This window comes from Typopeltis vanoorti, chromosome 14, assembly GCF_054136105.1.
Source record: "Typopeltis vanoorti isolate ZY-2024b chromosome 14, IOZ_Tvanoo_1.0, whole genome shotgun sequence".
Classification (NCBI taxonomy): domain Eukaryota; kingdom Metazoa; phylum Arthropoda; class Arachnida; order Uropygi; family Thelyphonidae; genus Typopeltis; species Typopeltis vanoorti.
The window spans coordinates 57,952,647-58,024,735 of record NC_143562.1 but is presented as its reverse complement, the minus strand read 5'-3'; the positions used below and the strand labels follow the sequence as shown (position 1 = coordinate 58,024,735).

Sequence of the window (72,089 nt, the reverse complement as noted above, 5' to 3'; positions counted from 1 at the left end):
CGGTAGGTACTGATAAAGATAAAACATAAAATAAATAAAAGGAAAACATAATGTCCTTGACATATCATCGACATGTTCACAGTCTGGTATCTCTCTTTATCTGAACTCCATGTTTTTCTTCATCAAATTAATTGTCCATCCAAGAATTAAATTTATTTTTGAAATAGAAGACCATACCTATCTTCTGTTTTGGGGTGTTATCATTGAAAGGGAGTACATTGAAGCATTTCCTCATACTCCAATGATTTCTTCTAAAAACAAACTGCCTTTTATTAGATTTACTTCCATCTATAATGGTTCCAACCCCAGCATTATCTCCAAAATAATACATAAATACGGCCATCATACACTTTCTTCTTTAGAAGAAGAAATTTCTAGCGTTTCCGTTGCATGTCAAAGACTTGTCTAAGAAGTTCGACAAACTCCTTCGCCAGATGAACGTTCAAGTGTCCTTCTTTCCGTTTCTTAAATTGATTTTTACATTTTCCAAGGGATAAATATCCTCCTGTCCTATCCAAGAGTTTGCAGAATTCCTTACTGATGCAGTTACTCGTATTAAAAGTATATAAACTACACCAAGAATATATCAAGTTCCATGATTCTCATAAATCGAGTCTTGCTAGTCACGTCATCTATTTGACGCAAGCTGTGGTTGTTTTAGATTTCTGGCGGGCCACTAGATGCAGGATTCATTGGAATAACACTATAAAATGTTACACCAAAGTATTTTTCTATTTAGGAGGATTACATAAAGAAAACTCATATTCATCAACCGAATCTGAAACAAATAATTGCCTAAAATATTCCCAGTTTTGAAAACTCGTGACTGGGCTAAATGATTGATTATTTGATAATGATAATTCCGATGTCATTTCCTTGAATTTTAATAGTTACAGATCGAGCTGTCCAGCATTTAATATCATGTAGCATAACACGCACTATAATTTTTAAATTGTTGTATTTTATTATTTTTCATTAACTATTAAGCACTGAAAATAGACAATTCTGAAAATTCTTATCTCTTAAAATAATTTATTTCCAACCTAAGTAAATTCTGCATCTTAATTACTTATGTCTATTATTTAAAGAAATAAATGCTCTGAGGTCTTTTATAGGTCTACTATATGCTTATCTATATTTCACAATATAGGAGAATTTTGTTTATATTGTGGCGCCATCTACTATCAAACAACTGAACTTATAGATGTTAAAATGAATAAATATAATAAAATATCATGGAAAATAAATAATTCGCTATAGCAATATTTATAGTTTTAAGGCATATACTTTTTTTAAAAAGTGGTTACGAAACTTTTGAGACGTTCGAAAATTGTATAGCGAGACAGCTTTCAATTCCTGAAATTATTTTGTTCATGGAAAGTTGATATGAATACATCTTTTAAATATTAAAAGCGCTTAATATTGTAAAATGTTATTAAATATTACTAACGTATTAAAATGTTTGATGCGTTTTCAGTCAGAAAAAAAGTGATTATTCTAAAATCATGTATATTTTTGTTGGGAAATGAAGTAGACAGAAGATTCGGGGCAATTTTCTAAATTTAATTTGGCCTGTAGAGCAGGACTTCCTGAATTATCTTAACTAATCCCAATTATGACACAAAAACAAAGTATTATGGATTTTCAATCTTTTGTGGGTGAAAATCATGATATACTATCGCTGAAATAAAAACCTAACGGCTCTTATTTCAGCGATATAAATCAAAATGGATATATAATATTCTTTTAAAAATAATTTATTTTTTGGAATAAAGCCTTCAGACTTTTTAAATTTTTAAAAATTTATTCACCTTCTAGTAGTGCATTTATGAAAAATATAACTTTTTGACATGAGATGATTCTTAACTTGCGGAATTGGATCGAAAGGTGGCGGCTCGCATAGTAGTCTCGCGTTTTTTAATTAAGTGTGATAGTTTCTGGATTCTCGAATGATGAATATAGAGGTAAGCGTGCTTCGTTTTGTCTATTTTTGTGATTACTCATTTCTTAGCTGGTAGACTCTTGAGTGAGTCTAAGGGATTTGTCAATAGACCACCCACCTAGATCGTCAGGAATAAGACTTTGGAAGCTTCCCCCATTGTACACAAGGATGGAGAATGTAAAAGATATCAAGGACGAGATTCAACTTTTAAACAAAGATATGTCACTTGACATTCTCAAATTCATCCTAAAGAAATTTGAAACGGATTATCCTGGTTGCTTGAATCTCTTCGCTCAAGTAAATGACACTGAAGATGATAATTTGGACATAGAAGAGGACATTACACCTGTTCCACCTACAAAGACTCCCGACAGTTCGATTGTTCACAGGAAGAACAATCTAATAAAAGACGCAGAACATTGGAAGATGATGTAACAACTCTCTAAAATCAGGTCACCCAGACAGAAAAGAAAAGGTCCCTCCAGTTATCCTTCGAGATAAAGATAAATGTACCTCAGTCTCAAGATCCCTAGGGGAACAAAATATCAATTTCTCCTGGGCAAGAAATACTGAAGAGGGTGTAAAGATTCATCCCACCACTGTCACAGATTACCGCATGATGACGAAAATGCTGGACAACTCTAAATTGCCCTTCTACACCTTTGCGCTAGCAAGCGAGAAGAACTTAAAGGTGGTTCTAAGAGGAGCGTCTGAGGGCATCACAACTGCCAACCAAAGTCAGTAGAATGTTGAGGTCAGATAAAACTCCAATGCCACTGGTGTTGGTCGAAATCTCCAATACACAAAAAAGTATCTATGAAGTTACTGACATTTGTAAGCTTAAAATCACAACTGAACCTTTAAGGAAGAAGGCATCGGCAGGGCAGTGCCACAGATGCCAGAGGCTCGGGCATGCCCAAAATCTGGCATCTGTGGGCATCCCAAACTAACTCCTGCACCAAGCCCAGAACCATACCTGCCTGTTGTGCCAATTGTAGAGGACCACATCCCTCTAATTACAAGGGATGCCTTTTTCACCCAAAAAAACGTGGATCAACAAGAACGAGCCACGCTCCTCCAAGCAATGACACAAACAACGAAACAGGTCGCCCTCCAGATCATAATACCTCACATTCGGCTTCACAGGAAGGCACTCGACCTTCATCCATGTCCAAATCATATGCGGAAGCGGTAAGAACCCAGACTCCTTCATCGCAAGAGCAAACAAGCTCAAATCTCACATCAGCTTTAACCTCGTCACTTGCAACAATGTTGCATGGATTCAGCAAAGTAAGCACCTCACCATCTTCCAGAAAGAGATTCTATCTAGAAACCCAATCCATATTAACAGCTCTCTATAATGTTAAAAAAAATTTAAACTGAATTCCCTCATGATAACAGCATGGAATGCCAATGGCTTAACAAACAAAATTCTCGAGCTGCAAGAATTCGCAAAAAGATACAATCCAGACATAATCTTAATCAGTGAATCCCACCTCAGACCATCAAACAACCCAAAACTAAGAGGATATATTTTATATAGGACAAACAGACTTAACTCTAGTGGAGGCGGCACAGCTATTTTTATTAAAAATTATTTAAGCCACAACTTGCTGCCAACCTCCAAATTCTAAACCTTGAGGTGACAGGTTTGGAGGTGTACACTAATAACGCAGGCAAACTCAAAATCTACGCAGCGTACAATCCTCCCAGCATTCCACTATTAACAACAGACTTAGACTCCATTCTCAGCTCCAAGGATTCCATAATTATAGCAGGAGACCTTGACTCCAAACATACGGCTTGGTTCAGTTCATCAATCAACTCCAAAGGCCGTACCTTATTTAACTACACGTTACTCAACTCATCAATAGTAGCTGGACCCACTGAGCCCACCCACTACAGCCCATTAGGAAGTTCTGATGTATTAGACATACAGGGTGTTCGGGATAAATTTGACAGTTTCGTAAGGAAAAAGAAAATCTTCTTTGTATCTATTAAATTTAATGAATTGACAAAAAAACATTACAGGCAGAGTTAATTACAATACTATCAACAAGATTTACTCAAAATAACCACCATTAGCATCGATCACAGCTTCAATTCTGCTTCGGAACCTCGAACAAGCTGATGCTACAGTCTCCCTGGGAAGGGCCGCAAAAACTGTTTTAATTTTATCCATTAACTGGGCTTTTGTATTACTGGAAGTGCGATTGGTGTCTTTTTCAACTGCTCCCCATACAAAATAATCCATGGGGTTAAGGTCTGGGGAGTTTGGAGGCCAAACATTTGGACTGGTGAAGTCGTAGAAATTTTCAGACAACCATTTTTGACTTTTCCCAGAGGTGTGGCAAGGGGCCGAATCCTGCTGCCATACATACGGCCTACCATTGGCTACCCTTGTTATCCAGGGCTTGACTACCGTTAGCAACTCCACGAACAAAGCCCGAATTCCAATGCCAGGGTTCTTCAACACCTGTTCCTGCAGATTTGCGAGGAATTCTGCTGTACGAACGCAATCAGATCGTCTGCTAGGGATCTTTCTTCTTGCTACATCCTCGTAGTCACCATTGCAAGTCTCTAGTTCATGCCTGATTGTTTTTACTGTATTCAGGGAGCATTGGGCAGCAGTCGTAATATCCTTATTTTGATGGCGGGCACGAATGATCATGATACAAGTTATTCTCTTCCATGATTCAGGTGGGTTCCAGCTATCCATCCTTTCTGACATCTTGTATATGAATGAAGAAGGGTCCAAACTTTTAAATGAAGAGAAGTGTGTGTTAATACATGTAACTTACGGAAAAATATAATTAATTATAAATATGTCAAATTTATCCCGAACACCCTGTAGTTATCCTCAGAAACATCAAATATCAATACCAGCTGGAGACAGTAGAAGAGCTTAACTCAGATCATAATCCCATCCTGCTCTGGTTAGGGCTTCAAGATCAGCTTTCTCCCCATCATTTTTTCTTACCATGGGACAAGCTCTCTAAGGTTCTCCCAGTCCACATCGACCCACCCCCTGTCATTCGTAAAAAAGAAGAAATAGACCAAGCTGTGAGCAATTTAACTAGGCAAATCAACACAGCAATAGCATCAGTCACTCAAACCACTGTCTTCCACGCTCCTAACTGGATCCCAGAAGAGATAATGGACCTGATTAGGGCCAAAAATAAAGCCAGAAAGCGATATCACAACACCAGAGCACGGTAGGACAAATCAACCTTAAACACCTTTAACAGACAGGTTCGAGAAGCCTTCCAGACGCACAGGAATTCCAAATGGGAATCCAAACTCATGGAAATCAATCCAGAAGATAATTCCATGTGGAAATTTGTAAAATCTCTTCGTACCAAAAGACAACCACTTCCCCCTTTGAAGACCAATCTTGGAATTGCACACTCAGATAAAGAAAAAGTAAAAGCCCTAATTGACAATCTGGAAAATCAATGCAGCCCATCTTATGCAAACTTAAATATCAATCTTATTTACAAAGTTCATCGTAAAGTTAGAAATGCATTAAGACAGCCTAAGGATGATTCAGAAACCATCAACCCCACATCTCCAACAGAAATAATAAATATTATTTCCCAGCTGAAGAATAAAAAGGCTCCTGGCCCTGACGGCATTACCAATAGAATAATAAAGCTACTCCCACGGAAGGCCATAATTCATCTAGTTAATATTACCAATTCCATTTTAAGATTCCAGTACTTTCCCACAGATTGGAAAATCGCGGACATTATACCTCTGAAAAAGCCTGGTAATAACCCACAACTTCCCCAAAGCTACAGGCCCATCAGTCTTCTTTCCTGTCTTGGCAAAGTAATAGAAAAGGTCATCCTATCAAGATTACAATCAGCAGTGGACAAACAGAAAATAATCCCAAATGAGCAATTTGGGTTTCGCAAAGCTCACAGCACAGTGCAGCAAATTCACTGACTAACAGAACATATCACTCATGGTTTTAACTGGCACCTTCACACTGCTGCTGTATTTTTGTATGTTGCCAAGGCCTTTGATAAGGTCTAGCATCAAGGCCTTATCTTCAAACTAATTGATAACAATATCCCAATTAAACTAGTGAAACTCATATATTCATATCTTAATGAAAGAAACATGCAAGTAAAACTTAATGGAATTGTGTCATCAAGGCGCAAAATTCTGGCGGGAGTACCTCAGGATTCTCTTCTGGCCCCAATACTTTTCACAACTTACTTGGCAGATATTCCTCTCAATTCAAGAACAACTGCTGCGGCCCTTTATGCCGACGAAACCCTATTCTAGCTAGATCGCTCAGCCCTCGACTAGCAATCACCAGACTCCAAGGAAGTATCAATGAGCTAGCAAACTGATTCACCAAGTGGAGGATTCAAGTGAACCCCCCCCCCTCAAAAGCTCAGCCATGCTGTTTTCTAGCAGAAAGGTCTGCAATAAAGAAGACATCCTACTCTCTGGTCGTAAGATCCCATGGCAATCAGAGACTAAATATCTTGGGGTATTAATGGATAAAAAAACTCCTTTTTAACAAGCACATCAATCTCATTGGCTCCAAATCTTCCAAAGTCATAGCTCAGCTCTACCCATTGATCAACTGCAAGAGCAAATTGAACCTACACAATAAATTGCTTCTTTACCGGATAGTAATCAGTCATAACCTACGCTTCACCAGCATGGAGTCACACTTCAAGATCAAACATTTCGAAATTGCAGAGAATCCAAAACAAATGCCTTAGGATGATCCTGGATGCACCGGCTCATCCGGAATTCACCGAGAAACCGGCATTCCATACATCTCCTCCTTTCTTCTTGCAGAAAGAATTTTTCTGCAAGAAGAAAGGAGTAATCTTGCAGAAAAATTCTTCGTGAAGTCGAGTTCACATTCAAACCCACTAATCATACGAGCTGTCAATTACAATGAGACTGATTACTACAAACACAAAAGACCGAAGGCTATTCTTCTCTCAACCGATCATAGCTAACACTACTGCCCTCAGAGGGCGAGCTTAATTGCTCACAAATCTCCCATACCCAAATAACTCTCATTACAGATAAAGGGGAATATGAAAAGCACTAGTGCTTCACCCATCCTGTCAGTAATGTTAATGGTTAAATTCATAACTTGGATAAAGAGTAGGAGATTGAATTAAATCGACCGTGAGATGCGGTGATTAATACTCTTGGAGGGTAATGGATGGCAATGCTGTAGCCAATGAAGTTCTGAGGATCGGCTATTGCTGTTACCCTCCTGCCATGATCAGAGCTTTAATAGCTCAGTAACACCTTATCCCTACACTGTCCTCTACAGATAACGGGGAAGATGAAAAGCATTCTTGCTTCGCCCCTTTAAGCCAGTCCTTATAAGGACTATAAGGATTCTTAACTTATTGTTTAAAATTTATTTATAGGTATACTCATTTATGCTTTTAACATTTTTAATATGCAAAAAGCTCTTTCATATAACGAGCATGACATTCTAAGATAAATCCTGAAAACAACAGCTACATTCAAACAGGGACTGCTCGTACATAGGCACTGCGGTACTGCAGCGCCCCCCAATTTTTCTCGATACATAAATATATTTATTTTTTTATTCATATTTGCTTGTAGTATTTAATTTTATCATCAATAATCCTATACAATTCTCTTATTTTGTATAAAAATAAGAAAATAAAAATCCATCTTGTAGCACTTAGGAGGGCGAAGGAAGCTAGCAGCACTGTTTTTACCGCAGTGTCATATTGCTACGCGTGCAAGCATATGCACGTCGTAGTGAGATGCGAGCTGTTAGCGTAATGCGGCACTGTCCGTCGCACAGTTCCACTGTTGTTTATATGCAGTTTGCACTTTAAATTGGACATTACAATTAAAGGATTTAATTGTAATGTCCAATTAAAGAGCAAATGTTAATGTCCAATTTTGGACATTTACAATTAAAGGATTTAATTGTAATGTCCAAAAATTGTAAATCCATTCCTTTACTTTCAATTAAAGGAATGGATTTTATTTTAAAGTAATTTTGAATTATACTAAACTGTATAATTTTATCGATAAGAAACAATATTTTTGCATGAAAAAACAAGAAGAATATATTTTATTTTTAAGTAATTTGAATTATACCAAACTATAATTTTATTGATAATAAACAATATTGTTTCATGTTTAATTTTTTTTTAATTTTTATCATAATTTTGATATTTTATCCAAACACGTATACACTTTACTTAGAGTGTGTATATTTCGAAAGTTGCAGCACCCCCACGATTTCAAGCCACGAGCCGCCACTGCATTCAAAAAAGAACATTTGTCGAATAAATTTCGTTTACTAATATTGATAACTTCTGAGGAACTTTTATTATTCTCGTGGACTTCTGAATGTCTCGCCACAGTGGAGACAACACTGTACCGCACGCTTTGATGGTGTTGCCGTGTAAGAACATACGGAAGTTAATCGAGCAGGCATAACAGATGAGATAGATGTCTAAATAATATGCAACGATTATAGGATAGAAACTACTGTATTTTTATTGGTTCCCTGGAATAATTCTACTGCGTGCATTACTTGCGTAACTAGCACTTTGTTTTTCATTGTTTGTTTGAAAACAAAAGTGGACGCGTTTTTATAAGCATTCCCAACACAATACTTCGTCAAAATTTGTTCGGCTAAGCCCTGTTATTAATAAAGTAACTTCGCTAGATAAAAGTTATTCGGTTTAATTTATTGTTATGTATCCGTGAACTGTTATTCGACAAATGAATTCTCAGTCAGTACACATATGGAGGCTAACAACAGCATCCGGGTGACTAATCAGTTCGTTTCTGTCAGATGTAAACAAGTAAGCATTAAAAGGAAATAAAATCCGTATTTATGTTCTTTAATTCAGATAAAGAAATATCTAGCTTTGATTGATAAGTAATCATGGATCAAAGAAAAATTGCAAACGAGAAATCAAAAAGTAAAATGTACGCTTGAGTCAAAAAGCTCGTTTTTGTGTGTGTGTGTGTGTGTGTGTGTGTTTGTCTGCAAAATATATATATTTAATATCGATTATGTTTCGTCTGCTGAACTGGGATTTATTTACAAATTTCCAGTTAAGCAGACGAAGCGATTGAAATCGGAATATGAATTGGTGATGGATAATGTCAATGTATATCAAATGAAAAATAAATAAATAAATCAGAATATAAAATTATATCGATTGTAACCTTTTCATTTCCAATATTTGAGATGGAGTGGCTATATTAAAAAATAAAATAAATAAATAAAAAAGCAAGGCCATTGAAATAATTTTTTAATTTTTTTATTCAGGGAAATTGTTATTAATTTGTTTTAAGACAGCGAGAAACGGCTAAGTGACATTACACAGAGGTGTATAAGAATTATATAAGGAATATACTAAGTTAATTGCAAATTATATAAATGCCATTTACAATGGAAGTCAAATTTATCACACACTAAATGTCATATTTATCCGTGTATATAGCAACACAAGATCGTTTTCTCTCATATTCTAACAACACAATCAAAATATACTCTGAAATATTTTTTATGATAAAAATATTTTAACAACAAAATGCAACAGACACAAAGGAATACAGCTATTTTTCTATTAGAAAAAACGCTGTACGCTAATGAGTATCTGTATGATGCATACACGCACTTCCATAATGTTATCAAAACTTAAAGTGATTCTGTGATGAAGATAAATGAAAATTAGCGAAGGAATGAACGACAGAAAAAACATAGGATAATGATAATAAAAAAAAGATATAAATTAATCGATATACTTCAATTCACGACTGGGAGGTATATTCATACTAAATATGCTAGGGTGTCCCAAAGTATATAGGAACACCTCAGCAGAAGCGCATGCTATGATGAATGCCATTCTTGGAAGATATGTATATAAGGGAGACATAGGGGAGCATTACATCGGTTTAAAATTGCACATAGAAAAACGTTTAGTGATTTCGAATATTATAACACGTGTTCATGTTTAGAGGTAACCACAGCATGCTTCAGTCCAAAAATTGAACTTAAACCCTGGATAGGTAAAAGCAATACATTTCAATGTTTGTTTCATTGGATGGGCGAACCTCGATTTGGTAAATGGCACCAACAGGAATGCAGTATCACAACTATAAATAAAGCAGTTAGCGAAAATATGATAATCTGGAAAGCGTATTACTAGTTCTCTGGTTTGTATGGATGCTATCACGAATGGAGCGAAAAGTACCCCGTCCTGCACTTAGGGAATTACCATATATACGTCACAGAACATTTCATGCCTGTCATATAACATACTGTGCCTTGGTCTGTGGTTATTTGTGCTTCTAATGGATAAATCTATTCAGAATACCGATCTAAACACTTTTGCGTTGAAGTAGCACGAAGTGTGACGAATCGCCCAGCAAATGCACATCATTGGTATAACTGAAAGATATCCAGTTTGAAGAATAGAAGATAATTGTTAACTGAAGTCAGTCATAGGAGGAAAGTTTACAGAGCAGAGAAAAGTAAAAGACCAAAGGTAAACCTGCATCTTCTACCATTCTTTTCATATTCTTTCTATAAACCTTGTCAAGAGCTGTCTTGTTTTAATTATAAAAGAAATCCTTTAACTGCAAAGTAAATCTAGCATTTTAATTTCGACAATAAACAGAGCTCTTTTACTTCTATCTTTTCAGATTAGTGTGTAGCCGGTTTCCACCCATAATCAATAACTAATAGTTGAGCCCAAGGCTATCAGTGATTCTACAGGAATTAGGGGTGCGAGTATGACAGGCAGCTTCCATACTGCGGATCCAAACCCTAACAGGTATATATTATGTAAAGAGCGAGTGTTTCGGCAGATTTCTTTGAGTTTCGGGGTAAAATAAAAAACAAACTGCCCATGCTGAAGACTAACTCAGGAGCTGGCTAGATAAAAATTTGTTCTTCTAATCATCCCTAAAATCGAACGGTTATAGATTTCTTCAGGCGGTCTAGTGGCCTGGAGGCAAACGCCATTTCCACAGGCTATTTTAGTGTTTTCTTGTTTCACTGATTGTATTATGATAGTTCCACCAATGAAAGGTTGTAGCAAAGCGTTTAAGATATTTTTCTATAATTCTGTTCATCTTAAACATTCCTGCATCTTTCATGACGTACACAGTACAATTTCTTACTCCTGCACTGAGTCATTCCTAATACCTTCTTTTAAAAATGATTGGCAGCAGAAATTCATCTGCTACCACAACTATGGAGTCAATAGTGACGAATAATATTGACACCACCAACAGATGATGGGCAAGTTGAAACTTGAACCTTCTGCAATATGCAACCTAATGCCATCGAAATCTCAATATAGATGTATACAGTTCAAAATACTAAAACAATTTTAGCGCTTCCCACCAGACAACCAAAATTACTAGACCACCCTCAAAATTTTCCTCCTAGGATTTTATAAAATTTTATAAAAACTATTTTCACTTTCTGTACATCCTTACCACATCCTTGATGTCTAGAGCAGAGATGGAATATTCAGACTATTAAACTTATTTACGTTCATTCCTGTGTTGTGTATTAATTCCGAAAGGTGAAAGATGACTGCTACCTAGGATTAAAAATATAAAATTAATTTGAATATATATATATATATACACACACACACACGAGGGAGGGTTGGACAGTTCTGATAAACACCTAAAACAAAATGACATTAAAGCAACTGATATCACCACAAGAAAGAACATACTAGTAGCAGTCATGAAGGTAACTTATGTTCTCTTATATCCTCGTATCATCAAGGCATAAATAATCCCATTCCTTTTCAGGGTTTTAGGTGAAATCCTGAAATTACTAGTTTGGGTCCAGAATATTTTTCTGTACCCAAAGAATATTTTATGTCTGAATGATGTTAGTCCACAGATGACAATGTAATAGTAGTCTTCTCACAGAAACTACTGATCATAGTGCATGGACTCATAATTGCACTGTGCAGTACATATCGAACATTACAATTTTATGATTCTGCTCATTTCACTTCCTAACGTGATATCATTCCATGTTAGTAATCGACTGTAAATACGTGTTTTGAATAAAATAACATTGTATTGACAAGTAGTGAACCTTGACCTAATCCTGAAAGACCATGTGCAGGGATGTACTAGAATGCAGAATTTAAAGCATAGCCACGAAAGCCCTCAACTTACTAATGCTTTCGATGAATGAAGCGCAATATTAGCAATTTCGTCATAAATGGCCTCGTTTATGCATTTAAGCCGTTATTGTAATAACATTTTTATGTATTTATTGCAATAAGGGCTTTTTATTCATTTGTTTAAATTACACATTTTTCTTATATCTACACCTTGATTTTTGGAAGACTGAAGCATATAAGTGAAGGTGTAGACAGTTGTGATTTTTTCTGTATGAAATTACTTTGAGAGCTTCAAATCTGACTCTTAATCAAAAATATTAAAATGTACTTAATAAAGGAAGTCAAAAGTAAAGAACGGAATGAATTAAAAGCTGGAGAGGGCATCACACCCCACCACCTGTTTAACGATATGAAAATTTTGATCGATGCTTCTTTATTGTACTTATTATCTGAGGACAGACAAATACTGTAGTATTGCGTATATAAGGGAAATTTTTCATACGATTGCACGTGCACAACACCTTGCTTATATATTGTAAGTTGGAAATGGTTTGCAAAAACTCCATGTTTAGTATCTCGCATAATTCCTGGTTTTTGAATTCTTCCATGCTGTAACTGTAACCCATCAAATTCGCAATTTCGGAGAATCGTGCAAGGCTTTTCAAGTATCCTTACAAAGTTACACGGACGCAAATGTGCTTGTGTGTGTGGGGGGGGGGGGGGGTTAATAGAGGAACAAATTCTGCTTTGTCCACTCTGCAGTGGTGGTTATTTCTTGCCTCATTAATTGGGAGAAGAGAATAACCGCTGTTCTTCCATATATACACATACAGGTAATGGACAAAAGAAAATGGAAACAGTGACACGTTTCGATTAATATTGCGTTGGTCCGCCCTGGGCGTCTTGTACCTCTTTTTTTTGGGGGGGGGGGAACTATCAGTGCTTGGAACTCAACAGGAGTAATTTTACACCATTCGTCCCACAGAAACTGGATCAATTCGCATTTGGTCTTTGGAGGTAGGAAACGTTACCTGAGAGCTCGCTCCAAAATGTCCTATAGGATTTAAGGGATGGCCATGGCAGACAGGACACCTCACCATCATGTTCCACAACCCACTGGGCGACCACATTTGCTCAATGAATGGGAGCATTATCCTGCTGAAATGTGGCTGGCTGCATAAGAGAAAAGTGTATCAACATGGGATGATCATTATGATTGAAAGATAACGTGCAGCATTCACCTTGCCTTCCAATGGAACGCGTGAATCCAAACCATGCTATGAGAATGCACCTAGACCACTACAGAACCACCAAAACTTTTCACAGTTGGAATAAAGCACTCTGGCTAGTATGCTTCCTTCAGCTGACACCAGGCACGTATTCATCCATTTGCAGCAAAAAGTGTGAACGTGGATTCGTCGGGCCATATGTCCCTCCATTGCTGTGTAGTCCACTGGCTGTGATCTTTGCACCATTGGACGTGACAACGTGCGTTGACGGGAGTGATCAAAGATTTGATTTTTTTATGGTGCAAAGACATCATAGGTCATACTGCACCAGGACACAGCAGTACATATGTATGGTCATTATTTAGGATAATCACAAACATCCATGCCCTTGGTGGGATTCGAACCTGCAGCCTCTTGGCTTGACAGCAGATATGCTAACCACTCGGCCAACCTCATCAAAGATTGCGTAAGGTAACCCGCCCATGTTACCTAATTCTGTAGTTTCTTGCGCAAATTCTTTGAAACAGGTTTCTCATGACTGGTGTTGAAATTTTCACACAATTGTGTGAAAAATTCAAACACCATTTTTCGTGGTTCACTAATGCTCAAACGTTCCTCTTGCAGTAAGTGCTTTCGTCTACTATTGCATTTCGCTGATGTTTCTCGACTAACATGTGCACTTTCAGATGTTCTGGTCAGATACACCTGATTCTGGCTCCGACAATCACGCCCCTTTCAGTCACTGCGGTCCTCTCTGGAATCCATTCTAACATGCAATAAACGGCGGCAGGCCTGTCTTTATACACGCCCCTAGGAATTTCGGGAGCACGTTTGCATATCAACTACATCGTAGACACTGACACACACACACTGCATTACAACTACCAATAAGGTGACCCCATAGCTGTTTCCATTTCTTCGCCCACCATCTGTGGATACACCTTAGTGATAAGCCCTACAAAAGAGCTGTACTCTTCAGCACAGAACAAAACAGCTTTCAGTGAGCCACATGCAACTTCCACTAGCTCACTTGGATATTCCCTACATGAAATTTCTCCAAAGAGAATGAACAGTAGTCCATCCCTAAAAATGAGATAATCACATGCTCCGAATTTTAAAATAGCTACAACCCCTATAAAACCGATAAAATACTCCACACCTGTTCCTCAATACGACCACAGCAAAACCATTCACATACCTTATATTCAGGGTAGACCAGAAAAGATAACTAAATTCTCCACAAATATAATCATCTGCCACTTCCAAACTACTCATTTAGCTATCGTCATGTGCTGTGCAAGGATCAGCTTAATCCTTTAGCATTGCCATTTAACCGATTTGAAAACATTGGTAGATGGGTTATCATTTGCTTTGAACACAAAAATTACATTTGCGATTAGATATATGGCAATTAGGGACTGGCAAACAAGTCTGGATATTCCTTCGCACGTGGAAGCTATTAAAGATCAGAGTATTGTTTAGAATCAGCATCAGCGATGAAGCATTCAGAAAACCTAAACAAGTATGGCTGCAATTATTTGCTATAAATCTGGGAGTCTTTTCAAGACCAAATTAACTATACAATTACCCACTCCCTAGAAGATGTTAAGACGTTAGTTATTTTTCAGTTATTTCTGTGAACAATCTAGCTGTGCTTGTCACAATTTTAATTCGTAAATTAATAAAAACTGTAAATCAGAACTAAGCCACTTAGAACATCATGGAAAGGAATTCAGCATTGAGAGTTGAAGCAAGATATATCACTGAAATTGTTTTCTGCTACATCAGAAGTCCTTCAGTATGTCTCAAACAGCCTTGGACAGAGAATTGCTGCATTAACAAAAGGGATTAGAAATAGATGCCTGGAATAGAAGATATGAAGTATTGCAAAGCAAATAAATCAAGATGGGCAAATCAGCATATTAACAGACGAAAGATGAACAAAATTAGCACTGACACAAGCAGAAAAGATTGCTGAAAAACAAAATGGATGAAAGACCTATCCTACAAAAATTTAGTGATGAGATGGCAGAAATTGGTCAAAAACAAAGGATTATAAAGTTAAGGGGGAAGCCACGTCCAGTAATGGATGGAAAAAGGCTAGTGGTTACTGTTTAAGCAATGTGAGATGAAAAGTTAAAAAGATCTAAAGAAAGACAGACATAAGTATTTTAGATAAGAATGTGATCTGATAAATCAATATGAAAAAAAAGTTAATCAGAAACGAGCATGTTGGATGATCGGTATCTGTCACACGCCACAAAATAATTTAGTAGCTGGCTTCAATAAAACAAGTGCAATCTCATCTGGTAATCAGTTAGATGGCACTTCAGCAAAACCAGATCCAAATGCTATGCATGAGTAAGTGGGGCAGCAAACAGTTGTCAAGTTATTTTTGTTCCAGGCACAAAAATAGTCATAAGAAACAGCTCCTGACAGAAGCAATCAGAACACAACAATCATATGTATTCTGATAAGAACAGCAGAGCATATATTATTATTAGTTTTAACTGCCAAACTGCATGCATTTTTGTGCAGTTTGGTGAAAAGCAACATGGGATGTGAAAGAAAAGTTCTGATTTGGAATTGCATTCCAGTTTCAATGAGCAGATATACAGGGTGTTCGGGATAAATTTGACAGTTTCGTAAGGTAAAAGAAAATCTTCTTTGTATCTATTAAATTTAATGAATTGACAAAAAAACATTACAGGCAGAGTTAATTACAATACTATCAACAAGATTTACTCAAAATAACCACCATTAGCATCGATCACAGCTTCAATTCTGCTTCGGAACCTCGAACAAGCTGATGCTACAGTCTCCCTGGGAAGGGCCACAAAAACTGTTTTAATTTTATCCATTAACTGGGCTTTTGTATTACTGGAAGTGCGATTGGTGTCTTTTTCAACTGCGCCCCATACAAAATAATCCATGGGGTTAAGGTCTGGGGAGTTTGGAGGCCAAACATTTGGACTGGTGAAGTCGTAGAAATTTTCAGACAACCATTTTTGACTTTTCCCAGAGGTGTGGCAAGGGGCCGAATCCTGCTGCCATACATACGGCCTACCATTGGCTACCCTTGTTATCCAGGGCTTGACTACAGTTAGCAACTCCACGAACAAAGCCCGAATTCCAATGCCAGGGTTCTTCAACACCTGTTCCTGCAGATTTGCGAGGAATTCTGCTGTACGAACGCAATCAGATCGTCTGCTAGGGATCTTTCTTCTTGCTACATCCTCGTAGTCACCATTGCAAGTCTCTAGTTCATGCCTGATTGTTTTTACTGTATTCAGGGAGCATTGGGCAGCAGTCGTAATATCCTTATTTTGATGGCGGGCACGAATCATCATGATACAAGTTATTCTCTTCCATGATTCAGGTGGGTTCCAGCTATCCATCCTTTCTGACATCTTGTATATGAATGAAGAAGGGTCCAAACTTTTAAATGAAGAGAAGTGTGTGTTAATACATGTAACTTACGGAAAAATATAATTAATTATAAATATGTCAAATTTATCCCGAACACCCTGTAATTGGAGATATTGGTCACCCTCTACAGTTGTAGCTCATGGCCATCCCTGTATCCCCAGGATGTGCTTTTGACCATGAATGACTCAAGTGCAACCATCTGGCTACTTTCACATGACTTTGGATGGCCTCGATTCTTGCAATATAGCTCATCCATTTCCACACCATTATTTTTCTTTATTCCTTAACTTATGGAAACTGGTATATTATGGATATAGTGGTGTGAGAAGATATGGAATTCCCATTCCTATAATGAGGGAATGTCACATAATGAATGAGTTTAAAGGTAATCTTACTAGCACAACAGATAACTATATTGGCAACAAAAATTAGCATCCATCATTCACTGTCTATTGAAGTTGCATGTCTAGATATCACATTGCAGATTCTTATGCAGAATTCCCATAATAGGATGTTAGTATCTTAAATGCAAATATTTCTGAAACAAAATTGATTTTGTTTGTCTGTGCACATGCATCATATTCCAATCAGATATCAAGTGTAACAGGAGGTTCATCCATTTTATGGAAAACAAACCGAGTGAGTGAGTCATTTGTGTGCAATGTGAATTTGGCCAATCTATAAGACTAATTCACCTATGTTAAATGTACATTCAAATTTAAAATGGGCTTACTTTGTATGCCCATTTTCAAAATGAGTGGACCAAAGCAAGGACCAATTTGCTGGCTGCATCTTAATCCTAGCCCTACTAAGGTAAGGTGAGGAATTATCTCATAGAGGGGGGGGGGGGAATCTAAGGTTTCCCTTCTCTCTATGAGATTATTTAAATATAGTAATGTGCTGTTTATTCAGCCTTCAATTAACTGACCTTTACTTGTTAACTGGCTTTTGATACAGCACCATTTTATTGCTACTTCAATTATCAGAACTGCAAATTGCCTTTCCAACTGATCAGATAATTGGTGGATTGCTGCAATAAAGTGTACATACCCAAAGTGGCTTCACAAGTATTACACAGCAATCCATTATAAAGTTTAATGAAATAAATACAGCACATATAATTAAGCAACATGTTTACTCAATCCTATATTTTGCCTGTAACTGAGACATCATTGGGGAAACAATATTAAAATTGCAAAATCATACAAAACAATAATGGAAAAGATTAGGATGAAAGCCTATAGTCCTTTTCCACTTATTGTGCTGAATTTATTCTAAGTAAAACCTTCAAAGTTCAAACCAGCACATAAGTCTAAATAGTCAATGAAACACCAAAATCAGCCTGCAGTAACAATTATAATGGCATTGGAGGCATGAACAGAACTAAGTTATAGCTTGGATGTATGCAGATAAACACACGTGTAGCCCACATTGAACTTGTTTATCCCAAATAAAAACACTTCATACTCCAAACTTTCATTCAAAATATGTTAACTGCTATATCTTTTGTTATAGATATTTCTGAAAATATTTAGATAGAACATTAACATTGATCTATGAAAGCTCCATATACACACACTCCTGTGCACTTAACACTTAAGTCACTGTTTTAAACAAGTTTTTGTCATTTTCAAATGAAAGTCAGAAATGGGTCCCTCATTGGCTTTGCACTGTGAAATGGGAAGGTAATCTATGTAGTCACAGGACCTTTTGGTTTATTCTGAGTACAATGTCCTACAAGTTATAAGTAGATACAGAAATCCACAAATTTTGCAGCATAATTGCGACTACTATTCTGAGAAAATGGTGATTTTAACGTAAATCTTCAAACGCAGCATACCTACTGATGGAAGGTTCAGGAGTTACAAAGATACATTTGAAGATGAAAAGATTATCAGAAAATCCTAAATACTCTCTTATCCAAGATATTGGTTGAATATACATTCTAGGAAATAATGAACACGATGACTAATGTTCAATGTAAATTACTGAAATTGGAAATGAATTATTTATCAGGCAACACAAGGAATATATCCAGAAATAATTTATGCAGCGCTATAATATAAAACAAAAGGCATACGCTATATTACAGAAATATGACTTTTACTACGTCCCTCTGAAATGTATTAGTTAATGAAAGAGAAACTTCAAATTGGAATTTTCTTTTTATTGAAATATTTTCAGCATATGCAATTCTCAACTCTTCTGGTGTTTGGCAGCAGCCTGTTGAGCCTTCAGAACTCTTGCCACAATTTTCTGTTCTTCTATAAGAAATGCTCTAATAATTCTGTAATGAAAGTAAAAATTACCTGATGTGTATAAAAGTAAAATGTACAGTAATATCTGAAAAGAATTAAATTTTAGTAATGAAATTTTTCAATTTTTGACTTGTTCCAAACAGCACAGTGAAATTTAATATTTCCTTAGGAAATACTTTCAGGACCCTGGATCACTTTCTAACCTCATCATTTAAAAAAGACCTTCAAAACAATGTTTATTTTAGTAGATTTAATACAGTTGACTCTCACCATAACAAATGCATAGGTTATAACAAGAGTTAACTACAATCCCCAATTTTATTGACATTAATGTAACAAGATTCTGCTACAGTTAATGCATTTTTTAATTTTTAAAATGCTATTTTGATCTGAAAAATTCGAAATTTAAGAAAATGCTGATTTACAATATGAAAGCATCCAGATAAAGCATTTTCTTGTAAAAGGTAGGGGGGGGTGTCAGTGAAAGCCATCATTGAACGATAGTTCCTTACTTGCAATACTCTTTAATCATTCAAACAAATACTTGTCTGAAACATTTTAAATATATATAACACATTCTGTTTGTTATCAGCCATTTTATTGAAAGCAATACAAAATTCCAAAGCTAAATGTAGGTGTTCTACCTATTTGCCTATCTATGATCTATTATTTGTTATCATAATTTCAGATATCCTAATTCACATTGTTATAATGGTTTGGGCAATGGAGTGCTTAAGGGCCAAGGGTGGATAACTGAGAGAAGACCTCCACATGGCCTTTTGGGGAATGCAGAGAACCAACCAGGGCTTTGTGATCTGAAGTCAAATCCTCACCTTCTCGTGGTGCACCCTGCTGGGCATCTACCTGGATAATGAACAAACGAGGCTGGGCTGGCAATCTGGGATTTAACTGACCAAATTGTATTCTTATAGTCTTAAACCGCAACTCAAAATGATGGTACAACATAATGGAATTTCATACCAGCTGGGGAATCACCAGTTAAGGAACCAGGGCAAACAGCAAAAAGTCAGCTACTGGAACAAACCCAAACATCAGCAGAGATCAAGATTGGTACCATTAACATAAGAAGAATCAATAGAACAGAAATGAAGCTAGCAGAAGTATTGGATAAGTACCAGATCGGCATAATAGTTGATACCGAAACAAAGAAGACAAAAACAAGTCTTTCTAAGCAACAAATACAAGATGTTATGTTCAGGAAATAACAATAGGGGAAAAGAAGGAGTAGCAATAATATTACACACTAAATATGAGGATAACCTTCTGGAATGGCATGCAATATCAAATAGTGATGTGGGATAATGTCAGAATGGGAAACTGGACAATGAGATTGTTTGTGCTGAAGGTTCTAATAAGGAAGATGTGGAGGAATTTTTTGACACATCAGAGAAGGCAGCTGACAATGAACAAAAAGGGAAAATGTCCTTGTTGAAGATCTAAACAGCAGAGTAGGAAATGATTACTGGACATATAAGAATGTTTTAGGAAAATTTGGAGAAAAGAGTTAATAATAATAATTTCTGCTCAGAATGGACTAGTTATTATTAACACCATGTTCCAACATAAAAACGTGCACAAATTCACATGGAGAGAAGAGGCAAGGAATAAGAAAAGTCTCAATGACTACGTTATTGTCAGTGGTGTCCTCAATCTGGTTCAAGACACAAGGATATAGAGGATTTGAAATAAGATATAACCATTTAGTGTTGAGCATGATAAAATTGAATTTCATATTGAAGAGAAGGGTGTGTAAGAAAGTTTTGAAACAAATCAAAGTTGAACGTATCAGATGTGAACTGTAGATTCAAATACATAAATATTATTCAAGAAAAACTGAAAGAGTTTGAAAACAAGAACCAAACCTTGGAGATCCAGTGGCAAACCCTAAAGAAAACACTGGTTGATTTAGCCAGAGAGGCATGTGGTGGGGGTTGTCTGTAATGATAGAAAAATCAGAACTCCGTGGTGGACTCAGGAAGTTAAAGGGGCACTCGAGAAAAAGAAGAAAACATATTAGAAAGTTTTGCTAAGACAGATTATGATCTTTAGTGAATACAGAGATGAATGTAAGAAAGCTAGACACTATAAAATTAGCTAAACAAAAGTCATGGGAAGACTTTGGTAAGAACAATGAAAATAAATATCAGGAAGGTAATAAAATATTCTGGAGACTATTGAAAAAGCTCAGAAATGGAGAAAAGAATACTGTAAAAGAAATATGTATGTTGTAATTACTTTGAAAGATTGCTCAATGAAACAAGCAGCAATAGCATGGTGGCAGTAAACACTCAACAGGAATACTATCTGTACTTGAAAAGGAAAATATTATCACAAACCTGAAATATGGAAAGGCAGCTGGAGTAGATATTTGACCAGATATGCTAAAATATGGAGGAATAAAAGTTTTACATTGGCTTCACTGCATAATTCAGAAGGCCTGGTCAGGGGGTCAAATTCCAGATGAATGGAGTAGAGCACTCATAGTACTCATCTATAAAAAAAAGAAAACACTGAATATGAGAATTACACAGGAATCTCTCTACTGAGTGCTCCTGGTAAGATTTATGCAAATATGCTTGAGAAACAGCTACAAAAAAATCGGAGGAGAAGCTTGAAGAACAAGCTGGGTTCAGGAAAAACAGAGGTTGTCAGGATCACATTTTCACTTTAAGACAAATAGCTGAGAAATCATGGGAACGTAACGAGGATCTGTATTTAAAGTTTTGTAGATACGGAAAAGACATGACAAGGTGAAAGGAAAGCTGTTCAAACGCTCCAGTCACATGGTGTAAATGAGACATATACAGGGTGTTCGGGATAAATTTGACAGTTTCGTAAGGAAAAAGAAAATCTTCTTTGTATCTATTAAATTTAATGAATTGACAAAAAGACATTACAGGCAGAGTTAATTACAATACTATCAACAAGATTTACTCAAAATAACCACCATTAGCATCGATCACAGCTTCAATTCTGCTTCGGAACCTCGAACAAGCTGATGCTACAGTGTCTCCCTGGGAAGGGCCGCAAAAACTGTTTTAATTTTATCCATTAACTGGGCTTTTGTATTACTGGAAGTGCGATTGGTGTCTTTTTCAACTGCGCCCCATACAAAATAATCCATGGGGTTAAGGTCTGGGGAGTTTGGAGGCCAAACATTTGGACTGGTGAAGTCGTAGAAATTTTCAGACAACCATTTTTGACTTTTCCCAGAGGTGTGGCAAGGGGCCGAATCCTGCTGCCATACATACGGCCTACCATTGGCTACCCTTGTTATCCAGGGCTTGACTACAGTTAGCAACTCCACGAACAAAGCCCGAATTCCAATGCCAGGGTTCTTCAACACCTGTTCCTGCAGATTTGCGAGGAATTCTGCTGTACGAACGCAATCAGATCGTCTGCTAGGGATCTTTCTTCTTGCTACATCCTCGTAGTCACCATTGCAAGTCTCTAGTTCATGCCTGATTGTTTTTACTGTATTCAGGGAGCATTGGGCAGCAGTCGTAATATCCTTATTTTGATGGCGGGCACGAATCATCATGATACAAGTTATTCTCTTCCATGATTCAGGTGGGTTCCAGCTATCCATCCTTTCTGACATCTTGTATATGAATGAAGAAGGGTCCAAACTTTTAAATGAAGAGAAGTGTGTGTTAATACATGTAACTTACGGAAAAATATAATTAATTATAAATATGTCAAATTTATCCCAAACACCCTGTATATATATATAGTCTTTGAGTTATAAATCAGTAGTATTATAGGTTTCCCTGACCAAACTGAATAACTGTTGTAATAAATTTGGTATGATAAAAAGCATTAAAAAGACAATGAAAACATGAACAACTGCATCGTGAATGGATAACCTACAGAACAAATAAAACATTTCAGCTATTAAGACACAATTTTTAGTGAAGATGTCAAATTGAATATCGAAATAGAGGGCAGAATTATCATCTGTTATGGTAGGAAATCAACTGAATTTATATGGATTAAGAGAGAAAGTCAAAATACTAAACTAGTTGAATACAAGACGGTGTTCAAACAAATTTTAACTTATGGATCTGAGAACTGGGTTAAAAATAAAATCTGGAGACCATAGATATGAGAGTCCTGAACAGATGGCATCAATGGCAATATCATATTAAAAGCAAGGCTATTAGGAAAGAACCTGACATCGCTAGCAGAGCTAATCTCATGTGGTATGGCCACTTAAACAGAATGGGAGAGGAAAGATTAGCTTAAAAAGTATGCTTTGCCAGGTTGGCAGAAAAAAGATCCAGAGGAAGAACAAGATGTAGGTAGATTGATACAGTAAAAATGTCAAGTTCTTTCTAATATCCTCGTTTTTAATATGATATTGCCATTGATGCCATCTGTTCACGCCTATAATCTTTCTCAGGACTCTCATATTTGCGGTCTCTAGTCTTTGGTCAAGTGTTTTACTTCTGATCCAGCTCTCAGATCCATAAGTTAAAACTGGATTGAACACTGTCTTCTATAGAGCTAATTTAGTATTCTGACTAATTTCTCTCTTATTCCATATGAATTTATTCAATTGACTTCCCACCATATCAGCTTTGCTGATTCTGTTATCTACTTCTATATTTAATTTACCTTTTTAATAAAAATCGTGCCTAAGTAACTGAAATGTTTTACTTGTTCCACAGGTTCTCTATTCACAACACAGTTGACATTTTCAATGATTCTGCCTATTTTCATTGTCTTTGTCTTTTTAATGCTGACCTTCATAGCATACCTATTACAACAGTTATTCAATTTAGTCAGAGAATCTTGCAGACTTGTAGCGGATTTATTTAGAAGTATAACATCTTCCGCATAAAGCAAAGAGCTGACATTAACATCTCCAATTTTGATATCATGTTTAATACCACTTTCCTTCATAATGTGATCCATATAGATAATGAATAACAGAGGGGATAACGGACATCCTTGTCTCACACCAGATTTAACATTAAACCATCTTCCTGTACTTCCTTCAATTCTAACTGCTGACTTACAACTTAAATAAAGACTAAGTATTGCTTGATATAATGCCCCATTGACACCATATAACTGCAGCGTATTGAATAGCTTCTCTCTTGGCACCTTGTCATATGCCTTTTCCAAATCGACAAAACTTAAATACAGATCTTTGTTATATTCCCATGCTTTCTCGACTATTTGTCGTAAAGTGAAGATCTGATCCTGACAGCCTCTATTTGGCCTCAATCCAGCTTGTTCTTCACCCAGCTTTTCTTCTACAATTCTTCTCAATCGTTTCTCAAGTATACTTGCATAGATCTTGCCAGGAACACTCAGTAGGGAAATACCCCTGTAATTCTCACATTCAGTTTTATTTCACTTTTTATATATGGGTGCTATGAGAGCTCTACTCCAATCATCGAGAATTTGTCCCTCTATCCAGGCTTTCTGAACTATGCAGTGCAGCCACTGTAAGACTTTTATACCACCATACTTCAGCATTTATGGTCGAATATCATCTACTCCTGCTGCCTTTCCACATTTCAAGCCTGTGATGGCTTTTTCAACTTCAAGTATGGATATGTATTCCTGACTGCATGCCTGGTCAGTGTTTTTTATCACTGTGCTGTCATCACTGCTTGTTTCATTTAGCAGTTTTTCAAAGTAATTACTCCATACTTCAAGGATATCTTTTTCTCCTGTTTTCATGTCACCTTTATCATCTCTAACTCCTTTTACAGCACTCTTTCCTCCATTCTTAAGCTTCTTCAACAACCTCCAGAATATATTGCCACCTTCTTGATATTTATTTTCTATATTCTTGCCAAAGTCCTCCCATGACTTTTGTTTAGCTAGTTTTACGCAGTGTTTAGCTTTCTTACATTTGTCTCTGTATTCTCTAAGAGCACAACCTGACTCATTTGCCAGGAACTTTTGATATGCTTTCTTCTTTTCCTTCACTGCCTCTTTAACTTCCTGTGTCCACCATGGAGTTCTAATTTTTCTATCCTTGCAGACAACTTCACCACATGCCTTTCTAGCTGAATCAATCAGGGCTTTCTTAAAGCTTGCAACTGAATCTCCAAGGTTTGATTCCTGTTCTCAAACTCTTTCATTTTCTTTTCAATAATATTTCTGTATTTTAGTCTACAGTTCACATCTGAGAGCTGCTCAACTTTTATTCGCTTTAAAACTTTCTTAGATGTTATTCTTTTCAATATGAAATTCAATTTTATCCTGCTCAAGACTAAATAGTGATCACTTCCAATTTCAAATCCTCTGTACACTCTGGTGTCCTGCACCAGGGAGAAAACATCACTATCAACAATAACATAGTCAATGAGACTTTTCTTATTCCTTGCCTCTTCTCTCCATGTGAATTTGTGCACATTTTTATGTTGGAACATGGTGTTAGTAATACCAGTCCATGTTCTGAGCAGAAATCCAACAGATATTTGTCATTATTATTAGCTTTGCTCTTTTCTCCAAATTTTCCAAAAATATTTCTGTATGTCTCACAATCATTTCCTACTCTGCTCTTTAGATCCCCAACAAGGACCAACTTTTCCTTTTTCATTGTGTCAGTTGCTTTTTCTAAAGCCTCAAAAAATTCCTCCATTTCTACCTTAGTAGAACCTTCTGTGGGACCATAGACACAAATAAGTCTCATTGTCCAGTTCCCCATTCTCATATTTGCCCACATTGCTCTACTTGAGACTGACTGCCATTCAAGAAGATTAGCCTCATATTTTGTGTTAAATACTATGGCTACTCCTTTTCCTTGATTGTCATTGCCTGAATATAACATTTTGTATTTATTGCTCAGAAAGATCTCACCAGTTTTGGTCTTTTTTGTTTCAGTCACCCCTATTATGTCGATCTGGTACTTATCTAATTCCTCAGTTAGCTCCATTTCTTTTGCCATTCAGACTTCTTATGTTGATAGTACCGATCTTGAACTCTGGTGATGTTGAGTTGGGGTTTGTTTTCAGAACTCTTCCAGTAGCTGACTTTTCGCTGTTCGCTCTGGTTTCCTGGCAAAAATAACGGGGGCCTTGTTTAACCGGATGACGCCCCAGCCGGCATGAAATTTTGTCATGTTGTACCATCATTTTTTATTTTGGTTTAACCAATAAGAATACAATTTGGTCGGCTAAATCCCAAATTGCCAGCCCATCCTCGTTCATTCAGTATCCAAGTAGATACCCAACAGGGTACACTATGAGAAGATGAGGATTGGACATTAGGTCAGAAGCCCTGGTAAGTTCTCTGCATTCCTTTAAAGGCTATGTGGAGGTCTCCTCTCAGTTATACAGCTTTGACCCTTATGCACCCCACACACACATCATTTCATATGAGCTGAATTTGACAATCTGAATTCAGCAAATCTGTTACATTTGATTTAGCACATGAATAACAAGTCTGTTATTTGGTGGGTTAGCAATCCATAAAAAAATGTGGGAATTTCATTATGACACAGCTGATTTTTGTCAATGCTGAGTCCTGTCCTAATGAAATACTTACTTTCCCCTCTTGTGGAGAAGAGAAAATACTACAGATTAAAAATCATTAATTTACTTCTTAGAAATATGGTACTTAAAATTATTCTTTCACTCTATAAATAGCTCCAAATGAACCTGATAAGCATCTAAAAGCACTTCAACCTGTGAAATTTGGAAAAGTTGAACTAACTTCAAACATATCAAGAATGGTTGTTTTCTTCATTTTTAGTTTTATCACTTGCTAACTTAGTGCATCTTTTGTTATTTTACAATATAAATATGTAATTTAATTAATATTTTACATTGCCCAGGCAAAACATTAAGAATCATCGACATGTTAGCACAAGACTATTTTAATATTTGCCAATTAAATAGTCTGAAATTAACAGACTATCATCAGTGGCTTCATAAGAACAGTTTTTACAAGGTGGAATAGAAACAATTGATCATTCAAAAGTAGAACGAGCCATGTGATGTTACATTGTTAAGCACTAAAAAGAGGTAAATTTCAGAGTGATGAATAAATTATAGATATCAATTCATAATTTCATACAGCAATCTTAATTTATAAATTCAATTAAAGATAACGTTAGACTAATGTAAGAATTAAAAGATCTCATTTAAAAAAAACAGTGTATTATCCGGATTAAACTTTCCCATATTTTTGACAAGGATAGGCAATCATTTTGATTCAAGTTAATGCATTGAAGTAAGGCCTCAGCACTCTCTTTGAATAGGCGTTCAAATTTATAACGACATCTGTGTAGAAGGCGAGTCCTGGACCAGAGAATGTTGTGGCTTGTCTCTATCCCGTGTTGTGTCAATTCAGACTTATTGGATTTTTTGTGAAGAATGTACAATTGATATTCTTGTATTCTTTTTTCTATAGAGCATCCCGTTTGTACTTTGGACAAACGGGATGCTCTAATCGACAGTGTTATGACAGATAACACTGTTCCGTGCTACGACAGATTGCAGTAACATGGAACTCGATATACACCAGGCAGCAACGTAGTTGAGTGTTTATTTTTAGAAGAGGGGAAATAGGTGGATATTTTGTTAATAGGGATATAAGTGGCTAATAACATTATTTTAAATATGATTAATACTTTGGACAAACCAGACGCTCTATAGAAAAAAGAATACAAGAACATCAATCGTACATTCTTCACAACAAATCCGATAAGTCTGGATTGGTGCAACATGGGATAGACAGGCCACAGCATTTTCTGGTCCAGGACTCACCTTCTACACAGATGTCACTATAAATTTGAACACCTATTCAAAGAGAGTGCTGAGGCCTTACTTCAATGCCCTAACTTGAATCGAAATGATTGCCTATCTTTGTCAAAAATATGGATAAGTTTAATCCGGATAACACACTAAGTTAAAAAAAAAATTTTTTTCCCCTCTCCACTCCCCTAACCTAAACAGATCCGATGGTCTGCGCCTTTCCCCCTTGTGGGAGATAGTACTCTATAAATCAGCAAACCTTTCCTAACTTGTAATTGTATACACATATATATATTTATTTATATTGGAGAGGGGGGAAAAAAATTAAAATTAATTTACGAAATTTAACCTTAGCTACTTAGGTGGCGCTTTGTGAACATAACAGTTATTGTTTAATTAGCCTTTGCACCTGTCCTGATGATGCCTGTAATACTCAGGCGAAAATTCTACGAATAAAGAATAATTTACGTGAGTTAATTCCGTTATTATAATAGTAAGTAATGTCTACTCACAGTATTTCCTTACTGAAACTTATAGACTTCACAGAGAGTCTACTTCCAAACAATGTGCCAGATACGGTAAAGTATTAGTTAAGAAAGCGAATTGTATTAACAGAATAATATTCCTAAAGCGCTGTAAGATGGCTCGGGTTATTCCTACCTGCTGTAAACTAAAAGAAGTTTTTTAGTCTCAAAAGAGCCCATCGGATTTATTTAAAGGCCAGTAAGTCACTGTTAAATTATCAGCTATAAGAAGCAAAGAAATATCTTGCCCTTTTGAACAAATAAACAGTAGATATCAAGAATGCTATAGAACCAGTATTAGAGACTGAAAATTTTAACACCATTTTACGCATTTCATCAACGTCATACCGAAAAGGTTTTTAATGCTTCCCATGATAGATTAAAATGCAAGTTTGATTCACTGGTGAGCCACCCCAAATCTAGCAATATTGTCAGCGATACAGTTAGAGTAGTGATCAATATGTCTGGCCGCCTGCTAACAGACAGCAAACGTTTTGTTCTGTCAAAAGGTCATAATTTTGCCGTTGCTCCGAATAAGGTACCCATAATAGAATTTTTCCATGGTATAGACAGAGGTATTCGATCCTTAACCCCCCAAAACAGCCAACAGGACAAGATTTGAGTGTGCAAAAATTCTTTTTAGTGCCAAGCCTCCTCGGCCAAACCTATCGTACGCTGAACAAAAAGTACTGAAATAGCTAAAAAATAACAAGAACCTAATTATTATGAAAGATAACTTTGTCAGCTTTCGTAATAATTAGGCAGTAGTCATTCAAGACAGAAGAGAATATGAGAGAAAATGTCATTGTTACTCCACGACTATTCGACTTATAGGCCCCTCACTTCAGATCCTACCAGTAGTCAAATAAAAAGGCTTAATGCTCTTATAGAAAAAATATCATATGGGATGAAGATAAAAAGAAAACACTAAAGACCTCCTTCAGGCACCCACTGATATCATATGGTCTTCCAAAAGTGCATAAACCAGGAATTTCATTAAGACCTATTGTAGACTGTATAGGTTGTCCCACTTACAAAATATCAAAATATGTCAAATTTACTCACTTCTTCAATTAGAAGATCTGCTACGTATATAAAAAATTCTGTGGATTTCAGAAATAAAATTTCCGATCTACATCTAGACGATTCAGAGATTATGATCAGTCTAGATGTTGTTTCGCTATTACAAATGTTCTGTTGGTTGACAGCATTGAATTACTACAGCAAGAATTTCCTCCAGACAGTCAAATTATTTGAATTTGTAATAAAGTCTGGTTATTTTTCCTTCAAAAACCAGTTATACCAACAAATCGAAGGAACAGCAATGGGTAATCCAATATCTCCTGCTATTGCCGATAACTTCATGGAGCACTTCACTTCGAACAATGTATCTTTGACGTTGCACCCAGACCTAACCTTTGGTTCAGATATGTGAACGACATTTTTGCCATGTGGAAGGGCACTTCGGAAGAATTACAACAGTTTCTCTCAAAAAAATAAATACACTTCATCCAAGGATCCCATTCACTCTAGAAGTAAATAAGCAGTTAGCCTTTCTAGGCATCTTAATTCTTCGCCAACCAGATGGTAACCTACAATTCACAGTCTATAGGAAGGAGACTCATACAGGCCAGTACATCCATGCTGAATCACATCAAAAGGAAGGTACTATAAAAACACTAGTTCATAGAGCCCACTCCTTTTGTTCTTCAGAAGAACTATTACAAAAAGAATTACAATATATTAATTCTTCCTTCATATCCAATGGTTATAAGAATTCATTCATAAAAAGAGCTTTAAGTAGTCCTGCTCCAGCATCCTCTTCAAATACAGAAGAACCTATGCATATATCTATCCCCTATGTTCAAGGCATTAGCGAACGCATAGCTAAAGTGTTAAAACAACTAAATATTTGTGTGGCCTTTTGACCCGTCAGAAAATTCTCCACATTCCTCATGTCTCCAAAGGACAAGATCCCACATCTCAGCTATCCAGGTGTCTACCTGGATAGCTGAGATGTGGGATCTTGTCCCATGATTCCCTGCTCTTTGGGTTATCATATTTCGGACAAACAAGATCTGCTCTGATCCGGTTAGAAGAACACAAGTCGTACACCCAGTACCTTGAACCTGAATAGTCTGGACTTGCAGAGCATGCCATCAACACCAGACAAGAGTTCAGTGGAACAAGAAAAGTCGGTTTCTAATGGAACGGCTTTACAAAGAAACATGTGAACCGTTATTTCACTCCCCTAACCTAAACGGATTCGATGGTCTACGTCTTTTCCCTTTGTGGGAGATGGTACTCCATAAATCAGCAAATCTTTCCTAACTTGTAATTGTATACACACACATATATATTTATTTATATTGGAGAAAGGAAAAAAAAATTTTTTTTTTTTTAAATAAATTAGGAAATTTAACCTTAGCTACTTAGGTGGCACTTTGTGAACATAACAGTTATCATTTAATTAGCCTTTGTACCTGTACTGATGATGCCTGTGATACTCAGGCGAAAATTCTACGAATAAAGAATAATTTACGTGAGTTAATTTGTTAATTTACGTTAGTAAAGACTTATTATTATAATAATAATAAGTCCACGCATGGTATTTCCTTACTGAAACGCAAATTATTTATTGTTCCTGACATGATTAGCTCTTTATATTTTATGTAAACTATTATTAGCAACTCAATATATCTAAGTCTTCTTATAGACCATTTTCTAACTAAATCTGCTTCGACTGTTTTGCTGATCTTTCACTTTCCATTCTGGTTAAGTAATCATACCATCATATACAATTTGGATTCTTAAATGTTAATAATATTAAGTTCTTTTCTGATCTTATAATATGATTTTACCACTGATTCTATTTATTTGTGATTTCCTTGATAGAAATCCCAAAAAACAGACCAAGCTAGCTGGCAGTGGATTTACTGAAGCTAAAAAGAAACAAAGCAAAAGCCAGATGGATCTTCAAATGGTAAATGATCAAAATTGGAAACAGCTGGTTTCAGAAAAGAGAAATCCACAGAATTACAAGATATAGATGGGAGGGTGAGCAAACATCAGTAACAGATTATTTCACCCTTGATAAAGAATGGAACAAGGGACATCAAAACAGTTCTGAAGTAAAGCAAAGAATTTGAGTCTCAGATTATTCCCAAGACCTACAAGTTAACTACAGATAATGTGGATGAGGAATTGCACAAATTCCAAGATATCATGGTAGGAATAGCAGAAGAGGTGGTAGAAGAACAAGCGTAAGCAGAAAAGGAAAAGAAATATGCTGGTGGAATGAGAGAGTTAAAGAAGCAGTCAAGTTAAAAAAATAAAGCTTTTGAGAGGTTTATGAAGACTAGATCAATTGATGACAGACTTTATAATTAGAGAAAGCTAGGCTGAATTTACACATTAGCTGTAAGATGTTAATGAGAATAAAAAATGTTACATGGCCTAATGAAGATGAAGAAATAGAGAGCCAGGCTTTTTAATAAACGGGGACAGAAATATTGCGACTACTAGCAGATTAGGGTGATTGGCACTATTATTTTTAATAGTGCCAATACTATTAAAAAAAGCAATAGTGAAATAAATTAGAATGGATAGTGATGAGAGAGGTAATAAGTCTGGCAGAGGTTGAAGAAGCATTAAAGAAGATGAAGGATGGAAAATCCCCTGGGATAGATGAATTGCCTGTTGAAATGATCAGGTTGTTAGTACAAGATTCAAATAGTATATGTGACATCTTCAGACTGATCTGGAGAAAGAAGGTGATATCTGATGACTGGACAGGATTATTATTCCAATGTATAAAGGAGGCTTAAGAAGAGTATTAACTACAGAGGGATAACATTACTGTGTCACAAGATTTATGATAGGATAATGACAACCAGAGATAAAATAGAGGAGGGTTTAAGAACAGTTTGGTTTTAGAAAAGAGCATTCAACTGTTAATCTGATTTTTGCTGTAAGAGAATTGGAAAGACACTGGGAATCTGGAAAAAGATTTGATTGGGTTCAATGGGGAAAAGACTGGGAAAGTCTTTTCCCCAGTTTGGAAAAGAGAGACATAGAAAAAGAAGAAATAATCATGATAAAGAATATGTTAAGTCAGAGCTGTGTGAAGACTAAATTTGGGAATTCAATATGGTTTGCACTTAAAAATGGACTGAGACAAGAAAGTATTATTCCCATTGCTGTTCACTGTGGTGATGAATAGTATTGTAGATGTGGTTAATGATCAGAAAGGAGAAACGGCTGTGTTTGCAGATGATGTGGAGATTTGGGCACATTCGGAAGTACTATAGAAGAAACTGGACAAAGAGAAGTGTAACAGAGAACTATGGATTACATATTAATAGCAGGAAAAGTGAGAGTACGGTTTTAAATCGTAGTGGAAATGTAAACACTAGTGGTGAGAGACTCAACATGACACGATATGAATAGTGAAAACTTTGAATATCTGTGATGTATACTTTCTAGTGATGGAAGTTTGGGCCAGGATATAATGAGGGGGATTTCATCAAATCAAATATAATAAAATTAGTTTAATCCTTTCAACTTTCAACATCAAATCAAACTTTTATAGCAGGGGAAGTTGTCTACTTTGGGACAGTTAGGTTCATTCCACTTAAGTGAATTCTGATAAACAAAAGTTACTTTTTGCCCATTTTACTTATACTGCAGGGACATAGACTAACAAAAAGAGACATGAATAAAATACAAGCAATGGAAATGAAAGTTTTAAGGGCAATGTTGGCAAAAACAAGGAAACACAGAATAAGAAATGCAGACATTAAGAATAGTTTAGGGCTAAAAGAGTGTTGAAGAAATGCTTATGAACTTTCACTTGAAGTAGTTTGGACATCTTATGATGAATGAACTTAGAAAGAATACCAAGAAGAATGTATGAAATGAGGGGACGAGACCAAGAGGAAGACCATAGTAAAGGTGGACAAAAGATATTGGAAAGAGAAACCTGAATTGGCATAGTGTTCGTGAAGGAAGAATTTAGGAGGATAAAAAGAAATGAAGACATTTGATCTGCCTGACTAGGAAATAATGACTCCTAAATTGAATGGCAAAGAAATGGAGCTAGCTGAGGAATTAGATAAGTACCAGATCGACATAATAGGGGTGACTAAAACAAAAAAGACCAAAACTGGTGAGATCTTTCTGAGCAATAAATACAAAATGTTATATTCAGGCAATGACAATCAAGGAAAAGAAGGAGTAGCCATAGTATTCAACACAAAATACGAGGCTAATCTTCTTGAATGGCAGTCAGTCTCAAGTAGAGTAATGTGGGCAAATATGAGAATGGGCAACTGGACAATGAGACTTATTTGTGCCTATGGTCCCACAGAAGGTTCTACTAAGGTAGAAGTGGAGGAATTTTTTGAGGCTTTAGAAAAAGCAACTGACACAATGAAAAAGGAAAAGTTGGTCCTTGTTGGGGATCTAAATAGTAGAGTAGGAAATGATTGTGAGACATACAAAAATATTTTGGGAAAATTTGGAGAAAAGAGCAAAGCTAATAATAATGGCAAATATCTGTTGGATTTCTGCTCAGGACATGGACTGGTTATTACTAACACCATGTTCCAACATAAAAATGTGCACAAATTCACATGGAGAGAAGAGGCTAGGAATAAGAAAAGTCTCATTGACTATGTTATTGTTGATAGTGATGTTTTCTCCCTGGTGCAGGACACCAGAGTGTACAGAGGATTTGAAATTGGAAGTGATCACTATTTAGTCTTGAGCAGGATAAAATTGAATTTCATATTGAAAAGAATAACATCTAAGAAAGTTTTAAAGCGAATAAAAGTTGAGCAGCTCTCAGATGTGAACTGTAGACTAAAATACAGAAATATTATTGAAAAGAAAATGAAAGAGTTTGAGAACAGGAATCAAACCTTGGAGATTCAGTGGCAAACTCTGAAGGAAACATTGATTGATTCTGCCAGAGAGGCATGTGGTGAGGTTGTGTGCAAGGATAAAAAAATCAGAACTCCCTGGTGGACACAGGAAGTTAAAGAGGCAGTGAAGGAAAAGAAGAAAGCATATCAAAAGTTCCTGGCAAATAAGTCAGCTTTTACTCTTACAGAATACAGAGACAAATGTAAGAAAGCTAAACACTGCGTAAAACTAGCTAAACAAAAGTCATGGGAGGACTTTGGCAAGAATATAGAAAATAAATATCAAGAAGGTGGCAAAATATTCTGGAGGTTGTTGAAGAAGCTTAGGAATGGAGGAAAGAGTGCTGTAAAAGGAATTAGAGATGATAAAGGTGAAATGAAAACAGGAGAAAAAGATATCCTTGAAGTATGGAGTAATTACTTTGAAAAACTGCTACATGAAACAAGCAGTGATGACAGCACAGTGATAAAAAACACTGACCAGGCATGCAGTCAGGAATACATATCCATACTTGAAGTAGAAAAAGCCATCAAAGGCTTGAAATGTGGAAAGGCAGCAGGAGTAGATGATATTCGACCAGAAATGCTGAAGTATGGTGGTATAAGTCTTACAGTGGTTGCACTGCATAGTTCAGAAAGCCTGGAAAGAGGGATGAATTCCCGATGATTGGAGTAGAGCTCTCATAGTACCCATATATAAAAAGGTAAATAAAACTGAATGTGAGAATTACAGAGGTATTTCCCTACTGAGTGTTCCTGGCAAGATCTATGCAAGTATACTTGAGAAACGGTTGAGAAGAATTGTGGAAGAAAAGCTTGGTGAAGAACAAGCTGGATTCAGGCCAAATAGAGGCTGTCAGGATCAGATCTTCACTTTACGACAAATAGTCGAGAAAGCATGGGAATATAACAAAGATCTGTATTTAAGTTTTGTCGATTTGGAAAAGGCATATGACAAGGTGCCAAGAGAGAAGCTATTCAATACGCTGCAGTTATATGGTGTCAATGGGGCATTATATCAAGCAATACTTAGTCTTTATTTGAGTTGTGAGTCAGCAGTTAGAATTGAAGGAAGTACAGGAAGATGGTTTAATGTTAAATCTGGTGTGAGACAAGGATGTACATTATCCTCTCTGTTATTCATTATCTATATGGATCACATTATGAAGGAATGTGGTATTAAACCTGATATCAAAATTGGAGATGTTAATGTCAGCTCTTTGCTTTATGCGGATGATGTTATACTTCTAAATAAATCCGCTACAATTCTGCAAGATTCTCTGACTAAATTGAATAGCTGTTGTAATAGATATGGTATGAAGGTCAGCAATAAAAAGACAAAGACAATGAAAATAGGCAGAATCATTGAAAATGTCAACTGTGTTGTGAATGGAGAACCTGTGGAACAAGTAAAACATTTCAGCTACTTAGGCACAATTTTTACTGAAGATGGTAAACTTAATATACAGGGTGTTCGGGATAAATTTGACATATTTATAATTAATTATATTTTTCCGTAAGTTACATGTATTAACACACACTTCTCTTCATTTAAAAGTTTGGACCCTTCTTCATTCATATACAAGATGTCAGAAAGGATGGATAGCTGGAACCCACCTGAATCATGGAAGAGAATAACTTGTATCATGATGATTCGTGCCCGCCATCAAAATAAGGATATTACGACTGCTGCCCAATGCTCCCTGAATACAGTAAAAACAATCAGGCATGAACTAGAGACTTGCAATGGTGACTACGAGGATGTAGCAAGAAGAAAGATCCCTAGCAGACGATCTGATTGCGTTCGTACAGCAGAATTCCTCGCAAATCTGCAGGAACAGGTGTTGAAGAACCCTGGCATTGGAATTCGGGCTTTGTTCGTGGAGTTGCTAACTGTAGTCAAGCCCTGGATAACAAGGGTAGCCAATGGTAGGCCGTATGTATGGCAGCAGGATTCGGCCCCTTGCCACACCTCTGGGAAAAGTCAAAAATGGTTGTCTGAAAATTTCTACGACTTCACCAGTCCAAATGTTTGGCCTCCAAACTCCCCAGACCTTAACCCCATGGATTATTTTGTATGGGGAGCAGTTGAAAAAGACACCAATCGCACTTCCAGTAATACAAAAGCCCAGTTAATGGATAAAATTAAAACAGTTTTTGCGGCCCTTCCCAGGGAGACTGTAGCATCAGCTTGTTCGAGGTTCCGAAGCAGAATTGAAGCTGTGATCGATGCTAATGGTGGTTATTTTGAGTAAATCTTGTTGATAGTATTGTAATTAACTCTGCCTGTAATGTTTTTTTGTCAATTCATTAAATTTAATAGATACAAAGAAGATTTTCTTTTTCCTTACGAAACTGTCAAATTTATCCCGAACACCCTGTAGAAATAGACAACAGAATCAGCAAAGCTGGTATATTATGGGAAGTCAATTGAATAAATTCATATGGAATAAGAAAGAAATTAGTCGGAACACTAAATTAGCTGTACACAAGACTGTGTTCAAACCAATTTTAACTTATGGATCTGAGAGCTGGGTCAGAAGTAAAACACTTGACCAAAGACTAGAGACCGCAGATATGAGAGTCCTGAGAAAGATTAGAGGCGTGAACAGATGGCATCAATGGCAATATCATATTAAAAATGAGGATATTAGGAAAGAACTTGACATTGTCAGCATCCAGGAATGCGTTAGCAGAGCTAATCTCAGATGGTATGGTCACTTAAATAGAATGGGAGAGGAAAGATTAGCAAAACAAGTGTTCTCTGCCAGGTTGGCAGGAAAACGACCCAGAGGAAGACCAAGATATAGGTGGATTGATACAGTACAAAGTGCCTTAGATGATAGAAATATAAGATCTGATAATGTTGGAGTCTTGACAAGTAACAGACTGATTTGGAGGAAAATTGTAGATAAGAAGTTAGTAATGATGTAATTTTTTCATGTAGTACTGTCATATCCTGTACACCCCTTGAGGGTACATGGCAGGAATTTGATGATGATGATGATGACTAGGAAATAATGCAAAGATTTTGTATGTCTGTTATCTACACTCCATTTTATAGATTTTTCTATAGCCATCAAATAGCATTTGTTTTGGGGGTTTTACTTGAGATTCTAATTGCATATTTGTTCCAATATTTGGTTTTACAGATTCAGTATTATGTTTGTGTTCTACGTGATTAATCATTGATATTATACATGCATTTTCCACATCACATTTTTGGTTTGCATGTTTTACATTTTGCAAATTTTGAATTGCCATATAAATCATAAAAGTTCCCAATATTGTTTTTAAAAACAATACTGAAGGTGCTAAATATATTTCTCTTACAGATATATGGACCTGCCAACATACAAATGAAAGATTAATTAATTTAATAGGGCACACTGGCTTGATACAAACTTATAATATAATTATATAGTTCTGAACTGTCAACAGTTTCCTTGGAGTCGTGTAAGTGAGAATGATTAAAGAAAAAAATTTTTTGCTGTTACAAATGTGGAATATTAAACATTTCAAGCATTCACATAATTATTAATTTAAACCTCATTTGAAAAAAATATCTGGAAATATATAATCCTAAACATCTCAGTGATGCATATTTTTTTTTTCTAACACAATATTAGAAAGTTAGCTACAGTTATATTTTACATGTTTTACAGTCAACTCTCATTATGACAAACTTGCAAGGACTGTAGAAATAGTTTGCTATAATGAATATTTCTTTTAACATAACATACATATTCAGCTTTCATTGGGAATTTCCAGTGGTTTGTCATAACGTTCGTATCGTGAATCAACTGTCATATATTTGAATTAATCTAGAATATAAGGTTTTCTATATTTTGTGCTTGTTGATGCCAGTTTTCTTTAGCTAAAAAGTCAAACATCACTATGTGGGTGGCAGGGCTTTTTATTCCCAGAAGCTCACATTTTTACATCCTGCAAAACACAAACCACTCAAAAAAACATGCAATTTACAAGATATAGCAGAGAATACTTTTTTGTAGTTGGCTAAGAAATTAGAAATTGTGGGTATTGGTTTCTTCTGACAGGTTCAGAAATGTATGAAATCAGAATCCTATATTCCATTGCAGTATCCACTGAATGTAGTGAGGGTTGTAGCCATCTGATTCCAAGTGAGAAAATTCTTAAGGATTTGACAATGCCAATTTTCTGGGAGATATGACTTGTCAAACTTTGATGTACATATCAGCCAGTGAAAGCATACAAAGTGTCTCTAGGTGGTTTAAATAATAATTTGTAAAAGATAAGAATAGATGGTTTATAACATTGACTTTAGCAGCAATTTTCCAGTATTAAAAAGTCAGCTCACAGTAAGTCTTGTGGTTTGGAATTCATGCCATTCTTACCTTACATGAATCCTAATGATAATTATTATAGCATTTTAGCACAGAACCAAATTTTCAGTTCCTGGCATACATTGCACAGTTTTGTGTAGATTATATATATTACCTTTAATTGACCATGATTTATAAACATCTAACACCAACAAGTTTCGCCAACAGGACTGTCTGGCTTCTTCAGGGCTTATAATGGTAAGAGAAAAAAACTCAAAATGGCTAGTACAGAGAAAATTGGAGTAACACTATCGTATAATTAAACATTAAAACAGAACATGTAACATTACATGCATGGAGCATGTTGTGTTAGTCACTTTTATGAGCACGTTCTGAAGAAAATCAGAACAGAAACCAGAGAATGATAATAGCTGACATATGGAAAACCTTAATAAGATCACTCAGTCTGCCAGAATTTAATTTCGCTCAAAACTACAGAACGTGCTCTCATAACAGTGACTAACGCAACACACTCCATGCATGTAATTTTACACATTCTGTTTTTAATGTTTAATTTATGATAGTGTTACTCCATTTTCTCTGTACCAGCCACTTTGAGTTTTTTTTTCTCTTACCGTTATAAGTCCTGAAGAAGCCGAACAGCCCTATCGGCAAAACTTGTTGGTATTAAGATGTTTATAAATCATGGTCAATTAAAGATCAATATATATTTAATTTTAATTATATTGCATAGTTTTCTAAACATGCATGCTGCTGAACAAGGTTTTGTTTATTATTATTACTGCATGATGCCTCCAAGGAGTACAAAGACTCATTGAGGGAGGGCACTTACTCTACAATTCTGTCTCCACCATTTAATCCACCAACTACATTGAACTGCCTCTACCATCATTCTACTACCCACCACTACCAGTAGTATTTTTTGTCTGTAATTTGCATGTGTGTGTACATTATTTCTATCAGTGAAAACGTTTTTAGTTTTGTTTTGCATGCCACCAAAAATGTGTAGTAGGTTTATAAAGTCTGCATGTAATACTGATATGAATGTGTTAATTAATACATTTCTATAATGTAAAATATAATTTTTTTTTTCTTGATCTAAAGCTTACCTGCTTCTAACACATTTTCCACAACGAGAACCTCCATAGGTTCTTGTGATCGTTTTATGCCTTTTTGAGAGGGATGACAACTCACGAGGACGTGCAGGAGTAATCTTTAAAATAACAATATTCAATTAACTTCAAGGAAATGCAGAGAACAATTCACAGGAAAAAAACTTTATAAGCATATAAATTTCTTTGTGAACTAATGACACGACTTATAGCAGAGGTGGTTGGTTAAGCATGTTTTGAATAATCAAAATTTACACATTGGGTGAAGAGTGACAACTTTTTTTTTCATAACTTAATGGAAAGAATTTGACATTGTTAGTATCCAGGAATGTGTTAGCAGAGCTAATCTCAGGTGGTATGGTCACTTAAATAGAATGGGAGAGGAAAGATTAGCAAAACAAGTGTTCTCTGCCAGGTTGGCAGAAAAAAAAACCAGAGAAAGACCAAGATGTATGTGGATTGATACAGTAAAAAGTGCCTTAGAAGATAGAAATACAAGATCTGATAATGTTGGAGTCTTGACAGGTTACAGATTGATTTGGAGGAAAATTATAGATAGGAAGTTAGTAATGATGTAAGTTTCATGAAGTACAATCATATCCTGTACACCCCTTGAGGGTACATGTCAGGAATTTGATGATCTTTTAAAATGATTAAAACCTCTTTTGTAGGCACATAAAGAGGGAAATTACATCAAAACATGCCATACGTTCATCTTTTTAAACATGCATGTCTTTAATAATCAAAAGAAAGTGTTCCTAATTCTTGGACCTGTTAAACATTTTAAAACCTTCACCAAATGTTTTGACAGCCTGCATGTGGGAAAGTACAGTGTACTGAATAAGGAACACAATTTGGATAGAGGAATAAAAGATGTGTGGATTTTAAATTTGAGAATTTTAGCTAACTTTGATAAAATGATGAAGTCAGTACTAATAGTAGCTTAAATAGTCTTTTTAGGATAACTGTTCTTCTGAAGGGTTGCAAGAAGAAGCAGTAGTTCTTTGGTTATTTATTTATTCATTCATAGTTTCCTCCCTTTTCTCTCCCGTCCCTTTTGGGGCGAGTTGAGCCCCCCTCATGGGGGGTTAAGTATTTATGGCTATAGATCCTTGTATTCACGGGGCCGGTTTGCCTAGTTGCGGGATGAAAACCCCATATAAACTGGGGAAAAAAAAGTTCTTTGGCGATTCTTCACTGATGAAAGACAAGCATGTTCACCTAATGTAGAAATGATGCCAACCTTTTTGGGCAGATAATGATGAGATTGCACATGTAGATATCTGATGGATAATGTTTTCTTAATTTGAAGCCATAGACTAGATTCTTTCAATGTATTCCTGAAACATCAACAATCAATACCCAGATTACAATTTACCTCAGAATTGAATGTCAGTGGCTCTCTCCCATTCCTGAATGTCACACTCACTCTGTCCAAAAAAAAAAACTACCTCTATTTATAAAAAACCCAAACATACCTTCATGTTCAATCTTATCCTTATCTTCCCCAAAAGTTTGGCATAATCTCTATATTAGGTAAAATGTTCATTCCCTCCTTAGTGAAGAAGAGATTACCAAAGGACTAGTTTCTTCTTACAGCCTTTCAGAAAAATGGTTATCCTAAACAGACTGTTCATAAGATACTATTTAATCAACATGATCACAATACTGAAGATAGTATCGATGTAAAAATTTTATATCTCTACCATATCTTCTCCCCCCCCCCCCCAGATTCCATCAGGAGGCTGTAAATGTTTTCCATTGGTTCCTTATCCTTGCTATTAGTCCTAGTTCAGCAAAACTCTTCTCACATTCCATTAAAATCGATCTTCTCCATGTATTTTTAGGATGGTCAGGATGATTTGGCCTACACTTTTTACTATGTAGGCATTCGGAACCAAAATCCTATGGAATAGGTTGGGTACTCCATATTCCTGGAGGTATCCTATGACTGTAGCCTGTGTGTTCACGGGGCTGGTTTGCCTGCTTGTGGGATGAAAAACCCCAGACAAACTGGGGAAAAAAACCATGCTTCCCACGCCCAAGACCGGCTAACTTGGCTATGGCTGAGGAAGATCCTCAAGCTCCTCACGTCGTTGACGGGAATCGAACCTAGGACACTCCTTTCCCAGGCATATGGTTATGAAGTGCATAGCAACTAGGCTAACCAAGTGGACACATCTTGAATGCATATGAAAAAATATGCTGAAGTACTAAATAAATATAATCTCCACATGTTCAAACTGCAACTTAACCCTTATTTGCTCACTAAAGGACAAATGCTGTTTCCTCCTTACATCTAGAAATATATGTCCCTTGCTGCAATTTGGTCTACTATAATCGGTTAACATATGCCTTGAGGAACATAATAAATTTGATGCCATACTTACTGCAAGCCAGGGCCACATCATGCTTTAGAGGTCCCTAAACACTACATTAAATGAAACAAAACTACATTATAAGCTGTAAGTTTGGAGTCAGCAGCATTTCTGCTGCTGACTCCAAACATTCCCTTTATCTCACGGAGCATGGTTGCATTAACCTAAAATTTGAGGGAGATCATTTCAAGTCAAATACCAGTATGAACTTAAATTTCTTTGCATCAAACATTAAGAGGAAGAGTCCAGGTAGAACTTTAGTTATCTTGTTTGTTACAAATTGAATTGTTTCCAAAACTAATCCTTATTATATCTATATTGTTTTATATTAATAGATAACTTATTTTTCTCTTAGTGTTGTTTAAGAACATCAAACATAAGATAAATAATTTGTTTCCAACATCTGTCTCTATGGTTAAATAAAAACCAATTCAAAAGATTGATTTAAGAAGAATAAAAGTGAGAAAAATTTTTTTATAGATTTTTGAAAAAAACATGAATTTTCCTTACAAATTTAACACAGGATGTTAATAATCCAATCCATTTTGCCAATCGAAATTACAACCCACTATATCATGAGCAGACGCCGAATTGCTGACAACATACAACAGAGGGTTGTATAATCAGCAATTTTTTACTCCAATCTACAAAAAGGGTGGGAATATATTGTAAAAGTTTTCATTTTTTTAAATATGATCTCAAAATTATGCTCAAAAGACCAAGCATGGAACTCTTCCAATTCACCTCAGACCTCCAATAAGCAAGGTAGTGGTGATCTCACAACGAATTCATCTTCCTCCTAAAGGCATTTGCAAACATCAAGAGCTACAATGGGAATAAAGCCATGACTTACTTGTTAGAATGGAGAAACCATCCTCTTGGCCAACACCATGTTATTTCATTCACATTTCACTTAGCAACTTAACATGCCACCTTAATAATTCCCATTGCTATTCTTGAATAATGCAAGATTTTACAAATTAGACAATATTTTGGTGTCTAAAACCATGATGCTATTAACACTCACTGTAAGTGTCCATTTCTTGGAGATTATCTTCATGAGTTTCACATCATATCTGTAACAAAATCTTAACCATGTTTTATAAACAGTACTTTTTACACTGTCTCTACACATCAACTTTTATTTGTTCATTGATAAATGTAACAATGTTTTTGTGAAACCTACGAGTCTGTGGCAAAGCAGCTTAAGAACATTTTGACATCTACAAACGAGATGTTATAGTATACAGTGGTCAGATGCATATGTTCATTTCATTCAACTCCATTCTCCAAATATCCATTTAAAATTGGAGGAAATGAAATAAGTTCTTTACTTATCTACCAAAATGAGTATTTCAGTAATACACTTATCATACTAATGCTAAGAAATACTTGCTAGTATAGCTAATTAGGGAAAGAATCTTGGTGCATATTAACTTTGTAATTAGCATTCATGATAATTCAAATACTGGTGGAAAATAAATAAAAAATAAAAAAATAAATAAAAAAAATTTGCAAAAATTCTCACCCCTCTTAACTTCAGCTTGCAGTCACCGCATTTTGGGACACTTCCAGGCTTTTTAGGATAGAGGTAAACGAGACGTCCTCCAGGAGTTTTGGAACTGGCATATAGTACAAAAACAATCATAAATCAGTGTCACATGAATATGGTGCTTATCATTTGAATATGCTGCAAAATTTTTCTGGAGCAAAAAAAAATTCAATATTTTTTAAGAAATTACTTGTTTCATAACTAGAATATATAATCTGATTAACAGGAGTTATCTTGTAATTTCACAGGATGACTCCAATTACCTTGATGAAAGCAAGTTATCGTCACCCTATCCTTTAAGGGGAAGGGGGAGGGGTCAAATAAAAATTTGAACTTTTTAAAGATACTCCTGATAGGTGGCTATAAAGCAAAATCTCTAAAGCAAAAACTCAGGGGCTCACATTGGTGAGTATGGGCATTGCAAACCCATGATACCCGATTGTACTTCCTACAGTATACATTTGGGATATTATATCTGTAAATAAAAAAAATGGGATATATATACACAAGAAAACATAGGGAAAAACAAACCAGAAACTTAAAGATAAGTACACATCGTGTAAGAATGCTTTTGAAGAAAGACAGAAGAACCTAGAAAATGCTCTCCCCAAATTAGATTGTAAAATAATAGGACTTTCTGAAGAAGGAATGAAAACCAAGTTAATGGGAAAGACATATTTCATACAGGAGGAGGAGTGGGATTAATAATGTAAATTTACACACCCATCTCTGGATATTTGGATGAGGAGATAGAGAAATTCTATGAATTAGAAGACTGTTTAAGATTAAATCAGAATAAATGGACTACAGTAATGGGAGATTTTAACTGTAAAATTAAAATGAATGACAATAATGAAACAAGTACAGGAGAATTTGGTATTGGAGATAGAAATGAAAGAGGAGAAAGACTAGTAGAAAGTCAGGGTCTATTTATAATGAATGCATTTTATAAAAAGAGAAAGGCATGAAAATGGGCATGGCAATCGCCTGATAGTATTAAAAAAATGAAATACTTTGGGCATTAGAATAGAACTAATACAGGATACATCAGTAATAAATAAATAAATTGATTATTTTAGCTGAAGTAACTAGACTAGGATTAGGTATGAGGGAGTAATGAAGAGAATGAAAGTGATAACAACAGAATGAAAGCACAAGAAGTCGAGAGGAAATGAGATGTGGGAGCGAGGGAGTAAGAAAAAGAGTGATGAGGGAAAGCAATGAAATTGGGAGAGTGATGCAGAAGAGTGTGGAAAAAGAAGGTGCAAAAGATGCTTGTTTAAATGTGAATGAAGTTATGAGTGGTATAATATATGGTGATTCAATGATTAAGGATATGGAGAGTAGAACACCTGAGTAGTGCTTGTCTGGTGGAGCAGAAGAGTGACTTTAGCAATAAGGAGAGGGCAAGATGTAGAAGAGATTAGCGATGGTGGGCACAAATGATCTGAGTGGTAGTATTAATCAGGTAGTCAAAGATTTAAGAACACTGTTAGATGTCGTGAAGAAGTGTCAAAGAGAACATAGTGCATACTGCCTCGTTTTGATAATTATGAGTTAAGTAGAAGAGCGATAATATGAATGATATGATTACAAGAATGTGCAAAAAAAAGGTATGGAATTTGTTGATGTCTGGAGTGTGTCTGAAGGCAAAAGACAGCTACATGCACAAGATGGGTTGCATCTGAACATGGAAAGCCATAAGAGTTTGAAGAGGTTGCTGTTTTCTGAGCAAGTTGAAGTAATTGGGCATGGAAACTAAAATTGAAATGGTTGCAAGTACAAGGGCAAAGCTTATGTAGGGAATGTGTGTTTGGTGATCCTTTCTCCAAGAATAATTTGAAGAATAGAGTGAATAAAAATCAGTATGGGGCTATTGTGACTACTGAAATTAGTAGAATGTATATGAGTTGTACAGCTGGTATAAGAACTTAAGGGAATCAGCTATTTTTGTATACTAATGCAAGAAGCATTCAAAATAAGAGGGAAATAAGAAAATGGAATTCATACACCTTCTAAGAGATAATTACTTGAAACAGCACATAACTGAAAGGACTCGTGATGTGAGTGTTGGATCTGGTCATAGGTTCAGAAGACCTATGCATAAGTAAGATGTCCACGTTACCTCCAATTCCTGAGTGATCATGCAGTATTGACTTGGGAGGTTGCAAATTTGTGGATTTCTCTCTTAAGAAGGGGTACATGTGGAACTACAGGTTAGGTAATTATAATAAGCTTCAGAGGCAGCTTACAACCATCTCATGGCATAAAAAATTGCAGGAGAAAGATGTTAGCTATGTATGGGATATAATCAGTGGTTGAGGGAAGCAATATCAGAATGCATTCCCCTTGGTCAGGAAGATAAGTTAGGCAGTTGGATTGATGAGTAGTAATATTAGGTTTGATCGGCAAAAAAGAAAAACCGTTGTGGAGAAAAGCGATCAGTACGCTCATGAACAGTACTGATCTGGCTAGAAAGGTTACCAGCATAGTAAGGAAGGCTAAATCAGATTATGAGAGGATCTTAGTCAAGAGAAGTGGAAGGAAGTGGAAAAACTTCCTTCCTAGGGAGTGGAAGGAAGATAAAATTATTCCTTTGCATAAAAGAGGCTCTAAGACTGCAGCAGCAAATTACAGACCTATCACCATCTCAGGAGTGGTGGTAAAAGTATCGGAAAAGTTGGTAAAGTACAGAATTCAAGAATGGGTGGATAAGAATATGATACTCTAAGGGGGCCAACATGTCAAAGGGTCAACTCTTTGCTTTATGCTGAGAATGTTATACTTCTAAATAAATCCGCTACAAGTTTGCAAGATTCGCTGACTAAATTGAATAACTGTTGTAATAGATATGGTATGAAGGTCAGCATTAAAAAGACAAAGACAATGAAAATAGGTAGAATTGTTGAAAATGTCAACTGTGTTGTGAATGGGGAACCTGTGGAACAAGTAAAACATTTCAGCTACTTAGGCAAGATTTTTAGTGAAGATGGTAAATTAAATATGGAAATAGACAACAGAATCAACAAAGCTGATATGGTAGGAAGTCAACTGAATAAATTCATATGGAATAAAAGAGAAATTAGTTGGAACACTAAATTAGCTGTATACAAGAGTGTTCAAACCAGTTTTAACATGGATCTGAGAGCTGGGTCAGAAGTAAAACACTTGACCAAAGACTAGAGACCGCAGATATGAGTCCTGAGAAAGATTAGAGGCGTGAACAGATGGTCAATGGCAATATCATATTAAAAACGAGGATATTAGGAAAGAACTTGACATTTTCAGCATCCAGGAATGCGTTAGCAGAGCTAATCTCAGGTGGTATGGTCACTTAAACAGAATGGGAGAGGAAAGATTAGCAAAACAAGTGTTCTCTGTCAGGTTGGCAGGAAAATGACCCAGAGGAAGACCAAGATGTAGGTGGATTGATATGGTACAAAGTGCCTTATACGACAGAAATATAAGATCTGATAATGTTGGAGTCTTGACAAGTAACAGACTGATTTGGAGGAAAATTGTAGATAGGAAGTTAGTAATGATGTAATTTTTTTCATGTAGTACTATCATATCCTGTACACTCCTTGAGGGTACATGTCAGGAATTTGATGATGATGATGAAGGGGGCCAACATGGTTTTGTTAAAGGTTGGTCCTGCCTTAGTAATTTATTAACTTTTTATAATAGATTGACAGCTGAGTTGGACATGGGGAATAGCTACAGAGTGGTAGTTCTGGATTTTGCTAAGGTTTTTGACAGGATATCCTATGGAGAACTGTTATGCAAATTAAAACAAATGGGGATGGATAATAAACTTGTGATATGGATAAGAGAATGGCTCATGGACAGATACTAAAAAGTAGTATGGAGGAGCAGAGTCAAGGCTCTATGCTTGGACCATTATTGTAATTTGTACATAAATGATAAAAGAAATGATTTGAAGGGAGATATTCAGTTGTTTGCTGATGATGCAAAGTTGGGTAATGCAATAATCAACCAAGCTGATGTAGAGCTTGCAGGATAATTTAAATAAGCTAGCAAAATTGGCAAAAGGTAATGGATGTCAGTTCAGTGTAGAAAAGTGTCAAGTTATGCATTTCGGGATTAAAAGATTACCAGCTGTGTACCACAAATGTGGAACGGTACTCCAAGAGATTGATGAGGCTAGGGAATTGAAGTTCAGAGGGCATATTGCTAAGGTGTCCAGGATAGCTCATAGGATTACTTGATTATTGAAGAATACTAACATGCAGCGATAAAGAAGTTATTATTCCTCTTTATAAGGAGTTGATACGTCCACATCTGGATTACTGTGCTCAGGTCTGGTCGCCTGGATTCCTTGGAGATGAGAAGTGGTAGAAAAGATTCATGAGTGTGACCAAGTTGGTGAGTGGTGTACGGAATGTTCCTTACATTGATAGATTGAGTTTGTGGATTACAGAGGTTAGTTGATAGGCAGAGAAGAGGGGATATGCTAGAAACATTTAAATCACTAAAAGGTTTTTATAAGATTGATGAAGGGGAAATATTTCAGCAGTGGGATAGTGATGGAAGAACAAGAGGTTATCCCTGGAAATTAAGTAAGAGTGTGGTTAACAAAGGTGTGAGGACTAGATTTTTCACTTGGAGAGTGGTGAATGAATGGAATGTACTGTCTGACTCAGTTGTGAGTGCTCTGTCTGTAAATGAGTTCAAGAAGAGATATGATCTTGTGTGGATAGTTTCGGTCTCCTGCAATGAGTCTTCCGACTCCATGGATATACCTCATCATCATCAAATTCCTGCCATGTACCCTCAAGGGGTGTACAGGATATGACAGTACTACATGAAAAAATTACATCATTACTAACTTCCTATCTACAATTTTCCTCCAAATCAGTCTGTTACTTGTCAAGACTCCAACATTATCAGATCTTATATTTCTATCGTCTAAGGCACTTTGTACCGTATCAATCCACCTATATCTTGCTCTTCCTCTGGGTCGTTTTCCTGCCAACCTGGCAGAGAACACTTGTTTTGCTAATCTTTCCTCTCCCATTCTATTTAAATGGGAGAGGAAAGTTGGATATACCTGTATAATAATAATAGATTTTGATAGTGACCATAGAATGGTCAGAGTTAAAAATCAAATTAAACAATAGAAAAAAAGGAGAGAAACAAAAAGAATTGGTGTTAAAATAGATAATGAAATGATTAGAACACAGTACAAAACATTTGAAGAGATTCTGACAAAAAAAAAAAACTTATTTCAAATGAAGGACACCTAAACCCTATACAAAGAATGGAAAGAATTATATCATCAATAGATAATGTGGAAAAGATAAAAACATGGTAAAAAAAGTAAAGTAAGAACTAGTAGATTAAGTCAAAATACTAATTAAGAAAAGAGAAGAATTGAGAAGGAAAAGACAAAGGTAATAGGGGAAAAAAAGAATTTACTGGATTTAGAAAACTAGTGAGAAGAGAAATAAGCAATAATATTAGAAGCCAAACATTAAAGTAAAAGAAATTATAGAAAAGAATAAATCATTGAAAGTAATAATAAAGGAAACTAGTAAGGAAAAGAACTGAATTACATGCTTTAAGAATAAAAATAAAGAGATAAAGTACAAAAGAAATGAAATGAAAATATGCGAAGACTTTTATACACTAAGATGTATGAAGATATCCATCTTGGACTTACTGAAGATGAAGAAAATGAAGAAGCCAAGATGATATCAGAAATAATGGTGGAAGAAGTGAAGAAAGTAATTGCAAAAATGAAATTTAACAAAAGCCCAGGTTAAGATGGAATACTGGCTGAATATCTAAAGGCAAGAGGAAAGACATTATGGAAGGAACTGCATCTGTTATTTAATAACATCATCAAACAAGGAAAAAGAACCCCGAACTATCCAATTATGGTCCTAATCCACAAAATAGGAAATAAAGAAGAAATAAATAATTATAGACCAATAAGCCAATTATCACAAGTATATGTTTTCAAAAATATTGCTAAATAGATTAATAATAAAGTTGAATGAAGTTCAACCCACTAGAGCAAACTGGTTTTAGAGAACAATTTTCTACAGTAGACCACATTCATACTATAACAGAATTAATAGAAAAAAACTAATGAATACAAAAAAAGACCATGTGATGTTTATAAATTACACAAAAGTTTTTGACTTCATATTTCAAGACAAAATGATAGATGCATTGGAAAAACAGAATACAGAAAAGGTAATAAATAAACTATACAAAAAAGCAACAGTGACAATAAAACTAGAAAAACCATTCCAAACACAGAGAGGAATAAAACAGGGAGATCCACTTTCACCCAAACTATTCAGTGCAACATTGGAAGAAATATTTAAAAAACTAAATTGGGAAGCGATAGAAATTAATATAAATGGGAAGTACCTCAACCATCTAAGATTTGCTGATGACATAGTACTCATCACAAAGAAAAACTACAATCTCTGACAAATGAACTATAGTGGGAAAGCCTAAAAATTGGACTTAAATACTGAAAAGACAAAGTATATGACAAAAGAATATGGAGGACAAAATAACTATAGGCAGAAAGAACTAGATCAAGTAGATGAATATCTAACCTTGGACAATCAGTAAGTTTTAAACACAAAAAGAAATCAACAGAAGAATCATTCATAGAGCCTTTAATATACTGAAAGAACATATAATAAGAGAACTGTTTAAAAAGGAAAATATTCAACAGCTGTGTGACACCAGTGTTTACATATGGTAGTGAGACATGGAGCATAACAGAGAAGAAATATAAAGATCTGAGGATAGCACAGAGAAAACTGTGAAGAATGAAAATTATTAAAAAGGATAAAATTAAGAATGAAGAAATAAGAAAACAAACAGGAGTAAGAGATATAAAAGAAGTGATAAAAAAATTCAAATTGAAATGGGCTGGTCAAGTAGGGAGAATGAGAGACAAAAGGAGGACAAGATTAATAACGGAATGACAACCAAGAAAGGGGAAAAGGAAGAGGGATAGACAGAGAATAAGATGGAGAGATGATATCAAGATGAGTGAAATGTTGGTCAGAGACAAAGAAGAAAAAATGGAGGGCCTATGCCATGAAGTGGATGAAGAAAGGGCTAAGAAGTAAACATTAATTTTTTAGGTGTCCATTTTTTCACTCTTCCATTTGCTACTGTCACATGGCACACCACTCATAATCCTAAAAAAAACATTATTTTGGTAGGTGAATGTATACTAAATATGCTAAAAGAGGCAATAACAACAACAACAAAAAAAAAAAAAAAAAAAAAAAAAAAAAAAAAAAAAAAAAAAGGCATTCTCATTTTCTAAAGGCTGCCTAGGCAGAAGGGATGAAAATAAAAAAATGGAACCAATTTTGTTTTACAGTCATCTATCAAGAATATCTCTCATTAAAAATATCAATTGTTGGGATCCTACATAACTTGTTTGGGTTTCAAAGTCGACCATTTTCAACTTTTCACAAATTTGGAGCCAATTTTCTTTCATTGATTGAACACCTTAATCAAGATGATTTTTGGCATTAGCCTGTATATTCAACAACCTGCAGAGAAGAGTAGAGAACAAAATAAGGAAAGAGCACCCAGAACTCCTTAAGCAAGTAACTGCTATCTTGAAAGAAGTTAGTTTGTCTGAAAATGCAAAAAGTACACATTCTTGTGAATTTACTGAGAACATTTACTGATTAAAAAATAACAGCTGCTTAATAGGATACAAGAAAAAAAAAAAAAAAAATCTCACTTTGATGAAAGTGATTTCATCAAAGTGAGTTGATTCAATTGAATTTATAATTTGATTTCACACAATGATCCAAAGGTATCAAATAATTCCTCTAGGAAACTATGAATGCATCTCAACAAAGTTGTTACATGGATGACATGTTTCATGTTTCTTCAGTTGTTTGTAATCAATGTTTAAAGTTTGTGTATAAGTATGAATGTTGAGATACTAATACTGATCAAATGACAAGAATTAATATGTAGCTAAAGACCATATGCACATAAAAACCAAACTACAAAGGTGTGTTGGGGAGGGTGGAGGACACCAAGTCACACAGTTAACCAGCATTTATATTTGAAAGTCTTGAAACCCCCTCCAAACTCCATATAGAATACCAAAAACATCTAAAAAGCAATCATATTTATGAATTTAGGGACACAAAACACGTGTTGAAAAGATTATTTTACTGATTAATAATAAAATAATAACTTTATGTTTTGACCCTTGTATTGAGGTCATCTTCAGAAGGATACATGTGTATAAGAACAAGCTACATGCTGTTACACTCTATACAAGTAAATTACATCTACGTTGTTAACTAATCTTTTTTCTTAGCCTGCCCTCTAGTGAAAAAAAAATAAATAAATTAAATAAAATAAAAACTACAATAAACTCTGCTAAAGTCCTCACGTACTAGGATTCTTCTGGAATTATACAGTTTATATTGTTATATTACAATTATCTTCTGGATTTGTACAGTACAGGTTGCTATTGAATGTTCAGGAGGAAAAAAAAAAACACTTTACTAAGTCTTCTTGTATTGAGATTTTTCTTTGTGGTTGCTATGATGGTTGTAGATGGGGGTTTGTACCTGAACAAACAACACAAACGCATCCAATTCACCATTGAAATTGAAAAAAAACAACTCTCTTCCGTTCCTAGACACACATGTCACACGTCTTCCTTCAGGCTGTCTTTCCTTCTCAGTTTACCGCAAACCTACACACACAAAACTTGTTATCACCAAGGGGTCATAAGCACCCTTAAACACAGAGCTCAAACCATTTGTTCAAATGAACAAGCTCTTAACCATGAATATGAGACCATCAAACATACCTTTATAAAAAATGGATACAGTATAAAAACCATTCACAAGATCCTCCACAAAGATACCACTAATAACAAAAAAGATTTCAAGAATGCTATTGCTATACCATATGTTAGAGACATTTCAGAAAAAATAGACAGAACACTAGACAAATACAACATCAAAACCACCTTTAAACCACCCCCGACAAAATTAAGACACCTACTAGTTCTTCCAAGGATCCCTTGCCTCACTTAGCCCACCCAGGGGTGTACAAAATAGATGCACATGTAACATACGTACATAGGGGAAACAGGGCGAACCAGCCCAATCAGAAAGGATGAACACAAACGCCACATAAAATACATCCATTTTGGAAAAACTGGCCTTTCTGACCACGTATCCAAACATACCACAGAATTGATTGGAAAGGCACCAAGTCCCTACACCACACCAAAACCTGGTTCGAGCGGAAATTCAAGGAAGCATGTGAAATGCTCAAACATGATCTGAATCTGAATAAAAATGATGGTCTAACAATTCCAAGAATGTGGAGGACCTATCTACAACCTTCATAGCAACCACAAAGAAAAATCTCAATACAAGAAGACTTAGTAAAGTGTTTTTTTTTCCTCCTGAACATTCAATAGCAACCTGTACTGTACAAATCCAGAAGATAATTGTAATATAACAATATAAACTGTATAATTCCAGAAGAATCCTAGTACGTGAGGACTTTAGCAGAGTTTATTGTAGTTTTTATTTTATTTTTGTTCATTCAAAAAAAAAAAAAAAAAAAAAAAAAAAAAAAAAAAAAAAAAAAAAATCAACTAAACGCCTTTTATTCCCTAATAGGGAGTAGGCGAGGCCTTTATACCCTATCTAGCTTTTGGAGACTGAGTGGGCAGTTCAATCTCCACTGGTAGCCAATCAGAGAGAGCTGGCCCATGTCTATCACTAATTATAGCAGCCACTGATGAAGAGGCTGGCAAACAAGTGCTGCCATCTCTTGGTACCTAACCCTAACAAGATATGTCACCGTCTGAAATAATGTGGGTACTACGGTCGATTTTCTTGAGTTTACGAGACGAAAAACCCGCTTGCCTGTGCCAGAGATCGACTAACTCGGGAACCGGTCGAAGATAGACTTAGAAAAAGTTAACAACGTAGATGTTATTTACTTGTATAGAGTGCAACAGCATGTAGCTTGTTCTTATACACCTGTATCCTTCTGAAGATGACCTCAATACAGGGGTCGAAACGTAAAGTTATTATTTTATTATTAATCAGTAAAATAATCTTTTCAACACGTGTTTTGTGTCCCTAAATTCATAAATATGAATGCTGATCACTGTGTAATCTTAAAAGAAAGAATCTAAAAAGCAAAATTTGGTAAATGTAATTTCAGCATTACAATGCTTCTGAATGCCTGGCACGTGTAATTTTTGACTATCGACTATTGAAACTTACATGCTGGTTGGAACTCATTAACAATTACCACTAAACAGCACAGATAGCTACACCTATGTATGACAGAGGTGTAGGTGATAGAGGTATGACATACAATTAATTGAGCACAAACTCTATACCAATCACAGTAGATAGCATGATGGCAGCAAAGTGTGTAAACAGCAACAAAAACACTTATCAAGTGCAATGGAATTCTTAAACTTTGCAAATAAAGCATCCATTTGATATAAATAATTTCTTAAGAATAAAATCATGATTTGTGCACTACAACCACATAGCACAGTAATCCACAAGATGTCAAAAGACACCATATGGTCACTCCAGTACCTCATTGGGTTTTGGGGATGAAGTCTTTTGCTAGAATAAGTGGTAGAGTTGCAGATGCCCTTTCTACAGTGTTAGTAGACAATCAAACATCCATGCTCATGGCAGGATTCAAACCCACAGCCTCTTGGTTGGAGAATGGATACACTAATCACTTAGACAACCCAGCTGGCTCAGCATACTTAACAATATTAAATCTCTTCAATACAAACATCTTTTGACTATGACTTCTGATTTGTGAATAATAAAATAATTCCAAAGTTTGCACGTAATCTCACTGTTGCTTAAACACACACACAAAGCTTCCTTCTTTAACATCTAGCAGGAAAAAAAAAAAAAAAAAAAACTGATAAGTATAGTCACAGTAATTTTTATTTTCTATGTAATTCCTACCAACAAAAGGTACAGTACCTCTGTTCCATGGATTTTTTTTACATTTATTTGTATTTTTATATAGTCTAGAAACCAAACATGGCACTTTTTTTTACACCACTTCAAGCTTCCAATAAGCAGTCTCAAATCGTAACGAAGTTCATCACCCACCCGAAAGACAACACGACATCCACATACCCACAGAAGGATTCAAACCAATAGCCTGTAGTAGAATATCAAATACCCCGACTTACACGAATCCGGAGTTACGCAATTTCTTTTTATGTATGTATTCCCGTCCCGTTTCACCACTAGTCGTATCTTTCCAGCACCAGACGCATTCGCTAGTGTCGCACATGCTGTGAACAAGCACCGACGTGTTTTGCACGTGTTTCTCAATTCATACACGATTTTTATAGTCTATAAACCTTGCGATTGTTTAATGTTATGTTCTTGATAAAAATTTTATCACATAAAAAATAATAATGTCATCCAAAGGAAGCACGTCCGATTCTTCTACAGCTAGCAAGAAAAGAAAAACATTGACTTTGGAAACAAAATTCAACATTATTAAGGATTTTGAAGGCAGAATGAAAATTTATGAGTAGTAAAGAAGTTCGATCTACAGGAATCCACAGTAAGAACAATCATAAAAGAAAGATTTATAGATTTTGGAGGACACAGATTCTAACGCGGAATGAATTGTAGCCACAAAGTAAGGAATAAAAAAAATCATTAGCTTGCTATGAAGAAATTTTCGTGATAAGAAAAAGACATTATGCCGTCAGACAAATCTATTAGATTTTATGAAACTTGACATCGAAATAACTTTCTTTTTTTTATGTACGAAAAACTACAATTATGATTATACAGTATTTCTTTAAAAATATAAGTGTTTTTGTAAACCTTTGGTCCCAATTAACTAATATTTTGTATGTTTGTATATATAAATTACATGCGAAATTATACCCAGAGTTATGCAAATTAGACTTACGTGCTTTTTGTTGGTCCCACCTACCGCGTTACTTCGGGGTACGACTGTATATAAGTTATGCAAGAGAGAGAGAGAGTAGAGTAGACATACTGCATATTAAAGCATTTCTTTATACTCAGCTCATGCAAGCCAAGTGAATAAAATCTGATCTGTCACTAACAGAATTTGAGTCTGAATCCTCATGACATGGATATTCGTAAAACTATTTCCAGGAAATAATTTTCAAAATGTATTAAGAGTGTCAACAAATAAATAAATAAAATAAAACAAAAGCCTCAATTATATTAACTTTCATCTATAAACAGCAATACTAATTATCAATACCTAAAGAAAGATAACCAGGAAAAAGAAAGCAGAGGAATTAATTGAGAGAATTCCAACAGGATTTAAAAATACCTGAGGAAAATCTTATATTCCTTTTTGAATAGATAAGAACTTTCTCTGAAAACAAACTTACAAAACCTGCCCACGGCTTAAAAATATGTTTGCACAATTTAAAACTAAACAGCTTAGATAGCTAATTAGTAGTTATGATATGCAGTTAATTTAGCACAAACCTACACCAATCACAGTAAATACCATGCTGGCAGCAAGGTGTGCAACAAAAACAAGAACAGAACATGAAGTGCAATGGAATTCTTTAACTTTGCAAGTAAAAACATCCCTTCGATATAAATAATTTATGAATAAAATCATGGTTTGTGAACTTTAACCACATAGCACTTAACAATACTAACTGTTTTCAAAAGATATTTTGAAATTGACTTCTTAATTAAAGAAATAATTAAAGACACAATGGCTCAAATTCTAGCAATACATATATCTATTTCTCTTCGTGAAGGTTCTCAAATAAGTATTGATCTTGAAGTGGCCTTTGGAACAAATGAGCAACACTCAAAACAAGTTCAATCCTTTGTTTTGCATAGTATACCTTAATAGTTCAAAACCAAAACTGGTCAAAATGAATCTCTAGCCAGAATTATTAAAACACTGCTATAGTTTCTAGATCATTCACACAAAAAAAGCAACTTTGATTATTTTTACAAAATGATGAACTTTCATGTTTTCGGTGAGTGACAAGGAGAAATCATTGCCAAGTTTACTTGCTATACCTCACTGCATAAAAATATGATTCAATTAAATATGGAAAAGCAGCCATGATTCAAAATGCAACAATACAAACTGGTATTTGCTTTCATTTGACTCTTTTAAAATTAAATGGACTCATATGATAACATTAACTGCATCCAGCATATCACGTTTTGCAAAACAGAGAAAACACAGCAGATAAGGATATAAAGTATACATTGAGCTGTAGTATAGCACACTGCAATCTGGCATACAGAATTCAGTTAATCTTATGTTTCCCATGAATGCTATAAAATACTCAGTCAGGACTATGATTAATGAGGGCCAGCTGCCAACTGAAATGTGCATAAAAAATCTATGCTTTACCCTTGCAGATTTCGCATGGAAGACATAAATGGTAAACTGCACTACAAATCTCCCAGAGGCATATGAATATGGTGTGTTCTAGAGATTCATCAGAATTTCAGTGTTGATTCATTTCTAAGGAGTCAACATCATGGAGGTAGGTGGTGGTAATAGTAGTCCAGTCTAGACTAGAGTTGATGCATCAAACCACTAAATTCCAAGAGCAATCATCTTCTACCCAGCTATGCTTTATTTGCACAGATGAAATTCTTTATAGACATTTTTCACTCTGGATCACCAACAGATAAACAACAAATAAGCAAGATGAAAAAAGCAGAAATTCTGCAACAATTCTTTAAATAAATATTAAACATTCTGTAAAATTTCCTAATTCAAGAATGTTTCATAATTTGTTATGCAAATAAATTGATTAATAAATGCACATCTTTATACAACAGTTTCATGAAAGCTGTCATTTCTTATCTGTCTGCACATATTAAAACTAAATAGCATAGATGAATGGCTACTCAGCAGTTATGGTGTGCATTTAATTTAGCACATTTTTCTAAACCAATTATTGCATATCACTATTATAATGGTATAAGAATGTGCTGAAGATATTATCAAAAATTATAAAAATCTAACAATAAATTTCAAATCAAGATACTTTCAATGGAATAAAAACATTGGTAACGTGGTAAAAACATTTGACCCCCCCCCCTAGAGGCAGTTTTACTAATGTTTATTACTTTTTTTTGTCCTTTGATTACATGCCTGGTGTTATTAGCAGTGTTTGATTTTATCTTTTGTTTGTGGGGCTGTTATTATTATTTTTTTTTTTTTGAAGATTTCTTATATGTGTAACGTTCTGTGATGTGATTTCCAGTGATGCAACTGACATAACACGTGGTTTTGTGGATTTCTTAGTTATCAGAGGGAAGTAATTGCAATTATACTAACAAGAAACAATACAAAAACACTATTTTTTTTTTGTATTTAGATCAGTCTAAAGAAATTAATCCACAAATGTACTGTTTTTAGTGAAAATTGAAACTTTTTTCCATTAGAGCTATTTCGTGCAGACCAATAAAGAGAGCTGAAAAATACCAGCTTTTGCATTTTTCCAGTGGAAAATGTGTGAGAAACTAGGAATGACTGTCAGTATTTTGTAAAGATAACATCTACCAGGATTCTATATTTTGGTTTAAGCCAATAAGAATACAATTTAGTCAGCTAAATCCCAAATTGCCAGTCCATCCTCATTCGTTCAGTATCCAGGCAGATACCTAACAGGCTGCACCACGAGAAGGTGAAGATTGGACATCAGGTCAGAAGCCCTGGACGGTTCTCCGCATTCCTTTAAAGGCTATGTGGAGGTCTCTCAGTTATACAGCTTTGACCCTTAAGCACCCACAACAACATCACCAGAGTTCAAGATCGGTACTATCAACATAAGAAGCCTGAATGGCAAAGAAATGGAGCTAGCTGAAAAATTAGATATACCAGATCGACATAATAGATTCAGTCATCAATTTTTTTGATGACTGAATCAAAAAAGACAAAAACTGGTGAACTCTTTCTAAGCAATAAATACAAAATGTTATATTCAGGCAATGACAATCAAGGAAGTAGCCAACACTAAATACGAGGCTAATCTTCTTGAATGGCAGGCAGTCTCAAGTAGTGATGTGGGCAAATATCAGAATAGAGACCTGGACAATGAGACTTATTTGTGCCTATAGTCCCACAGAAGGTTCTAAGGTAGAAGTGAAGGAATTTTTTGAGGCTTTACAGAAAGCAACTGATGCAATGAAAAAGAAAAAGTTGGTCCTTGTTGGGGATCTAAATAGAGTAGGAAATGATTGTCAGACATACAAAAATATATTGGGAAAATTGGAGAAAAGAGCAGAGCTAATAAAAATGGCAAATACCTGTTGGATATCTGCTCAGGACATGCACTGGTTATTACTAACACCATGATAAAACATAAAAATGTGCACATATTCACATGGAGAGAAGAGGCAAGGAATAAGAAGCTTCACTGACTATGTTATTGTTGATAATGATGTTTTCTCCCTGGTGCAGGACACCAGAGGATTTGAAATTGGAAGGGATCGCCATTTAGTCTTGAGCAGAATAAAATTCAATTTCATATTGAAAAAACATGTAAGAGAGGATTAAAACGAATAAAAGTTGGGCAGTTCTCAGATGTGAACTTTAGACTAAAATACACAAACATTATTCAAGAAAAAATGAAAGAGTTTGAGAATGGGAACCAAACCTTGGAGATTCAGTGGTAAGCACTGAAGAAAACACTGATTGAATCAGCCAGAGAGGCAATTGGTGAGGTTGACTGCAAGGATAGAATAATCAGAACTGCATGGTGGACAACATAGGAAGTTACGGAGGCAATGAAGGAAAAGAAGAAAGCATATCAAATGTTCCTGGCAAATAAGTCAGCTTGCGCTTTTAGAGAATACAGAGACAAATGTAAGAAAGATAAACACTGTGTAAAACTAGCTAAACAAAAGTCAGGTAAAGACTGGTAAGAACATAGAAAATAAATATCAAGGTGACAAGATATTCTGGAGGTTGTTGAAGAAGGTCCAAAATGAAGGAAAGAGTGCTGTAAAAGGAATTAGAGATGATAAAGTTGACATGAAAACTGGAGAAAAAAATATCCTTTAAGTATGGAGTAATTACTTTGAAAAATTGCTAAATGAAACAGTCAATGATAGCACACTAGTAAAAAACACAACAGGGATGCAATCAGGAATACATATCCATATTTGAAGTAGAAAAGCCATCAAAAGCCTGAAATGTGGAAGGGCAGTAGGAGTAGATGATATTCGACCAGAAATGCTCAAGTATGGAGGTATAAAAGTCTTACTGTGGCTACACTGCATAGTTCACTGGGCCTGGTCAGAGGGACGAATTCCAGATGATTGAAGTAGAGCTCTCATAGTACCCATACATAAAAAAGGGAAATAAAACTGAATGTGAGAATTACAGAGGTATTTCTCTGAGTGTTTCTGATGAGATTTATGCAAGTATACTTGAGAAACGGTTGAGAAGGATTGTGGAAGAAAATCTTGGTGAAGAAAAAGAAATGCATTCAGGCCAAATAGAGGCTTTCAGGATCAGATTTTCACTTTATGACAGATAGTTGAGAAAACATGGGAATATAACAAAGATCTGTATTTAAGTTTTGTAGATCTGGAAAAGGCATATGACAAGGTACCAAGAGAGAAGCTATTCAAAATGCTACAGTTATATGGTGTCAGTGGGGCATTATATCAAGCAATACTTAGTCTTTATTTGAGTTGCAAGTCAGCAGTTAGAATTGAAGGAAGTACAGGAAGATGGTTTAATGTTAAATCAGGCATCAGACAAGGATGTACATTATCCCCTCTGTTATTCATTATCTATATGGATCACATTATGAAAGAAAGTGGTATTAAACCTGATATCAAAATTGGAGATGTTAATCTCCGCTCTATGCTTTATTAGGACGATGCGATACTGCTAAATAAATCTGATAGAAGTCTGCAAGATTCCCTGACTAAATTGAATAACTGTTGTAATAGATATGATATGAAAGTGAGCAATAACAAGACCAAGACAATGAAAGTAAGCAGACACATTGAAAACATCAACTGTATCCTGAATAGTGAACCTATAGAACAAGCAAAACATTTCAGCCTTAGGTATGATTTTTTAGTGAAGATGGTAAATTAAATATGGAAATAGACAACAGAATCAACAAAGCTGAATTGAATAAATTTATATGAATAAAAGAGAAATTAGTCAAAACACTAAATTAGATGTATACAAGACAGTGTTCAAACCAATTTTAACTTATGGATCTGAGAGCTGGGTCAGAAGTAAAACACTTGACCAAAGACTAAAGACCACAGATATCAGAGTCCTGAGAAAGATTAGAAGCATGAACAGATGGCATCAATGGCAATAGCACATTAAAAACGATGATAGCAGGAAAGAACTTGACACTGTCAGCATTCAGGAATGCATCAGCAGAGTTAATCCCAGGTAGTATGGTCACTTAAACAGAATGGGAGAGGAAAGATTAGCAAAACAAGTGTTCTCTGCCAGGTTGGCAGGAAAAACACCCAGAGGAAGACCAAGATGTAGGTGGATTGATATGGTAAAAAGTGACTTAGAAGACAGAAATATAAGATCTGATAATGTTGGAGTCTTGACAGGCAACAGACTGATTTGGAGGAAAATTGTAGATAAGAAGTTAGTAATGATGTAAATTTTTCATGTAGTACTATCATATCCTGTACACCCCTTGTGAGGGTACATGGCAGGAATTTGATGATGCCATCTACCACTTCCCTATTAACAATCCAGAGTCTGATTGAAGTTGGTGTCAAACATGTCAGCAGAATTTTTTTAAGTGAATCTCAATCCATGGAAAAGCTGCAAATCTACAGCATATTGTATTAAAACACGAGTGAACTGAGAATTAGGTAACTCAGAAATCCTGCTCTAGAGGTGGTCACAAACAAGATGATAAAATTTATCAACCACTTAAAGACATTCACAAATATTCACATCCAAAAGTCAAATATGAAGAACCTACATAGCTTGTCGGTTGGAAGGAGGTACACCATCCATTCAGCCAACCAGACCAGCAAGTATGTGGATTGTACTTCTAAGAAATGCTGTTTGTTTGTTGTTTTTTTTCATAGTGATCTTGACTTATCTGTATTTACAAATTTTACATCCATTACATTTTTTGTCTGAAATAAATAAGAATAAGCCCATTTTCTGAAAAAAAGGTTACACACTTATTTAAAGATAAGTCAGTAACCTTTCATTACTGACTTAAATTTTCTCAATGTCAATATTTATGGAAATTTTTGGTGACAACCTATATCACTTCACATCTCTAGCAGCATAACATTTGGTATAAATATACAATGATAACCTACTTTCACACATGATCGCAATGTCATAGAAAGTGATGACATTATGGTGACCAGTTTACCCTAAGCAGAAGATCAGGAACCATTGTGCCAACTTGTGAAAGAAAAACTTATGCAGATAGCATAAGTTTTTTAGCGAGTTATTTGTTTTTCATGCTTTTTTTAGTGGAGTTTCTTTAAGTGGTTTGGAAAATATTCTTTTTACTGTACTCTTGTTCGTGATTACTGTTTTTTTTACTTTATGTGTTCATGTTATATTAAGAATTTTTTTATGATGAAAATGGCCTGAGGAAAGTGTCTGTCAGTGTTTTGTTTTGGAACTGTATGAAGGGTGGAGACATGGTGGGTGGTTTTTTAAAGTGGTAGATGTGTCTTGAAAGTAATTCAGAATCGCATTTATAGAAAAAGTGAAGAAACTCTAAGTGAAACACAATTCGGCTTTCGGAATAATTTTGGTACTAGAGAGGCCCTTTTCTGTACCCAAATATTGATACAAAAATGCATAGAAAAACAGAAATCTGTCTTTATGTGTTTCATAGATTTTGAAAAAGCATTCAACAAAGTCAGACACACTAACTTAATAGAAGTTCTTCAACAAATAAGGCTAGACGAACAAGACATAAGACTAATAACAAATCTGTATTGGAATCAGTCAGCTACCGTTCAATTAGACAACATTACCACCAGTGATATTAACATCAAAAGAGGAGTGAGACAAGGATGTGTGCTCTCACCACTTCTGTTCAACATATATGCAGAGGTAATCTTTAAAAAAGCATTGGAAGAATGTCCAGAGGGAATCACAATAAATGGAAAGATTGTTAACAACCTATGATATGCAGATGACACCGTGCTAATTGCAGATAATATTATGGATTTCCAAAAACTCATTGACAGAGTATACATAGAAAGCCAAAGAATGGGAATAAATATAAACATCAACGAGAAAAATACATGATTGATCATCAGCAAACATCCAGCCTCATCAATGAAACTGACACTCAATGGAAAAAATATTGATCAAGTGTCAAGATATAAATATCTTGGTTGCTGGCTTAATGAATGGTGGGATCCAGAAATAGATATAAAGACAAGGATTGAAGTTGAACAGCAGTCCTTCATGAAAATGAGAACACTATTCTGCAATAAAGACCTAAACATGGAAGTCAGATGCCGAATGCTGAAATGCTACGTGTGGTCTATTCTGCTCTATGGAGTTGAAACATGGACATTGAAGGCAACGACCATCAAGAAAATCGAAGCCTTTGAGATGTGGCTATACAGAAGAATGCTAGATATCATGGACAGAAAAAATTACCAATGACGATGTCTTAAAATCCATTGGCAAAGATAAACATCTTGTACAAATAATCAAGAAACGAAAAACATATCTTGGCCACATCATGAGAAACAGCAAATACCAACTTCTACAAACTATTTTGGTAGGAAGAATTGATTGCAAAGGAACTAGAGGAAGAAAAAGAATATCATGGTTTGACAACATCAAGACATGGACAGGAAAGAGCAGTGCACAACTGCTCAGATTAGCACAAGAGCGCAGTTTGTTCGCCAAGATGGTCGCTGATCTTCGATAGAAGATGTGTCTTTTGGAGAGGCAAAGTGTTTTTAAGCTGGGGTAGGCAGGTGGGTGTTGGAATGTAGTACAAACTCAGGCAACTCGCAGCAGTTGCCTGAGTTTGTACTACATACTAGGACTTATTGCATTAGCTCACGCTAGTAATCGCCGATACTTTTATAGTTTATTATACTATATGCGGCATGAAACTCTGATTCCAATCTTTGAGTTTCTTATTCGGTTTTAAAACAATGTAAGATTTAATATCCCTTTAATTTAAACAATGTTTATATCGACGAAATGAAGCCTATTGGCTCTTTATATTTAAGTGACTTTTGTCTTGTTCCACTTAACTATGTCTAGTGTTGATGGCATGTTCTGCAATTCCAGAACTGTTCGGGTTCAAGGTACTGGATGTACGACTGGTGTTCTTCTAACCGGACCTGAGCAGCCTGTTTGTCCAAAATATGATAATCCACACAAGTAGGGAATATGGTAGACACCTGGATAGCTGAGATGTGGGAGCTTGTCCTTTGGAGACATTAGGAAAGTGGAGATTTTTCTGACGGGTCGACGTGCCAGAAATTATTTATTAAATTATTTTTAATTATTAAATTATTATTTAATAATTAATAATCTACTCATAACCTCCCCACCAACCCCCCCCCTCCTCGATCACAAAAACACCTTTAAAAATAGCATTCGCTTAACGTACATACCAACACAAACATATGTCATGGTTGTACACACATTCAATGAGTGCATAAACTTTACAAAAGGTACATACCAAAATACCATCCTAACATACACCGCACAAAAAATACACATAACTTTCCTCAAAAAATGCCTCGATCACAACATCACACCAAAATTCATAGCAGTACGTGGCAACAAAAAAAATTGCTACCAGGCATCCCATGCTCTCATAAAACAAGCCATAAACAACAGATTTAAAAAGAAGCAACAAGCATATTCATACATTCACAAAACAAAAAACCGATTGAAAACGCTACTGACCCCAAACGAATGGGCAGTCTTTTGGGATATTACACAATTTCACATCAACTACTACACGCTCTTAATAGAAGCTCGACACGCAAAGAAATGGTATGCACTAACAAACACCTAATACAACAATTGCACTGCTTCCAACCCTTCGGATCTTACCACCTTAAAACCCACAAAAAAACAATTTCATCAATCTATCGCACCACAACCTCACAGCCGACAAAATCACCGTCCTGAGCAAAGGACTAAACTTTGGCGTATCCCCAAAATACATACAAAACAGAGACATCATTACCAAAATTCAAGTGAAATTAGAGTATGACCCTAACAAAGAAACAATATTCCACAAAATTAACAACATCATAAACAGTAAAATAATAATAAAACCAAACATCACCCACAACTTACAAAAAGCCCTATTATCCCTAAAAAGGAACCCGAACATCATTATCAATAAAGCTGACAAAGGTTAAATAGCATCCACTTCATGTGTTCAGATGACGACCAAGCATAGTCGAAACAGACCGCACCCCCGTCAACCCCCTTCTCTAAAAATCAGTTGCTGTTTTCAACCCCTTCGCCCTTTCCCACCCTATATAAATATAAAAAAATGCTCCGCCCATCCCTAATAATATAATATATATGTATATATATATTATTCAAAAAACCCGGGTTTTTTTCATTTCTATTTAATTCTCCTACATTGCCTACACCCCCCCCCCCCCACACACACACACAGTAGTTTGGACATCACAGAAAGAAGAAAAGCCACAGCACCCAAAAAAAGGTATGTGTAAATTTCTCTTCCTTTATGCTACATATATTTATTGGTAAATATACATCTACAATGCCCTAAGAATCTGTGAGTAAAAAAGCTAATGACATTTAAACAGGGTCACTCCTAAACAGAAGCAGAAAAATAGCCATAAATATAATAATAATTAAATAAATTTAGGAAATTTAATCTTAGCTATTTAGGTGGTGCTTGGTGAATATAACAGTTATTGTTTAATTAGCCTTGTATCTGTACTGATGATGCCTGTGATACTCAGGTGAAAATTCTACAAATAAAGAATAATTGACGTGAGTTAATTCTGTTATTATAATAGTTACTAACCTGACCATTTAAAGTGAAATGAGCAATTTGTTCATTTCACAACAAATCATGACACAAAAGTCCAAAAACATTAAAAAAATAGTAGAAATGCAGTCAACAAGTACCAAACACCAGTACTTTTTGTGGTTGTAAAACTAGTATCAATTTTAATGGACCAACATCTGTATAAGCCAAAATACTTCTACTCAGCTTTATACCGTCATGGTGCATCAATCTGTTATGCAATGTAATTTGGAACACTGCTCTAGGCAAGGTAAGTGTGGACTAGAGACCGATCATTGTACTTTTTCAAGCCATTTCAAACTTCCAAGTAAGCCTGCAGGTAGTTTTATATTAAGTAGTTTTTATCTTAGATAAACGAAAATTACAGCCTAAAAACTTTACAAATGGAAATTTAACAAACAGTGATTCGAACTCATGGCTTATTGGTGGAGGTGGATACAAAAGCCAGACTCATCCAGCCAACAGCTTATATTTCTACAAAGGAAATCCTACATTGCACATTTATATAAATTGGATGTTAAGTTTGATTACTGGAAGTGAAGAAATACTACCAATGACATCTTCATCAATGCCTATATTTAACAATCACTGTAACAGAATACACAGTAGCATGCAATATAACTTATTAGTTTTCAGTTTCAAGTTTTTCAACTTCACCTTTAATTTGCATAAAGTAAACAATGCCAAGCATTGGCAAAGAACTTTTAATTTCTTTGCCAAAATAAAAATACACAAATAACATGAATAATTGACTACTGTTTGAAGAAGGAAAAGAAAGAGAGATGAAGTAATATATAGCGTTTATTATATTCTGGACAAAACTAATGTTTTGTAGATTACCAATAATGAAGGTGGAACAATTATGAACATAAAAGTGCCGTTTGTCATTTTGCTGAGATGTTTGTAGTGATTGTGCTATAGAAAATCAAGTTTAACAGGAAGAAAATTAGTTATTTACATAGGCGAAGTTACTTCCATGGTCGGGGGATGAGACTATGGCTTGTTTTTCAAAGTTTAAAGTGTAAAAATTGGAGTGAGAGAACACACAGCACTTCCTTCTATCTGTTTGTAAAGTTTGTTCCTTCAAGAAAAATAACTGTGGCATTACCAGTAATTCACTTTGGTGATGACAATACTTTTATAACTTTCTGAGAGCAGCAAGTTGGCCAGAAGATAGATTACCTTTTGGAGGCAAAGACTAGGATATTGGAAACGTCAAGTGTGATGTTGTTGACTACTTTCAGAGCTAAGTGACAGATTTCATGACTTAGAGATGTACAACATAATACAGCGCAACAGCAAAACTATGACCAATGCTTAGGGTGCTAACATCTTTGCTGAACCTTTTCGAAGATAGATTCACTATGGTATGGTATAGACAGGTGGAATTTTTGGTTACGATTTAGAATTGCACAGACTATTATACTTTTTTTTGATTAGTCTATTTTTTATTTTTAGGAATCCTTTTTGTCCAGATACTTCTGAAATGTCCGAGAGAATGGAGCAAAGTTCAGGGCTGAGGATCACTGAGAGCTCTGAATGTAATGAGCTGATGGTGGCATTGGTACTAGTGAGGCTGGTTTGTGTTGAAGCAATCTGTTCTCGCAGTAGTGCAAGACTAGCATGTTTGTATATATGCAGGGTTTTTTGAATGGAATTTGATTTTTAGTTTGACACAGCTAGGTATTATTTTTGTATCTAAACATCTTTTAAGAAGTTACTTTCAGGAAGATCATACCGTATTTACTCGAATATAACTCACACTTTTTTTTTCCCAAAATTAAAGCTAAAAAATTGTAAGAGATATATGAGGGGTTTGGAAACTAAAGTTTTCAGGAAAAACTGAAAATGGATATGACTTACCAAGAATCTCCTATTCACTATTGCTATTTCCAGCCTAGAGCATTTTCCTTGTATGCATCCTACCCAAATAGCATTATCATCTTTCTCATTATTTCAAGCAAAAATTACCAGTAATTTATGACTTGAGATACATAATGAACAATCCTTCACGAATGACTAATGAGAAGTGAAAGCAGAGCACTAAACAGCAATGGTAGACCAGTAGATAGAGCAGCTATGAAAACTTGCATATGATTGGCGAGGTATTAACAAAAGATTGTATGACCCAAAGATAAAAGCAATCTGACAATTTTGGAGTTGAAATACTAATTCTCTTCAACCAAATTCCATAATATCTAAAACTGCCATAACAGCATTCACTATATATTTCTTAGTTTTAACATGCTAATAAATTTTAACATGTTCAGTTGAATTTTGGTGCCGCTTTGGGTTTGAGCTGGTGGGCAGATTCACAGACATCTAACTGAAAACAATAGCTTTTAGTTTGATACTGTGTTTGCCAGTGCAACATATGGTTTTGCTTGAGTCTATACAGCAGTTTCTGTGGAAGGGGGCATGTGATTCATTAGTCAGTGCCATTTTTGTTCCAGTTCCTCTAATAAATATATTAGAGCAACTGGAACATGTTGCTCTAATATTGATAAATATATTACACAGACTGCAAATGTCTCTGTACCTTATTCAGTGATACAATAAAACTACTTGTTTTTCTTGCATCTGCAGTATAGTGGCTATTGGGGAAGGCATGTTGTTACTACAAAGAACAAGTTACTATCACTCTGAAGTGAATGTGTTTAAACTTTTTTCGTGTGCGAGGAATATGCGAAACTTTTTAATTTTTTTTCATAAAGTAAAATCAAGGGTGTGAGTTATATTCAAGTAAATACAGTATCCCAAACATATGACAGAATAACAATAGTCGTATACTTATGCACAAGAGGAACAAAACAGAAAACCAAAAAATGTTCGTACCCATAACAAACAGAAACGAAGAAATTATTAACAGTTATCATCAGTACATTTACTTTTGCTGTGTACAAAATAATAACATGTGTTGTTATTATTATTTTATGTGTATAATATGTGGGACTTTTTTTGTATTTTACTTGGTTTGTTTCCTTTTTTTTTTAATTCAATATTTTCTAAATTTGCTGCTGAATGATTTCCAATCTTCTACAGGCAGCGCATTTATTTCTAGTCTTATGTGTGGTGACATCACTTTCAGTGACCCAGGATCATTCTACCCACTAGGTCACATGATTTTGTTCATAGCAGCTACTGGAGAGCAGGCTATTGTCAGTCATATCTAATATTTTCCTATTTCTTATAGGAAAAAATGGGACTGAATGAAGCAGTGGAATGAGTCCCCATGTAGAAATATTTGATTAAATTTAGCAGGCAAGTAGTATTAATAGTGTTTATTATTCAACCTTCAGAATCTTTAAATATTACTACAAATTCACTTTTTTTAAAAAATATTAGAGCAATTAGAGTAAAGTAATTACTCTTCCAGTAGATAATGCCACAGTAATCCTTGACACATGATAAACCTATCATGATAAAATTATGGAAATTATTCAGTACGAACTTATAAATGTCCTACTGAAGATAAGTCAAATTCTCAAGAGAAATACGTCTTGCTACAATCTTTTCATCTATGGTATGCCCAAAATATACAAGGAAAATATTCCATTGAGATCAACTATCGAAATTACAGCCTTAAAGCACTTGGAAGAACAATAATTTATTTCCAAAAGAGATTGATTTTATGGGGGAAAAAAAGTAACATTGTGGCAAGGTTTGATGTTTCCATAGAGAATGAATCAAAACTTGCCATGAACTTCCTCCCACAATATATTCATCAGTAACAACACTATTGGAAGTTAAACTCACCAGAAAAGGTGAGTTATATCACTCCTAAAGCATTGTATAAATTCCAGTTACTTTGTCTACAAGGCTTTATCTACATACAAAGTTCAGGCTTGGCAACAGGAAACTCTCCATCTCTAGTACTCCCCACTATCTATGAAAATATTGAACAGCCTTAAGCACTTGCTCATTAGTCAAGACCGAAGAGATATGTGATAATATTTTTGATAAGGAATTATGGTCAAGACACCCTCTTAGTTTTTAAATCATCTGAAAAACTAGCACCCAAAAAGGAACTTTACAGCAGAACTGGACACCAATGCTTCACTTCTCTTCCTGGACTCTCAAGATACTAAAAAGTACAATATACAGAAGCATAACCCACACCAACAAACATTTAGTCTCATCATTACTGACCTCAAATCTGGGCCCACCAATTCTGATTAATGATGAAGAATTAACCTGAAAATTATCTTGCTGCCACAGTCCAGAATGACTAATGATAAAAGGACCATTATCAGAACATTTATTCAATCCGTAAACATGCTGAGAAAGTGATATATACAGCTCTACTACAGCCATTCTGGTGAAAATTCTTAATTACAAAAAAAAAAAAAAAAAAAAATCCTAACTATAGCTCTAGATCATATTAATGTTTTCTGAAGTTAAGCAAAATTCTACAAAAGATTTACTATAAAGGATCACTCCCCTACATTCATCCACCTTGCAAACATAAATGTTCCATTAATCATAATCAATATATTACGACTAATATTAAACCATACTGTAGATATTTCGTATATGTCTAAATATGTCTAAAACGGTAAAATTTCTAAAACTGGCATTTTTGAACTCGAAAATGTTTTTCACATATAATATAATATTTAATGTACAGGACTTACATTTTCCTGCGATTAGACCTCGTATTATAAGACAGGCGACGTCTGTAAGTTAGCCGATGAACCATTTTGCCTAAAAGGATAGAGTACAAAATAAGTTTTATTTACAAACCAACTAACAAGAATTACTTGCTTGCGATAAAATAACATTCCATCACACTACACGAAATCAGATGAATTTCGATTATTAAATAAAAAACGTTACCTTCGAAACAGCTATCATCTACTACTAAGAAACACAAATGCTCATGGGAAGCATACCAGCAATAAACAATAGAGGGCGCGCTTTCGAAGTTAATGAATATATACAATGAAAAAGGAAATTGTGTAAATTATTTACAGATATAGGTTAAAACAAATATATTTCTACTTTTTATGATTTTATTACTTTATTTAAATACAGAATTTACTTTATTATCCATAAATTAAATATATTACAATACTTCTCTTAAAATCTCATTTATTATGAATTCTGCATAGTCACACCAGCATTGTTTATTTTTCTTAACAACACATTTTAACGCATCTCATCAGATCAAATCGACACATATTCTCCTCAAAGCAACCTTTTAGTAAGATTTTAAAATCATGTATACACACAGCGTAGAAAAACGGAAAACAAAAATGGTTGTGTGATTATTATAAAATTATAAATGTACAGAAAAAAATGCGATTATTTTAAACAATATCATGATTTTTGTACCAATTAGATACAGCTATAGTTCGCCCACCGTTTCCAGGTCCCTGCTTCGCGTCTTTCCAAGAATAGTCGATTCATGCTGAAGGGGAGAAAAAAATGAAGGACGTGCGAATTGGTCGCTAACACGCGAAATCACGTGCTTTATAGGTAAGATTTTCCACCTGTTATACAAGCAACATAGTTAACTACAATAATCATAAAAGAGAAGTTAATTTTAACCGGTAATAATAAGCAACTCATCCCACTATACGTACTGATTACCCTATTATCGGAATGGATTCTTCTTTTTCTGAGATGCGCAGAAGTGTCGAGGGACCTCAAATCGGTGGGCGAACTATATCATGATACAAAACATGATAATCATCGCCGAGATACAGAGAAATTGTAAACACAATAAGCGCAAGCGGTTTCTTCGAATGCATATAAATGAAAACAAATATACATTTTGTGTTTTGTTTAATGCAATTGACCATGCAAACAAAAATACGGAGATCATCTTCAACACTCAGTTATGACACTGTTTTGTAATCAAATCTTGGTTATCAGAAAATGTCGATTCAGGTATTCGCGACTCAGAAGCATTTAGCCTACATTATGCCGACAAAACTAACAGAGTGTAATATTTTTTTTATTATCACTGCTGCACCAAGTTGCAAGACGTGTAGCAAAAAAAATCGCGCGCGCGCGTGTGTATTGGTTGGGGTTAAGAACAAAGTAATCTCTTGATAATCTTGACGAAATGGAGGGTGTACTCCTGAGGAAAAAATTCGTGGAAAAGGCTTTCGAAACCGAGGTAGAATGAACGAAAGATGAATGGAAATAACAGGTTCAGTGAGTCAGTAGTACAACTTAACAAGAATATTGGACAGCATTGCCCATGTTGTTGTTGTTGTTAGTTTAGCGCATATAAGGCAATAAGGTATGCTAGTTCTACTGAACAGCGCCAATAGAAATATCGGTAGAAACAAACAACAAAAACTCACTGCCTATGAGGCTGAAGAGATTAGAAACAGAACGGTTTTCGATCAACCAAATCTCTCTCTCTCTCTCTCTCTCTCTCTCTCTTTCTCGCTCTTCTAAATTGCATCAAGAATTTTAAGACAGGTTTTAGGTACAATATCCCGAGT

At 35.3% G+C, this 72,089-nt stretch overlaps 1 protein-coding gene across 1 annotated transcript; it reads right to left on the bottom strand.

Moving 5' to 3' along the window:
* Positions 1–18,894: 18,894 nt before the first annotated feature.
* On the bottom strand, positions 18,895–70,521 carry LOC150099510 (large ribosomal subunit protein eL34-like). Its single transcript, XM_090403962.1, has 5 exons — positions 70,468–70,521; positions 70,266–70,335; positions 43,539–43,632; positions 39,630–39,733; positions 18,895–19,035 (listed from the first exon to the last, which is right to left on the bottom strand). Exons 2-5 carry the CDS (start codon positions 70,328–70,330, stop codon positions 18,945–18,947), a joined length of 354 nt encoding a protein of 117 aa, XP_090260088.1. The 5' UTR covers positions 70,331–70,335; positions 70,468–70,521; the 3' UTR covers positions 18,895–18,944.
* Positions 70,522–72,089: the final 1,568 nt, after the last annotated feature.

Bases quoted from the DNA above. Each gene is read 5' to 3' on its own strand.
- LOC150099510 (XM_090403962.1), bottom strand. From the start codon at position 70,330: ATGGTTCATCGGCTAACTTACAGACGTCGCCTGTCTTATAATACGAGG. The intron at 43,633-70,265 runs GTAAGTCCTGTA...ACTATATGCCAG, and splicing joins AGGTCTAATCGCAGGAAAAT to TTCCAAAACTCCTGGAGGAC. The intron at 19,036-39,629 runs GTAAGCTTTAGA...CTTTCATTACAG, and splicing joins GGAAAATGTGTTAGAAGCAG to AATTATTAGAGCATTTCTTA.